The sequence below is a fragment of the Fundulus heteroclitus genome, chromosome 6, assembly GCF_011125445.2.
Source record: "Fundulus heteroclitus isolate FHET01 chromosome 6, MU-UCD_Fhet_4.1, whole genome shotgun sequence".
NCBI classification, from domain to species: domain Eukaryota; kingdom Metazoa; phylum Chordata; class Actinopteri; order Cyprinodontiformes; family Fundulidae; genus Fundulus; species Fundulus heteroclitus.
In genome coordinates, this window is record NC_046366.1 from 3,091,285 (window position 1) to 3,163,373 (window position 72,089).

At 39.8% G+C, this 72,089-nt stretch overlaps 3 protein-coding genes across 3 annotated transcripts; 2 read left to right on the top strand and 1 right to left on the bottom strand.

Moving 5' to 3' along the window:
• Positions 1–6,498: 6,498 nt before the first annotated feature.
• Positions 6,499–9,261, bottom strand: rps28 (ribosomal protein S28). The gene is made up of 4 exons (XM_036137874.1): positions 9,145–9,261; positions 8,815–8,862; positions 6,913–7,035; positions 6,499–6,610 (listed from the first exon to the last, which is right to left on the bottom strand). The coding sequence occupies exons 1-3, from the start codon at positions 9,181–9,183 to the stop codon at positions 6,913–6,915; spliced, it is 210 nt and encodes a 69-aa protein (XP_035993767.1). The 5' UTR covers positions 9,184–9,261; the 3' UTR covers positions 6,499–6,610.
• Positions 9,262–12,611: 3,350 nt separating this feature from the next.
• On the top strand, positions 12,612–18,433 carry LOC118563386 (potassium voltage-gated channel subfamily V member 2). The gene is made up of 4 exons (XM_036137871.1): positions 12,612–13,399; positions 13,503–14,136; positions 15,228–15,353; positions 17,810–18,433. Exons 1-4 carry the CDS (start codon positions 12,873–12,875, stop codon positions 18,131–18,133), a joined length of 1,611 nt encoding a protein of 536 aa, XP_035993764.1. The 5' UTR covers positions 12,612–12,872; the 3' UTR covers positions 18,134–18,433.
• Positions 18,434–29,299: 10,866 nt separating this feature from the next.
• Positions 29,300–30,482, top strand: LOC118563387 (relaxin-3-like). Its single transcript, XM_036137872.1, has 2 exons — positions 29,300–29,534; positions 29,617–30,482. Exons 1-2 carry the CDS (start codon positions 29,339–29,341, stop codon positions 29,817–29,819), a joined length of 399 nt encoding a protein of 132 aa, XP_035993765.1. The 5' UTR covers positions 29,300–29,338; the 3' UTR covers positions 29,820–30,482.
• Positions 30,483–72,089: the final 41,607 nt, after the last annotated feature.

Below are 72,089 nucleotides of genomic sequence, written 5' to 3' on the forward strand. Positions count from 1 at the left end.
AATTACAAGGCAACACCTCAAACACACAGTTTGTATCACAAAATTGACGGGAAATCAGCTCAAATATCAGGAAAATACTGATTCATCCTTGGCTACAATTTCCAGATCCCTGAAGTCACATAGATTGCTGTTCTACTTGTTGTTCTGATAGTTCCAACATGGAAACATCCAGCTATTATATTATTCAGGAAGAGGACACATTCTGTGTTCTAGAGACTGACATGTTTTGTTGTTAAATGAGCGAAGCCAGAGCAACACGACACCTGTAATGGATGTGAAGTGACAGTTGTTGGAGTTGAAAAAGCTGAACTTTTTTTGTCTTGTTGCGCTGCGACAACCAATCAGGAACTGGATGATGCTGTGATGCGGGGTGAAGGTCTGCGGCAACATGGAAGACAAGCTGATAGGGGCGGTCGGCCTGATTTGTATGACTCGACCAATTATTACCTTTGAGACAAGTCCAGAATGGACCAAGCCTGGAGAAGAGCGAGTGGGGAGATTAGGGTGGAAATTAAGTGAAAGCGTCACTGGATAGCACCAGTCCTTTTACTCTTAGATTTATCTTTACCTTCCTTTGATACTGTGGATCACAGCATCCTCCTGACCCGAGTGGAATCACTTGTTGGTATTCAAGGTGCAGCACTAAATTGGTTTTGATCCTATCTCTCCAACAGGAGTATTTCTGTGAATCTAGGACTGTATTCCTCCTCTAAAGTATGGAGTGCCTCAGGGGTCGATATTGGCACCTCTTCTTTTTGCCTTATATTTGCTGCCTTTGGGGTTTATCTTTAAAAAGCATAAAGTCTCTTTTCACTGTTTTGCAGATGACATTCAAATCTATCTACCTGTAACTACAAATAGCCTGTCTGCTGTACATATGATACAGGATTGTCTTAGGGGAATGGCTGAGAGCTAATTTTTCTAAACATAAATAAGGAAAAAACCTAAGATTCTGGTGTTCGATCAATGCAATCCCCCGCTTGGGCATGGCCGTGTGATTGGTCCCATGTCCTCCTTCTGTTGTCTGTATGTGAAAAATCTGGGTGTGATAGTTGATCCCTAGTTTAAATTTGAAAAGCATTTTAGCGCTGTTATTGAAGCCAGTTATTCCAGCTGAAGACCCTTGCTAAGTTAAAATCTTATCTTCCTCTCTCTGATTTTGAGAGGGCTATCCACGCATTTATTACATTGTGTTTAGATTATCGTAATTTATTGTATCTAGGGTTGGATCAGAGCTCTTTGCAGCGATGGCAGAGTGTATGAAATGCTGCAGCCCACCTTCTGACAAAAACAAGGAGACCTGAGTCTATTACTCCAGTTTTGCGCTCCCTGTATTGGATCCCTGTTGTCTTTCGGGAGAAAATGTAAGGTTTTCTTGATTGTGTTTATGTGTCTGAGGTCAGCCGAGCAGCTTTTGTGGCTGTCCCTAAAGCCAGGTTAAAGATCAGAGGTGGCAGAGCCTTTTCTGTGGTAACACCAACACTGGGGGACAGTCTCCTTATGTCTGTTAAGCTCTCTCAATCAGTAGGTCAGTTTAAGTCCAGACTGAAAACACATCTATTTACCCTGGCCTTCAACACCAGTACCAGTATGGAAAATTAGTACTTAATTGATTTGAATTCTTGGGAAATTGCTGTAATCTGAAACTAAGTATGTCTCTGTTTTTATTCATATTGTTAGGTTTTGGAATGTTTTTATTATTTTTAGCAAACTTTGTGTTATTTTTTTTTATCTACTTGAGATGTGATTGTTGTGAAGCATTTTGGTCAGCTTTGGTTGTTGTAAATGTTCTATATAAATAATAAACTTACTTACATTGTACTGCTGTATTACAGGCTTGTCGCCTGCTGTGTGAACGGCCGGCGACAATGTTAGGCGAGCGGCAGCAAGCAAAAGTGCCGACATAGTGGTGCCATTCGCATTTAATGTGAACGCACCTTTAGAATGGTTCAGTTAAAGTCCAGATCAGAATCTGTGGCAGGACTTTAAAAGTGCTCTTCATAGATGCTCTCCATCCTATTGATATTGGAGTCTTTAGATGTTCAAAGTGGGTAGAGACAAAGTCCAAAAGATTTGTAAAGATTTTCTGCCACTGTTTTTTTTTTTTAACTTATATTGATTCATCATAGGGGAATGTTTGATGCCTATATTTCTTCTAATTTTGGTGATTATGGCTTACAGATACTAGAAATACAAAATTCAGTGTCTCAGAAACTTAGACTTAACCTATATAAAACCAATTTAAAATAGGCATTTCAATGTGTATAATATGTTGTATAATGGCCATACTAAGGCCAGCAGAATGATTGGGAAGACTGCTGACTGGACAGACCCCAGAGAGTCTATAGGAAGAGCGGAGAGGCCCAGAATCCACGTTACAGAAGTCCAGAGTGAAGTTTCCACAGTCAGTGATGATCTAGGGAGTTACTGTGCTTGATTGGCCTGACCTGAACTCCACAGAGACTCTGTGGAATATTGTCTAGAGGAAGATGAGAGACACCAGATCCTACAGTGCAGACGACCTGAAGGCCACTATCCAGGCAACCTGAGCTTCCTGAACACATCAGCAGAACCTCAGGTTGATCTCCTCCATGCTACTGGAGGAGATCACTAATTCATGCAGAAGGAGCCCCAAACAAGTATTGAGTGAACAGAACTGAACATACTTTTCACAAGTCTGACATTTGTTTAAAATATTCTCTTTTATGGATCTTGTGTACTACTCTACTTTTGAATTTTGGGTTGTCACTATCTGTAAGCCATGATGATCAAAATGAGAAGAAATAAGCCTTTGTGTGATGAATTTGACTTTTGCGAGGTGCAGTAGCTGTGCTGTTTGCACCTGGGAGCAACATGATCATTTCTGTTGGAGAAGAAGCAGCTCAGCTGTTTGGTGAGAGGTCTTTTTTCACTCTGAAATCCCACATGTCCCTTCCACCTCTCAATAGTGCTACTTTGTGTTGGTTTATTTCATAATCCTGATAAAATACATCGAGGTTTGCAGTTGAAACATGACAAAGTGTAATAAATAAATGAATACAATCATAATAATACCCGGGTGTGAGTAGTTTTGACAAGGCAGAGTAAGCTGTGCTGACCCTAATTTCCTCATGACTGAAAAACAGATGTAATCACCATCTTGGTCAACATTTGCACCTTCAGTCCTTCCTAAAGATCATAAACACTAATGCTGAAGATCACCTGTTTATCAAAGCTTCTGCTCAGAGAGAGTCAGACGTTCACCAGCATCATCACTTCCCCCGACTTGTTTCAGACCATCAGAACTCCACTTTGAGCTGTTATCCTCTCTTTACAGTTCGCTTCTCCTCAGCTCATACCAGGTGACATGATTTTGCCTTTTGTTGTTCGTTCCATATCCGACGCAGTGGCTGCATGATGTCTGAGCAAAGTCACGGACAGACAGATGTCGACCGCTGGTGTTTTCTCCAGACTGGGTCCGTCCTTGGCCACAAGCAGACAGACAGAGTGCGGCCTTGGACGGAGCTGTTGCTGCTCTGGAAAAATATGTGCTACAGAGCAGGAGCATGGGAGTGAGGATGGTAAACACATGCTGGCAGCGGCCTGAATGGATGGGTGTGTGAGGAGGGGGAGCCAGATCGGTGGTTAGTTTTCAGGCTGAGGGGCACTTTGGTCACATTGATCTGTTTTCATGTGCACAGCTGTTGGTTGTTGAATCCTGTGAATAACAGAAGCATTCTGATCAACACTTTAGCTCACTCTATTTTTCTTGGATTTTTTTAGATAAACAATTTAGTTTAATTCACGCCAAAAAGGAAATAGGTATAGCAGAAACGGTTTGTTTCAGTGTGCCAGCCATCATCCTGAAGCTAAAAACCCTTCATCCGGGTTCATGTTTCCTTCTGAAATTCTAAAACGATGAAGGAAATGTTGGCTATTCTCCTGGATAACCCACATTCCTGTTCTTCTAATTCCCTTTCCTGAGCACATCCAGCTTGTGTCAGCTTGCTTGTACTCTTGAACTTGAATGCTGAAAAGTCTCCAGGAGTTCATCTGCAGCCTGGTGTCAATTTCCCTCTCTGGTTGAACAGGCTGGATAAACCCACAGGAATCCTGGAAAGTTGGAAAGTATTTAAATGGCCGCCTGTGACACTGCAGGAGCTGGTGGATGATTTATAGAGGCTTTGAGCTAACAAAAATCCATGCTGTTTTTAAATCCTCCTCACTGACTGATACAAGTAAAAGCATTTTTTGCCTTTGCTTCTATGAAATTAAATCTGTTTTCAGCTGCAAAACCTATGACTTTTAGAAAAAGTGTTAATGATTTTAAAACATTATTAGTTTATTACATTTCTTTATATTAAAGTCTAATCTTTTTTCTTATTATTATTTTAGATTTTAGAAAAATGACAAATTTCTCTCAGAATCTGCATGAAAGCACCTAGAGAATTGACTAAGCTGTGCTTTTCTGATAACCTATTTAAAACAACGTTCAGTTTTACATTATTTACGGCCAGATCTAATGACGTTTAGGGATCCAAACACCAGTGGTCTAATGTCGAAGGAAGCACCCACCCTAATTATTTTGAATACTTTCAGCAAAGTTGCCTTGCCACAAGAACACTCTAAAAGAAGTTAAAACACCTGCCAAGGGATTCTGCATTTTCTCCCTGTTGTTTCTCCAGGTTCATAGAAATTCTGCCACACATATACTAACTGGCTCCTCTAAACTGACTTTAGGTCTGAGTGTTTACATGCACAGTGGCTTTTCCTGTGAGCCTCTGTGTTGTCCAGAGATGAACTAGTAACATATCCAGGGTGTGGTAGACCTCTCGCCCAATCAGCACCAGAAACAGGCCCCTATAAGTGGAACATATTCCGCCACCTTACTTTCATTAGTTTCTGGGTGGCCTATCCTGGAACACAAGTGCCAGTGTCCTGAATGGGTTGACATGTGCTTCTGGTCCAACATACCTTAGTCAAACAAACGCTTATCTTCACAGCTGGTTCCTTTTTTGGGGTGCTTGATGAGTGTATTGTGAGAATACAGTAATCATTCCCTGTGACATAACACTCATTTGTTAATTATGGTGTAATATTCTCCATATGCCTTCCTTAAAGATTTCTAATTCCATTCATGGCATTGCCATGGTGCATCGCGTTATCTGCGTTCCTTTGATGAGGGCTTCTTTCATGCTGGCTTTTAACTCAGGGTTGATGGACGCTGAGTTTAGTTACCTGACTGATACCTGTTCTGAAACTGAAAACGCTGAGTATAACAGCATGAGGTAGAACTAACCAGAGTAGATCGGCCATTCTTACTGAAACGGGGCACTAGACAGCTAAACCATGCGTTAATTTTTAAAATTGAGACATGGAAAACATTTATCTTTTACATTTTCCTTTTAGTCTAAAATATCCCGAACTTAATGGAGGAACAACTTTTAGGACATTGAAATAGTGAAACTGGCCATAACAGTGAAAGTTTGAGTGGTACTGCCATCTGCTGGAAACAACTTGAACTGCATGATATTGACATATTGCCGAGCAAGAGCTCAGCCCAAAACATGTAAACGAATGGGTAGCGTGAGGAAAGCCGAGCTGCAGACACAGCAAAGCAAACAGATCCACCAAAGCGCCGGGTGGTTTCCACCTGTGAGGAGTTGCTGCCAGTGAGTCAGATTTATCCCTCTGGCTCCTGCAGGGCTGCATTCACCCAGTGACTTGGCATACAGACTGCTTTGGAGGTCATTTTAACTAGATCAAGATTCATAGTGCTGTTTTCAAAGGATCGGTCCCTGCACTTAGGATTTTGTAGTTTTCACAGCTGCAGATGTTCTGATATACCCATGTAACGCTCTTCCTGTCATGAAAAACTTGTTCACGTTTATTGTGGGAATGTCCTAACCTGACTCTCACCAAATGGATGTAGTTCTGCTGAGCTCCACACATTCATCTGGGATTGTTCCATTAATATTAATTTCAGGAGGGACTGTATCACAAACCCTTGGATGTGATTGGCTAAACCACTTGTCTGATCTTTACAGGCGTGTTACTTGGCCATTTGGAAGATCAAGTTCTTGCCAAACTAGTCGTTTCCACCAAACCTTCAAAGCCTCTCTTTTAAAGAATTAATCTTTGGAAGATTGGACAATGATGAAATAGCATGAATGTTTCCGCCTGCTTCCTCGTCGCCATTGTCTGAATCCTAAATCACTTCTGAAACGTTGAATCTACAAAAATCCCACCCTGCGATCCTGATTGGTTTGTCCATTCTATGTGGTGTTGAAATCCCTCATGGATGTGTGGAGCTGTGTGGAACTAAATCCATCTGGCAAGTCAGGCTATGAATGTCCACCACCACCACACGTGTTTAAGCTAGAAAGCACAAAGTCAACACTATGTGTAAAATGAACACTGGTGACAACAAGCCACCAAGCATTCCTTATACTAGATCTGATTGTCAAACTACAGCTTTATAAGAAGGATTTGTTTGACAAAAAAGACACGAGAGCTAAAACAATTGTGAATTCCTCAATTTATTTCAAAACATCTTAACATGAGCTGTAGCCCACAGCGAGCAAAGATGATGCTCCACGGTCATGGAGAGGCACCTCAGCTTCATCTTCCACTGTTAAAGAAAAGAGAAGATACAATAAAACTAAACTGCTTAAAAACATAAACTGCTTAAAAACATCAATACGAGTCATCTAATGTTTTCTGTTCTTAAGACACTTGAATTAAAAGTGTCAAGTTTGAACTTAGATGGTGCTAAAATGTTTCCATGTAGTTAGGAAGAATATAAAAGCTGAAATCAAAAGTTTAAACATCCAGATGTTTTTAGAGGCCCCATTAAGTGTCTGTTGATGTTATAGTGAAATGTCCTGTTTTCTCTATGCACCAGAAAAGACTGAACTGTGAGTTTTGGCTCACCTATCGCAGCCTCCTGGCTTCTCTTTCAGACTCCAGAAGGGTAAGCACATCTCCTTCTCTGACCGGGCCCTTCACGTTCCTGATGATGGAGCGGTTGCTGTCGTCCATGAACTCAACACGGACCTGGAGGAAAACAAGCCAGACAAAAAGCAATAAATTCTCGTGTTCATTCTGTTTCAACATTTTCTTCCTGCCTGAAGGAAACTCTTACTGGCAACAAGGGCCCAGGAAAGGATTGGGGCTGGAAAATGATCATACATATTCAAATTATTCGGGCATTACTCTGGTCTTACATAACAATTTTACTATAGAAACTAGTTGCTGAAAATTTGACTAAACAAAATCAGGATGATTTAGCAAATGCTTCAATCAGAACCATAAACCTGACGTGATTTAGCATACACTTAAAGTAAGGCTAGGACCCATAACCCCATTACTGATGTTGAATAGCAGAGCTAACATACGATGGGACAAGTTACCCTGTGTCCTCCAGAGGAAAAAAAAAAAAAAAAAAAAAAGCACTACTGAAGGGCAGAAGGCCAAATCCCTGCTAGCGCTTCTTACAGCAGAACGTGGCTCTGTACTGATCAGCCCTGATGTAACAGGCACCCCTGCATGCTGCCAGGCCAGATCATTTAACAGCATGACAAATGGTCAGCCTGACCACCAGAACCACGGAGATTAATGAAAACAAAGCGCTCGGAGTCAGCGTGCCAGTCGCAGGTAAAACATTTATGCAGCTATCATTTGATCAAAGTGTTCCACTCAATAGAATGTGATGCAGAGAGAACAGCGCTGGAACTCTGGACCATTTTGGCGTAAATATTGGTTATGTAACCATATAAGTTAATTATAGATCTAGTTATCTATATCAAATATGGCCACAAAAATCTCTACATTTCAAAACCCGGAAATTTCACTAGTTTTTAGAACTACCCTAAGTGTCTGGTTTGGTTCAATAATTGGCATTTAGGGTAAATTGATCAGAAGCGATGACCTGTTTAGCTGTCTACAAAATTAATTTAAAGAATTTTTGAAAAATACAACAGAGCATTTGTACAGTTTTGGAGTATCCGTGTCAGATGACAACTATGTTAATTCCCTCACCAATTTATGAATTAGCATTTCTCTCACGCATACACCACATGAAAAAAAGGATTTTCCATCAGTGCATCTGATGTCCTTTACTATGATGGAAGTCAACCATCACAATACTTTTGAGAATGCACAGTGGCTTATGAAGCTGATGGAGACAATTTGTCATTAGACTGGGGGTTATAATGAAAAATGACAAAATGAGAAAACTATCAAATCTCAAACTTTAGCAATATTTAATAACATTTTATTCAACACAATTTCCACTTTATAGTTCTTTTGGAATCAATTAGGAAAGTATTATGGCTGTAAGATATTAAGACAATTTGAAATTGTGATATAGTGGCTAAATATTGTGATTAAGAAAACACCCCAATTTTCCGCACACTAAGATTCTCCAACATACAGTAGACATAAGATCTATAGTCAAAGTTCATCCAAGTTGACAAATATTGAGTAGAAAGAGGAATTATCAGGCGCAGCTATTAAAATATTAGAGCCAATCAGACATTTCAAGCAGGCTGCCCGTAGTAGCTGTAATATTGCTGACGCTAATACTGTGCTACCATCTGAGAATTGGTACAATAAGACGACTCATTAAATAGATTTTGATCAATCAAAACGCATTTGGAGCCCTTTAGCTGGATGATATCCAGGACTATTAAAAGGTCGCTTTTGTTATAACAGACATGAATTTCTTAAAAAACAGCTGAAACCTTGATTACTGTCTGGATAAAGTCGGTACATTAACGATGCCGTATCATGCCTCACGAAGCTAACCGCTAGAGAACAACTTTGTTAGCATACCTGTGTACACTGGCCCTGAGAACCAGTTCTTCCGAGGACCTTTGTCACCTAAAAAAAAAAAACACACAGAGTGGTACATAAATAAGACATTCTCACATTTTCTACAGAGACCACGAACAGAATGGAAACGGGCCCACAGCTCGCAGCTAAGAAGCTGTGGCGCGGACAGGCCTCCATGATGGAAGCGCGAGCTCAGAACTGGCGACTTTCATTTAACCAAAAAAATGCACTTAGCTTTAAAATACTGAAAATAACGGATACGACATGTGTTTATACAAATGTGCGTCCAGCTAAACGAGGTTTCTACAAGACTCTAATGGGTTTTCTTACTCTCGCAAGCTTGATCGGCTGCACGCGGCTGGCGTCCATGTTGTCAGGTTAGACCAGAAAGGAAGTCACGTGGTGCGAGGAACGGATATAGTGAGGCCGGAACTGTGGAGTTAAACTCCTATTGGCCATTGTTCTGAAATTAAATACGAGGGTTATACATAAAATTAAGTTAAAGGTTATGGTGCAAAAAGTATATCAAACAGACATAATCTAAATAAAAAATAATAATAAAAGTATTTCACTTTCAACTTCCGTTTCCGGTAGCGTTTACACGACAGAAAAATTACACACAGACCCATTTAATAAACTAGAATATTTATTGAAAATATTTTTAATTTCCGTAGCTCAAATTACTTAGTGAAACACATTATATAGGTACACACAGACTGATATAATTAATTACTTTAACTATGAGGATTGTTTTGTTTACAGCTATTGAAAACACGAGTAGAATATTACATCAGAACAATAATAAACATTTTAAAAGAGGAATGTGGGTATTATGAAAAGTATATTTACTACCTGCCTAAAGGTTGCCCTTTTCAAAAAGTTAGGAGAGACCGCTGTACGTGCTCAGTAACATGCTCTCACTTGCACTGCAAAAGCAAGCAGATTGAAAAGCTCCTTTATTGGAGCTTTTGGGAAAAATAGCTTTTAGGATATGAAAGCATTTTTATTTACTTTTTTGCTTCAGCCTTATTTATGATATACTGGTATGCTGTTTTTGTTAAAACCTATATGGTGTAAACAAGTGATTATTTTTAGCCAACATGGTTAGAATGTATTAAGATCACCTAGTTTAGCTAGTGCATGAAGTTTTATCATACCTGACAGGGAGCGGGGTGGTTGCAACAATTGTTGCAGTTGTCTCCATTAATATACAACAGACTGCATAACACTATTTTTTTGAACATCTTTTCATTAGTTTTTACTTAAATATAATACAGTTCATCAGGTTAGAGCAGGGACAGTAGGCGTGCCTATGTATGTGTGTGTGTGTGTGTGTGTGTGTGTGTGTGTGTGTGTGTGAGTCATTATGTGTTACCAGAATTTTTTTTTGATGAAACAAGCGGCTCAAAATGCACACAGATTGCACATAACACGTAGACACAATAAGACATAATGCTTCCAAGTGTTTTTTTTTTTTTTAACAAACTCAGTTGATTGCACTGACCAACAACACTTCCATGTGGACATATTTCTGTGTCTATGCCTTTTTACATTAATTTATGTGCTGAAGTGGATACTGTGAATGGTCTAATTATATAAAAACGAATGTATTAATAATAAGGAATGCATGTGCTAACAATTGACAAAGTGAAGGTTAATTGGCTCACAAATTGTTTCAATCTTCCTATGCCATTGAAGCCAAATGTATTCTCTATCAATCTGAATCTTTGACATCTGCACATAAAGCCTTTTCATAGGCGAATATGTAATAGTCATCTGATCAAAGCTGATATTTACCCTGCAATATTATAAAAAAGTTTTTTAAATAAAACGAGTAATGTAATATACAATAATAATAATGATGATTTATGAATAGTAAAATGTATTGTATTTTTAACATGTTGCAACCACTCCCAAACAATGGCCCAACTGTCCCTGGGCCAGGGGTCAGTTGCAACATCTGACTCTATGCATTGTAAGTTTATTCTATAAAAGTTCATTGTCCAAACCATCTCTGATTAACAGAGTCAAATGCAATAGGTGTTGCAGCTGTTCCCGGTCTCGCCTACTTTTAATTTGACAAGCGATCCTCATCTATTCAGCATACATTCTCATCTACTGAATATGACTGTGTACATATATTATACAACCATTGAGGTGGAGAGATGAAGCAAATCAGACAAGCACTGAGCCAATAGTGCAATCTATGAGTTGAAAAACAAAGTATATAGTACAGTTCCTCCTACAGCAGTTTACAATTAAGGCTTATAATTGTATCTATTGAAAGTGATACCATGCCTTTAACAGATAAAAACCAACACAAGAAATCACTTTCTATACTCTCTTAAATTGGAGTTTAGTTAATATCAACTTGAATTTACTGATGAAAGTCAAATGATTAAAATTCACATTATCTGTTAGGTATGCCCTTGATCAAAGCTGCCAAGGAGGGAACCTGGTAAAATCGGATCTGTTTGATTTCACATATCAAAATAACTTTCTCTGTTTGATTTCTAGAAATACAGTGAGTAAAATAAGAACTTTTTTTCTGCAAATGTTGTTTTTTTCTGCAATATGTTCATTGATGTGGACATCACATCAGATGTCAATAACAACCCAAGTAATCCATGCATAAAACCAAACCAATAGTCCATAAATTAAGTTTTGCAAACATAGTGGAAGTCGAGAATTGAACACATAATGAAGTAGAGTGTTCAAAGAGGCACAGGAAGAAAAAAACAAGCAAACAAAAAAACAAGCCAACCAGTGAGTATTTAGAATGCATTACTTCTGCTATTTGGAACTCAATATCACCTGGTTTATTATTGACTGATTGCCAATAAAACTGACATTTAATTTCCAGTTAACACATAAAAATGTGTTAGTTGGGTTAATAACAAGCAATTATGCAATGTTTACAAAAAATATTTAAAATAACCTTTTTTATGTGTTGACTGAAAATGAGATGTTAACATAAAGCAAACAAGTGACCTGGTTCACTTTTTTGAGTGTTCATCCCAAACACATGTCCTAGGAAACTGTTAAATGGTTTTGGAAATAAAATGGCCAAGTCAATCATCTGACTTGTATCCAACTGAAAATGTAAGGAAAGAACTGAAGAACCGAGTGCGTAGAAAGAACCTACAGAACAAGATCTGAAGACGTTTGAGTGAAAGAATTGTTCAAAACCAACCTGAGCAATGAATGTGACTACATTTTCCATACAGGAAAAACAAAATACAGTTGTCATTACAAAAAATTAATATGTAAAAAAAAACTTTACACAAAGTTTTTACTAAATTCCATTAAGTATTTTCATTACTTTTTCTTGATATTAGTCCATTTTTTTACCTGTTTTTTCTTTTCTGGACAAAATTGCTTTGAATTCTCTGCATGTGTGGATTACTAAAGTTGTTGCCGATATATCTTTCAAATCATTTAATTTCATATCTAGTTTCATATCTAGAGAAATATTATAAATATATTTACTGATAAAACCTTTGAAAGTATGGCTTACAAGCAAGACTTAAGAAAGTAGAGAAGAAAGATAAATTGTAGTCAAGACTGTTCTAGAAAATAAATTTTCTTTATCTAAAACACACATTCAGCAAGATCTTATCAGTTTAATAAAATGTTTAAACGGGACAATGGCTGTAGTTAGTATCTGTGGCAATAGCATGTCCAGAACATATTCTTTTTAGCAAGGCAGTACTGTCATCTCTTTGAGCCTTCCTGCCTTCTGAGAACTCAAAGCCCTAAATCACAGTACTAATCCCAGTGAACAGTATTTTTAACTTGCTCTGGGACAGAGAGAACAGCAATAGGATTAGAGAATCAGAGAAGGCACTGAATCCTTAACATATGCTGCTGATCTTCCTGCTCTCTGGCTGAAAAGATCGGTATCACTTTCTTCATCTCAAGTTCAGCCACAGACAGCATGATTTGGAGGTATATTTTGCTGATGTAATTCTCATGGAATTTTCTTGCTGTTTTTCATTGCCTTGATCCCAACTTAGCTCAAAACCTTTGGCTTGTTGTACTGCCAAGGACCCGGCACAATGGCAGCCATAAAGCCTAAGCTTAAGGCGTTGAAAAAGCGTCGCTCCAGTCTTTTTGCGAGTGTGAAACGGGATCTTAGCTTTTCACAGAGCACAGAAGAAGAAGAGTATGTATTCCCTTTTTCACAGGACAGCTCAGTAAAACCATGGACTTCAATGGATAACCTTGACAGCCCGGATGGAAAAATAGGAAAGAGGGAAGATTTCCAAAACCCAAGAAGATCAAACATTGTCAACCTAAATATAGGAGGAAAGGTATTTCACATCCCAAAGCATCTGGCTCTCCGATACCCAAAGACCAGGATTGGAACCCTTGCTCTGTGTGACGATCCAGTGAAGCGGCTCACTCTCTGCGATGATTATAATTTTGTGAGCAATGAGTTCTTCTTCGACAGGGACCCCATGTTTTTCCATTACATATTTCATTTCTACTGCAGCAATGTCCTCTGGGTGATGGACAGCCTCTGTCCTATCAACTTTGAGGAAGAGATGTCATTCTGGGGACTGAAGCTGAAACACACTCCAAGGTATTCTTCACATGCTTTGTCCTCAAAGCTTTTCTTGTTACCTGTTGTTTGTGTATTTTAAGGCGAGTTGAGAGACGTACGTTTGTGAAAATGTCTTTCTCAGGTGCTGTCGGATATTGTTTGAGGAGAAGGTAGATGACATCAGAGACCACCTGAAGGTAAACCAGGAGCTGCTTGATGAGATTAAACCTCACCAGGATGACGAATCCTACAAGACCATGTTTCTTGGAGGCTTGCGAAAGGTTCTCTGGGACTTGATGGAGAACCCGTACTCCTCACTACCAGCCAAAGCCTTTGCCGTGTTTTCCAGTCTTTTTGTTCTCATCTCCATTGTTGCCATGACAATGAATACAGTCCTTGAGCTTAGGGAATACAAGCTTGGAGGCAAAACCTTCATGGAATGGGTGGAGATTTCTTCCATCCTCTTCTTCACTCTAGAATACTTTTTGCGGCTAGTTACCACATCTAACATCAAACAGTTTTTGAGGAGCGCCCTCAATTTTGTTGATGTGGTGGCCGTGATGCCCTACTTTCTCCAGATTATCTTTGAGACATTTGTCATAGATACAGAAGATGTTAGTGCAAAAGAAGATCTGAAAGCCATGTCAAGAGTCAGTAAGGTCAGCAAGGTGCTCAAAGTGGTGAAGTTGATGCGCATCTTCCGTATCCTGAAGCTCGCTCGTCACTCCACTGGCATGAGGGCGTTTGGTTTCACCATCCGTCAATGCTCTGAGCAGGTATGGAAGCACAAACATACACACTCAGCATTTGCAGTGTTTACTGATGTAGAATGTTCTGAAAAGGAGAAACTAGAACGTTCCTAAATGTGCCATGGGAAACTTTGGAACTTGCAGCCATCTTCCAGCTACAACTTCAGAAATGGTTTAGGTTCAAGAAGAAAAGGTTTTGTCAGACCGGAGGAAGATTTCTGTAAACTTCTTAGTACTGTGAAATGATATGTAGAAAGCTAACTGCAATCTTAATCAGTTGTTGTGGGAAACATCTGTGATGAAAAAAATCAGATCTCACCACTGACCTCACAAAATAAATTCTTCCGTGGTTCGTTGCATAATGCATTTGTCGCAAAATACCTCTTGAAAGCTCAGTTAGATTGGACGAAAAGCATCCTTAACAATCAGTTATCAAGTCTTGGAGTCGCTGAATTTAAATCGGATTTAAGTCTGAGCTGTGACCAGGCCCCTCACACGACTGTGCATTGATCATAAATATAGCTTTGGAGCCCTGGCTGTATGTCTGGCATCATTTTTGTGGCTGGAAAGTAAACATGCTACTGCAAAAACACACCCACAGCATGATGATAACAAAACTGGATTTGTGGACCGCTGCCAACTTTGAGGTTTGTCGTTTTATTGTGACAAAATATGAAAAAGTTCCAGGGTATTAATACTTTAGCGAGGCGCTATCAGCATCCTCCAGCAGATGGCATTGCTCAAGAGCATAAGGAGGAGTTTAACATTTCACTATTTGTTCACTGACAGTAAGCCCGGCCAACATAGACGCAATCTGCACATGCCCAGAAACTCGTTTTGTTATGTTCCAGAAGACCTGTGCACTGCCAAAGAGGAATCTAATAACCATGTTTATAAATGCTTGTCTCATTGTGGCTAATTGGTTTGTATACAGCTTCTTACAGCGCATACAGCACATTATATATGCAATACTAGCTGAATTTCTATTAACATATCTCAGTGGATTAACATGTAATACACTGTAATATGTTAACAGATGATAAAGCTAAAAAACACCCCAAAAGATGCATACAATGGGAGCAAACATAGCTGCTAACACGTTTCTCACAAAACCACAGGTATGCTGTCTGTTTTTGTTCATCGCCATGGGCATCTTCACCTTCTCTGCTCTCATGCATTCTGTGGAGGTGGATCAGCCTGGGACACCATTCAGCAGCATACCAGATGCCTGGTGGTGGGCCGCGGTGAGTGAAGTCCAAACTTTACTGTTACAGCTTTACAAACTTCAGAAATTTGTTTAATTTGGACATAGACCTAGTCAAAGATCACACTGAGGTTCTTTTACACAGAGGCAATCGTCTTTGCTCAGGTGCAAAGACGATTGCCTCTGTCTATTCCAACTTTAAAAATAGCAAAAATAGCCTGTAACTGTTATTCACTAAGACAATACTGCATATTGAAGAATACATGACCTTATAACTGGATTTGGCAGTCATTAGATAAACAGCTGCGCGTCAGCATGATACTAAAAAGTTGTCTCATGCTGTCCAATAACTTTGTCAAATGGAAGAATGTATAGTAAATGTAAAGAAAAGAGAATTGCAAGTATGTAACCCTGTGGGACACCATAACTAACGATGGAAGGTAAGTGGATTTTTTTTAAATCAACAAAAGCAAAATCTAATCTCTCATATCGATATTAAAAACCAGCCTGGTGTTGTATCACTCCATTTGAAAAGAAAAATCAAACTGATGCTGCTGTTAATGACGAGTACTTTTTATGTATAATGACAATAACAACTAGTGATTCTAAGGAAATCGCTAAAAATAGCCAATAATACCCAGCTAGAGAACCATTTTATAGCTGCATAGTTAACCAAGATACGATGTTCGGATGTATTTCTCTTTTTCATTTATTTTGGGTAAAATTTTTTCAGGCACTAGAGAGTGTATCCAACTTTGTGCTGCCACTCAGATTTTTGATCAAGCTGTGTAATGCATTTTACATGTCAAGAATTATGAATGTATAAATAGACAAGGTCAAAAGTGCAAAAATCCTAAGCCTGGTCAGATATTCTTACATATTTACTAGTCCTGTCAAGATATTTTTATATTCAGGTCAAGAATTGGGCTGAGACCAACCAAGTTGTTATATGACTAAGCAACAAGTAATTATTTTGGACCTTTTTAATAGATTTGTTTTTAATGGGCTCATACAAAATCAACAAAATAAAATGTTTATAGCAAATGTTTAGAGTCTGACATTTAAAAAGCTGTATCAAAGCTTCTGGAACTTCCAGGTTTTGAAATACTAACAAAAGCCACACATTAAAGGCCCAGCGCCCATATTCACACACTACCCTAAGACTAAAAGTAACTGTTAGTGACGCTATTTGTTTTTTTGGAAAAGTCTTAGAATTTCTCGGATTCCAAGATGTATCTTTGACTTTCACCTTTGTAAGATACAAATTATTCACAAACCCCCCTAGGCCTCAAGAGAGCTCATAAAGTGAAAAAAATGTTAGGAGTAGTGAGGATGACTTTTAGTGAGAGTCTGAAGCAGGAAGATGGAGGAAACAGAGAGAGCTGATTGGCTGATCCACCACCTAAACAGTGGAGGAAATGAGCACATAAACTACTTTAACAATCATACAATTATTAATATTTTGCTAATATAAACTGTATCCTCCAACAGGGGGAAACTAATTTGTTTCAGCAGAACGAAGGGCTAAAGGGCCCTAGTTATGTAATTGTATTGAAAATAAATAAATAATAGGGAAAATGTTGAATATGTGGAAGAGAGGAAGAGGAGTGGAAAAGAAGAAACAATACAGTGCAAAGGAATTTCTATTTTATTTGCAGACTGCAAAATGTTCTCAATAATAAACATTTTATCATTTTCTCCATGTAATGTTGGTAATTTTGCCAAATACAACTGCTTTATACAAGCAGACAATCTCAGTAAAATGCTGACAGCTGGGAGTTCATTAATGTCAAATAGATGAAATAGTGGAATGACCAGTATAGCAAGTAAACATAAGCAAATCAAAATGATCATGTAAATAAGGTGTGTTCAAACATTTTGATGCTGTGTGACAACTATTTAAGTTTCAGCATCATGTCACAGATTTTTTAAAGTCAGTCAAATCAGTTAATTTCACTCAATTGGTTACTAGGACCACATTTGTGTGTGTTTTTGTTGTACTACCAAAGATCCTTAAAGACAGCGTTACACTTGGCAATGAGGTCAACCACACCTCCCCACTGAGATAAAAAATCTCCTTACTCAGAGTCGCTGTCAGCAGTGATCTAAATCACTCTGAAGCTAAAACTCCTTGGCGGTAATTTTTAGGTTAAGATAGCAGCTCTGAGAGGACCCTGAGGATCTTTGTGAATACGGGCCCTGGTGTTTATTTATCTGTTTTAGCTGTTAACTTATTTGTCTAAAACCCTGAACTATGTGGTAATGCTTCTCTTCTGAGGCTTCAATCGGTAGTATGAGCCTGCAGGAAGCTAGTGCTACATTAGGTTCATACTTCTCTCAGCTGCCACAACAACAACAAAAAGAAACAACAATATCAATAGATCCTCCTAGGGTGAAAAAAGAGCATGTTGGTAAAAGGTAAAAGACAGGCAGTGACAAAAGTAAAATGGTGCATGCTAGTACATAAAAGCTGATGTCTGTGTTTTCTTCCTGTAGGTGAGCATCTCTACCGTCGGTTATGGAGATGTTGTTCCAATCTCCTACCTTGGCCGCTGTGTGGCTTTCGGCTGCATCTCTTTTGGCATCATCCTTAATGGAATGCCCATCTCCATTCTGTTCAACAAGTTCTCTGATTACTACGCCAAACTGAAGGAGCAAGAATACACATATTCCAACACCGAGCGCACATTCCAGCTCCAGAAACGTCTTAGGCGTAAGTTCGACCGCTGCTTCGAACCCCCGCCTGAAGACTCTGATGATGAGATTCACTATCGACCCAGTGGAAGACATGCTGACTTTGACAATGACTTTGACGATTGAGACTTTCCGCCTAATTGTATCATCTCTAAGCCAAAATGGCCTTATCACCCATGGGTGTGGAACGTTTAACGATCCCATCCACCTGGATAGCAGAAAGGGGGAGGGGGCATAGAAGCAGCTGCACACAGAAATACGCTTTAAGTCACGGCTTTGCAGTTGTTCCCCCTAAAGGTTTTAGGTGACGATCATTCCTCTGTCGGGTTTACCGGGTTCCTCCTCTAGATGGCTGGTTTCTTCATATGCTAACTGAATTTAAATAGATGTCAAGGATTTTAGATTCCAACATTACAAAATAAATAAAGCAGTATTAAATAAATAAAGCAGTGCTATTGAAGACATTTTTATTAAAAGTGTTTTTAATAAACTATGCCTTTTATGTTTCAGTATATTTATTAGGTTTTTTGATTGCAAGAAAAAAAGTTTTATTAAGGTTTACAATTTTTTTAACAATACATCACAGAATGCCCCTCTTATAAATCTCTTCTAATCTTTCAGGTCACCAGTCTAAATTAACCTGAGCAAATGCTACAAATCAGAGAGAGAAAAAAAACTTTCTGAAAAACAAAGTTTTTAACATCTATCAGTCTGGAAAGGGTTAGAAATCTGTCTCTAAGGCATTGGGACTCCAGCTAGAGACAGCGAGAACCATTATATACATACATGGAGAAAACAGTGGTAAACCTTCCCAGGAGCCACAGGCCCACCAGAATAACTGAGTGCTTTAATAACTCATCAAAGATCAACATCTAAATATTGTTTTTGAAGAAACCAACTCCTGAAGGACAATGTCTGGCCATCAGTTTATGACCTTCACCTCAAGCGCACCGTGGTTATGCAGCAGAACAAGGATCCAAAACACTCCAGCAAGTTTACCTTGAAAAGAAAATGAGGAACAGCCTGGTCAATGTCTACAATCCTGCAATGAGTTGTGGGCCAGAATTCCCCCACACTGATGTGAAAGACTCTTTGCCAGTTATCAGAAACATTTATTTGCAGTTGTTGCTGCCATTGGTGGAACAAGCAGGTATCAGATTTTGGAGGTGATTACCTCATCACACAGGGCCTGGTAGATTTGGTTAGCTTTCTTTCTCTCAACAAATGAAATTAACATTAGAATAGCTTTCTGTGTTTATCCAGGTTATCTTTACTAATATTAAATTGTGTTTGATCTGAAACACTTAACTGAAGAACAAAAATCAAAAACAGAGGAAGTCTGTGAGGTCACCAATATTTTTTCACAGCATTGCATCAGCCATGATAATGTGCCGTAGTTTCTATTTTACACTGTTTCAATCCAAGAAAATCCTCCAAACTGATCAGTTCTTTAGACCTTGCCACTATCTTACACTCGTTGCCCTTCTGCTTGTCATGCATCATTGGTAAAATAGCATTTCCTTCACAAGACTTTTCTCAGCCTGTTGCTCAGGTTACTTAAGTTGAAGGAAGAGACGGAGTGAGGATGTGTGTCAGTGGTGAGCAGAGGCCAAAGTTTAATTTTGCTGTCAAGGATTACCAGGATTAACTCCTGCAATGCCTGGCTGGCTAAAGGTCGATCATGTCCTGTGCTATTTCTGTAGTAGAATAATCTGATCAGGTGCACGCACTCAGGGTACTTTAATGGATAATGATTTCCTTCTGACATACAGCACCCCCCCCCAAAATGCTAACACATGGCCACTGGTACTTATCAATGTCATTACACAGCTCATTGCTATGCATGCTGCCTGCTGGTGTGGAGAACAGAAGCCATCCTGGGTACCCATCGGTAAACGCTGCCGTGCACCGTCTTTGTTTAGTGCTTCTGTTCTTGTTAACTTTACTCTCAGGATCCTTTAATGACTAGGGACAGATGAATGAGTCCATGTCCATCTTCAGAGAGCATTTCATGCCTTCTTACCATGTCCTGCATATTCAATGGATCTGCTGTGAAGACGAAGCTTTAAAGGAAACTGATATTCATAGACATCAGAATCAAACATGGCCTCCTGTATTCAGCGGGGCATGGGAGTGGACTCCATTTTAAGAATTTTTTTTTTTTTAACAAAATCAGCCATGACAAAATTAGGGGTACCAAACTCTTGAAAATAAAGGCAAATTAAGCTTTTTTTTAATTTAACTTTTTAGGAACTCTTTAAGTAAATTAGGAGTTTCTCTGGAGGTATAACTATATGATGGAGAAGCCCAATTCTTTTTGCCACCGACCACTAGGTTGGATGAGGACCCATCTTCATCTTGCAACCACACACAGTGAACAGGATGGTAAGGGAGGTAAGGACATCTGTGAAGCCCAACTGCAAAGTGTGGTACCATGGGTTCCCCAAGTCTCCCTAGTAACCATTAGACAATATCTACATGCAAGTCAGTATGGGAGACAGGCCAGAAGGACAATATTTTCCATCTTTCCTACCATCACAGATGTAGAGTTTACGCAACACTTCTGGAATAGTTTGTTTTGATGACACTAAGATTGAGCTTTATGGCAACAAACACTCCAGGTGGATTTGGAATAAGCAAAGAATGAAATCTGCAAAAAAGAACCTTATGCTGACTGTGAGTTTTGATGGATGATCTGTGGGTTTCCTTTTCTAAAGAGCCCAGGAACCATGGATAGACTGCAGGATTGGTCTGAAATACCAGATTTTTAATTAAAATGTGGACTAACAGTAAAATGATTATTAGTCAGTGGGTCTTTCAGCACGATAATGATCCGAAACATAGGGACAAAAACAACTCTGAAACGGTTCACCGGACAGAAAATTACAGAAAACACCCAACCATGATCATCTCAGCGTCCAGATGCAAGTGTTACAGAAAACTTCTGTGCTGAACAGATCGGACAGGATCCAGGCCTCTGGGTGATCTTGAGAGGTTATGCAAAGAGGAATGGTCAAAGACAACACCCCTCTCTGTCTCTGTGCTTTAAGCTTCTGAAATGTCCTAAAAGTTGTGTATACTGCTGGCAAATGGGCTTGTCTCATGTTTTGAGGCAATTTTCTGACCCACATGCAGAATCACAAGAGACTAGTTAAAGTGAAGAAGGTTTATTTACAGAGAGATTAAGTAAAGGAGTTAAATCCACCAAGGTCAGCTCAGCATTTACAGAATCCACTTTGAGTACAGCTACAGAGGGGAGAGATGGGTTAATAGTCCGTAAGGGGGGCAGATGCAGAAATGACGGGGGGGTCATTTCTGCTGTGGTTGCTCTAGCTGGTAAGAGGGAGGGAGTTAGGAATCAGTGTTGGTGAAGTGGTAATGGTCCAGGGTCCGAGAAAACAAGAGTTCGCTCAGTAAGATTGCTTTGTTGGGGGCTGAGCAACACGCTGGAGAGCCTGCAGGCAGGTACAGGAGGCTGAGGACAAAGCTGCAACGGCAGCACACAAGTCTTCTCTGTGACCAATCTAAAGGTAACCAGTGATTGTCAAAAAGGGTCTGAAACACAGGAATAAATGACCCTGAGACAAAGATCAAAAATGCATAAATTCATACAGGAAAAGACCACTAACACTCACGAACATGCTGGGAATACCATCATATGCAATCATCCAGTGAAGATTGATGACCCTGCAGTTCCTTTTATGCCCCAGTCAGCCTGATCAGGAGATTTGCTCCAGGTTAGCAGGATCCAGAGCTGATGGGACTCTTCAGCAGAGATCTTCTCTGGAACAGGAACTTACTCATTTAAGGAAACGAACACACCAGAATCCTAAAAGTTTGTGCAAATTATTGACAGTAATTGAGCTTCCACTACTTTTAATAAAAAAAAAAAACAAAAAAAAAAAAACCCTAACGAATGAATAAATAGCTGTCACTTTTTAGAATAATGTACACAAAGTAAATGAAAAAAATAAACAAAAAAAACCTGTATGAGATTATGACACCATGTATGAAATATGATATTTATTGTAAGGCTTTTTACACAGCTTACCAGGGATGCCAACAAACACTGAATGTTAATCAGTCCCTTTCTCCTGCACTAATCCTCCAAATAATCTGCTTTACTTTAGTAGACCAAATATGTTCCTTGCCTGATAATTTATTCCTTTATTGTCTGTAAAACCATTTTTAATACTAAGAGAAATGGGACCAAAATTGGGTTTTAATACACCTATTTATTCCATTTATTTAATGGAATTATTTTTTACTTCTTTTTTTCAGCGTATGTCCATGATTTTTGTTCACAGGAGAGAAAAAGCTCTTTATCTAAGAGATGCAAGATCTTATGACTGCGAGTATTAGACATATTTCTTATAACTGCAGTGCTGAAGTATTAGGCATATTAGACAAGAAAAAAATAGATTTTGATAATTAGAAATTGGAAAACTTTAATAGAAAAAAAGATTTTGGTTGGCAACACGTCTTCTAATTACCACATGCTTAGGATTTAATGTCTTTCTATTTAATAGAATCCTATACTGTCTTCATCTCCAGGACAATAAAGTTGTTTGAAAGCATTACCATATGAGCTGTGACAAGAAAAAACAGGGATCTAATGATGCTGCTGCCATCAATTAAATAGCAGAACTTCAACAAACTTTGGCTACTTTTCATGCCCCAGACAGACCCAAAGGGACAGAAATAGAGAGTCTAAAGGAGGTCTAGGAAAAGCTGCCAGACCTAAGCCCGTGACCTTGGAAGCGTGTTAATGCATGTGAGTAACAACAGCTGAGTCATCCGAGAGCAAATATTATTTGCTGTGTTGGGTCAGAAAGCTTGCGACCGCATCAACTCTTCTTTCAGCTCTACCCACTATCAAACATCCTGTATTAGCTCCTAAATGCTCCTTTCAGCCGGTTCATTGAGCAGTTAACACTGTTTGGAGCGGTCCCTTCCTTCATGAGCTTATTCAAAAGCAAGAATATGCTCTTTCATTTTTACATTTGAAGAATATTTTTCTTTATTGTCCTTATGTGTTAAATTTTTGAGGTAGATCTCATCAAGTAATCTAATTCATGTTCACCTGGTCTTGAGATATGTTACGAGCTCATTATCTGCATGAAGCTGTTCAGGCTGCTCTTTACAAAGTGACCAAAAACTGTTTGTTGCTCCACTACAGAATGGAACATGAGGCTGAATAAAGCTTCTTATAAACAACAAACACAATACAAAACTTTTGAGGAACAATATCCAGTCCTCACAAGTACATATTATTTTGTTATTAAGTTTACAGAGCAGCAAACAGAAAACCCCTTCTTGTTCTTTCGTTTTATGAAAAATCTCATTATTGTTTAGTTATCTTCATATAAACTTTAATATGACTAATTAAAATGGAGAAATGTAAACTGTTATTTTATATATCTATTTATATTTTGGTTTTCATAACTGGCTTTACGATTCAGAGATTGTGACCTCAGCCCTTGCTTAGACCCCCAAACCATCAACGGCTCCCATAAATGAATTTTATAACAGATCATAGATCTAAAAATTTCAATCCTAACCTGAACTGGTTTTTATATTTATTAAAAATGATAACAATATATATTTTTTAATGGTTTCAGAATAGATCATTGAAAAGTTTATATTTTCTTAAGGACTTAAAGGAGTTGGCAATTCTACTATGTAAAAGCACAGAATTATTTGTTTCATTGACTTATTTGTTAGCTGTCTGCTGTGTGTTGCCTGTTACTGGGCCAAGTTTATTCGTCTTTGGACTTTCTTGTCTTGCCCTCGCTTGGACACCTCCTTCGGCTCTTTGGTTCCTGGACACAACCTTGACCACAGTCCTAGCCCAGCCCCAATGGATCTGTCTGCCATTTTCTGCTTGCCTTCCCCATTTAAGACCCAAGCTTGTCTCACAGATAGTCTCCAGCTTTCAGCCCTCTCAGCTTCACGGACGAGGGGCCTTATGTATGAAAGAATGCACAGCTTACATACTAAACGTTGGCTGTAGGCAGAAATCCTAAAACGTCCAGTGCACAAAAAAATGTAGATGTTGGAAACCATGTGTAGATGGGACACCGCATGCGTTGCCTTGATATATCCCAATATGCAAGGAATTGGGCTTACCTGCACATGTATCTTGGGCTGCCCTGTCCTTTCCCCTAATTACATATGCAAATCAGTGAAAATACCCTGAAAGCACCATCACGTGTACACATAACCATGGCAACTGCGCTGTCTGAATTACAGCAAACCATTGACATCAGCAACTCATTAAAGTTACTGGTTGAAAATATAAAGTTTGTCTGATCGTACCCGTTTTGTTTTTCAATGTTTATTTGCAAAGTTCAAACGTTCTGTCTGGCTACTGCATTGAGCTCCATTACAGCTTAATGCTGTACACCAAATCATTTTAATGACGTAAATATGCCTCCAATACTTTGATTAGGAAGTCTGTCCCCCACACAGTGGAGTAGGCTACTTTACATCTTTAAAACGAGGATGTTATATGAAAAAATTACATAGAAGTCAGCCATGACACACAAAGCCCACTGTTATTTTGTTCTCAACACAACTATTATAATGAGAAGAATTATTATGATAATATAGAGGAATCCTGAGCTGAGCAGGATTATAGCAATATGAGTGCAATCATAGCAGAGATACAAGCAGCGCATCACGGACCACGTCAGCAACAATAATCCACACGACATGTGGAGAGGCATCAGGACCATCGCAGACTACAAGCAATGCGGTACCGCGCACGTGACGTCACCGTCTCAAGAGCAACGCCCCTTTTGCCGCTTAGGTAGGGCATACAGGAGAGAAAGCACGGATAACCCAGCTATTACAAGCGCAACAGAAACAGCGATATGACCGACTTTACAGCCGTTAAACTTTCCCAAGATGATGTCCCAGGCGCACGGTTTACTGGTTGCACTGTCGAAGAACACACCAACCTTCAGCTCAAACGATGGCTTGAGGTTCGAGGGCTTAAAAAGACTGGAAAACTGGCCGAGTTGATCGAACGGTAAGCTTTGTTTTTTTTTCCTGCGCGGCGATCATGGCAGCGTCGGCAGTTTTTTTTTTTTTTGTTGTTGTTTGCAATCACCGTCCAGGAATGGGTATATGTTTAATGTTTGTCTCATTTGAAATGTTTTTGAGTAAGCCTGGTAGCAGGCTATCATGTTAGCGCCTGCTACCATGATAGCCTATATGCTGTCATGGTAGCAGCCGCTACTTTATTAACATGTCGGCCACCAAAATACTCTTACCTTGACTTGATGTCGCTGGAATTGGGTCAGGATGTTCTTCGGTTGTGCCCTTTCCTCCAACAAAATGCTTGCTACATATGTACTTGAATTTGGTAACTTTTTCCGGGTTGAACTGTTGTGTAGGCCGACCGCCCCGGTCCCAGCGCACACATTTCTCCTTGGCAGTCTTGAAGAAAACATCCTTCATATGCGGCCGATCAGCGTACCTCGAGTCGCTGTTGCACGTTCCATAGCAACAATGTTTAAAAACCATGGTCTTAGATTTGGAAAAAGCAGTCGTTTACCGAGTAAAACCTAGGCTAACGCACGTCTCTTTTACAGCAAAACAACGGCGGCTTTCCGGAGTTTGCCCCACTGCGTACCACGTGATGTGACGTCATCGTGACGTTGTGTTTCTAAAAATAGCTCGCCCGCGGTACCCCATTGAAGAAACTCATCGCCTGCCTCCAGAGTCCGATCCGCCTCTGATGTGAGCCAATCAGCTACGAACCGCACCTCCATGAAGCCAATCAGCATCCCGCACTCATCTTAAAAGCAACTTCAAATCCACGTCTCAGCCTGCTAACCAGTAAGCGCAAACGGATTGCATTTTGGATTTCGAATCAGATGTCCGATTCAACCCACCCCCAACCCCTTCTCCACTATCGTAGCTGAGTTCATCTAGCTTCCAAGACGTTCCTCCATCCTCAACCCATCAGAGTGTTTTCTCCCTTCAGTCTTCAGCACTCCCTATCACCCCGTTATTGGTCCGGCAGAAGACCACCATGTTGGGCCCGGTTCTGCCAGAGGTTTCTTCCCAAAGGGGAGTTTTTCCTCTCCACAGTCGCTTCAAGCTTGCTCATCATGGACAGTTCATGCAAACCTGTGTTATCAAGTTGGACATCTATCTTATACAGATCATCATACGGACTGAACAAACTTCTTCTATCTCCACTCCACCACCAGTTTCAGACCTGGGGGGGGAACATCCCTGTTCTCATACATCTACTTATGCATATTAAAGTATAATTCAGCATTAATGTTCCTGCCGAGGTCTGAGCGCCAAAGACTTAAAATATTGTGTCAATAAAATCCTTCTAATTGCCATTTCTTTCTCTGTGAGTTTTTCAGATTGAAATGTCCTATATAAGGAAACCAGTTGATTGCATCAAAGTCCCGACAAGCAGCATTCACTCCTGGGGAACCGTAGAGCCACAGGAAGAGTCATCTGCATTGTACATGGCTTTGCTGCAATCCCTCATACTGAGCAAGCATGAAGCGACAGTGGGAAGAAAAACTCCCCATTAACAGGAAGGAAAAACCTCCATCAGAACCAGGCTCAGTATGAACGGTCATCTGCCTCAACCTACTGGGGTTAGAGAAGACAGAGCAGAGACACAACAAGAGAGACAAAAAAGCACAGAAGCACACATTGATCCAGTAATCTGTTCTACATTAGATGGTAGTAGCGGGTGAGCCGTCTTCTCTGGATGATGTCACAGTTAACAGAACGCCAGAACAGGTGTACCTACTATGAAGAAAAAGAGAACCAAAACTTAACAGACTCAAAAAAGACTGAGTCTGTTACACATCCCAATAACACTACTGTGAACAGATATTTTTGCTGACTTTTGGAACTCTGTATGAGTCCTGGCAGACTCTAAAGACTGGTTTGCTCACCTGGGATTCCTAGTAAATGTGGTTGACCAGTGCAGTCAATTGACTGACTTAATCCCTATTTAAAAAATAAATGTTGATGTCTGTTGTGCCCATCTGTACATATTATTTGTGTGAATCCTAAGCTAGTGTCTGTCACGAAAAAATGTCACCACGGTAAGACGCGGTGACAATAAAACATCTTTATTACATTTGGAAATCGGCTTCTTGCTGCAAATGAGAGCCACCGTTTAGGGGACTTTATGTATCTGAACAACATATGGATAAGGTCGTCTCAGGGGACTGGCTCAGGGATGACTGCAAAATACCCAACCTGTCAGTCAACTCCTTCTGATAAGCTCCAGTTTCAAAGATCGAAGTAGAGTTAGAGCTCAAAACGGCACCAGTGACATATGGTTCCTCAAGGTTTCCCTGTGTAATACTGGATCCAGTAAAAAGTTTGCTGGGCAATCTGAACCGGATCATAAGCCACTCATCGTGTTACAGAAAGTCAGGAGGATGTCTGGAAAAAACCTTCCCTCTGCATTCTTCCTTCGGTGATATTCTCCAGCAGTGACAACGCTGCCACCATTCTACAGTTACGCACAACTTTAAGCAGCTTAAAGCTAGCTTCACCTTAGGAATCATCAGACCTGACTTGTTAGGAATTAATCTGCGGATCGGACCCCGTTTTCTTTTTTTCAGTGGGAATGAAAGGGTCCCATATATAATTCACATGTATTTTATGGTTCTCAGCGCACAGATCGATGCACATATACATCTACACATGACATGACATGACATTGACATCTGACTGAGGTTTAAGTGTGTTACATTATTGTTTAAGGCTGAATGGGATTCTGTTGTTTTGTGTGGGATTAAACCTCCTGGGTCAAGTTGGTCAGAACATTTTGTCATGTTTACACTTTCCATGATCAACCCAGAAAGCAAAAACACAGAGACAACAGTGTAGTGACAAAAGGGTCATTGTAGGTTTGGGATAATGGGAGATGGGGAGGTGGAACTGGGAGCTGGCCGACTGGGGAGGGTCTGGTCGCTGACTGCTGGAAAGGAATAGAAGAGGTTGAGCAAGTCAACAAGTAGGAAGGCAGGATGAAGTGGCAGAGGCTGCCCTATGGAGATGATGGTTAGTGGTAGACTTGAGGTGACTGGCAGGTAGCGGTCGGTGCTGGTGGAAGTGTGGCTGGAGACTAGATGGTTCCTCAACGTTGGAGGGTGGACAGACCTGGTGGAGATGTCCCAAGGACACCTGCATGTTCAGAGGCGCAGCGGTCAACTGAAGTGCCATCAAGGCTCTCAGGATTCTAAACTGCCCGTGGAGTTGGAGATCTTCAGGAGGAGTTTCAGAGAACCAGGGTTCAGTAAGGTGGTTCCTGAGGGGAGAACAAGGAGGGTTAGTCGAGGAGAAGTTAGAACCATGGAAGAACTGGGAGCTAGGTGCCGCTCGGGAAAAGCTAAAGCTCTGATGCCTTCCCAGTCGCCTTAAATGCTCCTCACTGCTTGACGTGGATGAAAACACCTGTGGCTGGTGTCCACCTGTCGCACCCTGTTGGAGAAAGGTAAGAACGACACACCACAGAGAACAGCATACCTGACAAAAAAAGCCTTGGGGAGCAGTGGCTTCTGTCTGTCTGTCCAAACATGCATTCATACATTCATATCAGGTGGTTCTGATAAGTTATAAAGAGTTCCTGTGTTTTGCAGCATGGTTCTTGTCACTGGACTTTATTTTTTGCTGCGTATTGGAAAAGGCAGCGGAAGGAGGTTCTCACCCAGAACACCATTCATGGAGGATCCGCCACTGTAGAAACATACCAGGATTTTTCATCTCTGACATTAGCTTTACTTCAGGTTCAAATGCTTTGCACAACTGCAACTTTCATGTGTTAAATGTGCCACCATTTTTATTTTCCTGTGTCCTGTCATGCGAAGCAGTCATCACTGATACGATTATCCAACTCGAGCATTGCCTGAGGTGATCAAGCTGTGTCAGTATCCTTGACATCATCTTTCCCGGTGCCTCTATCTTCTCATTAGCTGCCATCCTTTAAGATATGGAGTAAACATCTCTGATTCAACGAAAGTAAATCACTTTCCTAATATGTTTCCTTAGTTTTTGCAGCACTTGTAGTGGAGCAAAATGAAATCAGAGTTTTATCTTAATGGCATTTTTAGCCTTGGGTTTTGGACTTATTTGTGGCTCAGAACATCCTTTTCCCTCAACAAGGCCGAATACATCTTTTGGAAAACCTGCCGGACTCAGCATATTTAAAACTGCCGTCATCAGTGACACTCACTAACTATATAAACCCGTTCAAGTTCCTTGAATAAGCTACAACCCTGCAACCCTGACTTGTCCGAACTTTTTGCCTCCTCCGACCAACCATCTGCACATCAAATGATGGCTGCTGCTAAGTGGCTGCCGAGTCTGCTGGTGGTGCTGCTGGCTGCAGCGTATCTGGCTCACGCACAGGACAGGATTAAGATGTGTGGGCGAGAGCTTATCCGTCTGGCCGTCTCATCCTGCGGGAACTCTCGGCTGAGGAGAAGCATCCCGGACGCAGAACTGAGCCAACAGCAGCTCACCGCTGGCTGTAAGTTCTCTCCGTTTAAGTATTTGTTCTTTTATCATTTCATGTATTTTCTATAAATACTTGATGCTTCCTCTCGTCACAGCTGACCAGGATTTCTCCACTGAGGAGGACCAGGCGTCAGAGACAATCCATGCCCCCCTACAGTCTGATGAGAACAGGGTCGCCTCCTCTTTGGCTCCTCACTGGCACCCCCTGACCTTTCGAATCAGACGAGCTGCTGGAAAAATATCTGACATTTGCTGCGAGAAAGGATGCAGCATGAAAGAGCTTATTCAGTTTTGCTAAGTATAGCTCTACCACTTGTCCAACAGTGGAAAAGAAGATTTTATTTTGGGCTGTGAAGTCGTGAGGGACCTTTGCCAAGTAAACAATTTTTGAAAAATCTAGTCAAATAATTCAATATGTTTCATGTGACTTAAGAAAAGCTTTGATTAAAGGATGGATTGCTCTGTGTGCAAGGGACAGTAAAAACAGAGAAAAACAAAGTGAACACGGGCTTTATGGAGAGAGATCAAATCAGATGCTATTTATTTGTATTAGTATAATTTATTTCAGTAAAATCAGTGCAAAACAGACACACTGCAATAAACGTTTGATGATTACAAAGTCATGCCTGGGATGTTTTTCTGCACCCGTTTAATCACAATAAGGTCAAAAAAGACAAAGAAAATTATTCATGATAAAGTAGGTGCCAAGCAATCATAATCAATGTTTTAATGTCTTCTCTTTTGCTGTTGTGGGGCCGGCACTCATCCTTCAAAACTACTCTCATGCTTCATGGACAATCTAGTTCTAAATTAGAAAGTTTGTTCTCTTAAATAACATTATCATGGTAGTACTTATTTTGTCAGAGTTGTGGCTGAAGAAAGGCAACATTAGAACATGTCTTCTGATGAGTTTCTATCAGATTAAAAGTTAAGATAAGGTATAAAAGGTTAAAAACAAGGTTTTATAAAATATACTTTCCATGAAGCCCACATTTCTGTGTTCATTTTTTCTTACGGTTGCCCAATATTGTAATCTTGAATTTTGTTTTTCCATTTGCATTAAAATCATCACAATCAGCAGAAACAAAGGCTTGAAAACGTCAGTCTGTGTGTAATTAATCCAAAAATATGTTTAACTTAGTAAATTGGCTTATTGGAAAAAATTCAATTTTAACAATACTTTAAGTTATTAATTATGACACTAAGTTTTACTTTCATTAGCTTTAAAAGTACTTTAAGGCAAATATTCCAATCATCTGACCTGATCAGTCATGTGGGAAGGCGTTTCAGTCATGCTGTCTTTTATAATATTCTTTTCAGTTTATGCAGGGTTGAGGAAGGAATTTTATTTGTGACCCTGAACCTGCATATAAACAGCTTTGCCCCTTCTCCTTCCTATAGTCTGAACACCAAAAATCTTTCTGCTTCCAGCTTTATTTATGAGTTCATACCACTCTAAGTCATTAAGCAAACAAATCAGTATAATGTACATCATAACATACACATAGACATTCACACATGTGCCTACACACATCAACATTAAGACATTAGGGGAGTGTTGGCCTAGTGGTTAGAGCATTGTGCTTGTGTAAACCTGAAGGTTCTGGGTTCAACCCCCACAGACTGCCACTCTGGGTCCCTGACTAAGACCCTCTACTCCCAATTGCTCCCCAGGTCTGGTAAAAGCAGCCAAAAGTAAAGAATGTGTAATGCTTAATAATTCAGAATTTTTTTTGCTTTACTAAGAATTGTGATGTCTCTAGATTGTTTAGTCTGAACATATTCAATGTGAGGTTTCCAGAAGATTCTGTAGTCAATAATCACATCCAATAACTTTATTTAATTTACTCTTCCCACCTTTACCCCATCTTTTATGACTTTCACATCTATATTTCCTTCACAGTTACCAAATAACAGGAACTTAGTTTTCTCTAAATTTAGGGGCCATTTGTTTTGGGCAAACCAGTTTATAGTTTATGCATCTCTGACGTCATATAATCCAAAAGCTGCTGCAAGCAGTTCAGAGAATATTTGTATCATCTGCAGGCATGACGACTATTCACAAATAGCTGCCTGCGACTTAAATAGCTCTTCATCCATTCCAGAACCTGCTCTCCCCCCCCCACACACACAAACACACACACACACACACACACACACACACACACACACACACACACACACACACACACACACACACACACACAGACACACACACACACACACACACAGACACAGACACAGACACAGACACAGACACACACACACACACTATAACGCTCTAATTTCCTGATTAATATATTGTGACCAGTTGTATCAAATGCTTTTTAAATCAACAAATAGACCTATCACAAACTGTTGATCCATGGAGTGGATGATTTCCTCTGTTAATTCCAGGACTACTAATGTTGTGGATCTCTGGGATCTAAATCCATGTTGACTTTTAGAAAGTAGTTTGTATTTATCAGTGAAGTTTTCCAGTCTGTCAATAAGGAGTTTTTCTAAAATCTTCAAAAAATGTTGGTGGTAGAGAAATCAGTTGTGAATTGGTGTCTACCTCCAGATTTATATCATGGTGATTTTTGCAGTTTTCAATTTGTTTGGAAATGTACCAGTTTGGAAAGAGAGAGTGGAAAGAGGGGTTGCAGATATAAGGCAGTGGTTTAACAATTCCATCGATAACTCTTCTGACTGTTGTCACATCAGTGCCATCACAGTCAGTGGAGCTTTTTTTTTTACATTTGTTAACAACAGCTATGATCTCTCTCTCTTCCACTGCTGTGAGAAATATTGAATTTGGATTTTTGTTGTTGTGAGTATCTCATTGCAGCTCTCGGTTATTGCTTGATCAAGGATTTTTTTGTGTGCCAGTTTTGGGCTGACACAAACTACACAGGAGGCAGAGCTGGGGGTAGCAGAGATGAAGATGCATTCATGAAAAATACTGCCTCAAGGTTCTTTACAAAAGAAGTCTAACAAATCCAATCATGCAGACAGAATTTGATCACTGTTATTAAATCAACCAAGTAGAGTTTTGTATTGAGATAGGTAATACGTTTTATGTCTACGGAAACCCAGCAAATTGCATTAAATCACAGACTTGCAACATTTACTACTTTTGGATGAGCATGTAGCAACGGTGGACAGTCACCTGCATTGTGCCTTTGACTTTGCAGCATGGTCAGGTGTAGCGACAGTGGAAAGAAAGTGAAAGAAATTTTTGAATGAGCTGAGCTGGAACAGAGACACATCTAAAACATGTAGGACAGGCCTACCAGGTTTGGGAAGCACTGAGCTATAGGAACGGAACATTAAGGTATTAAAGTTGCTCAGTTGATGCCTCCCTCCAGGAAGGTATCGCGGCAAAATAAATGCCAGGCAAGATGTAGCTACTATGAAGAGAAAAAAACATACAGAGAACGTAAAAACATTAGCAAATGAACTGGAGCATAGTAGTAGAATGTAACAGAGTGAGAGAAGCGGTCATTATGTCCTCCAGCAGGTTAAAACTACAGCGATAGCCACGCTAACTGTAAGTTTTATCCAAAAGAAAGGATTTTAGCCTAGTCTTAAAAGCAGAGACGACAGACTAAAACTTGGAGTTGGTTCCACAGGACAGGATCCTGAAAAGTAAAATATCTCCCTCCTATTGTACTTTTACAACCTCTGTTTCTTGTGTGACTCGCCTCTACCTCCTTTTGATGTGAAATTGAAAAACAACCGTTGCAAATTTCACAAAAAGCTTCCTGGGAATTAATTTTCTTTGGCCTTTCCCAGTCAGAAGCAGCATTTTCCTTACTTAGACATACAGTAGTTTCCTAATATTCTGTATGCATTTATTTTACGAGCATCCTGGTGCGCAGCTGCTCATGAGGTGGGACACTGCTGCTTATTTTGATTGATAGCCGACGTAGCCCTCATTAATGATGAGTGCCGCTCGAGAGGTGGATCTGGAGAACTGGCCGCTAGGGAGGGCTCTGGTCACAGACAGTGGGAAGGTGAAAGATATAATTGAGCACCGACAACAAGCAGGAAGACGTGCTGGTGTAGCAGAGGCTGACTTATGGGAAGGTTGAGGTTGCTGCTGGTTGCCTGGATGAAGGTGTGGTTTGGAGCTGGTTAGATCTTCCATGTTGGAGGGAGGACAGGCCTGTTGGTGATTATAGTCGGTAGCAACGGTCGCCTGGAGTGCCAGGAAGGCATTGGGACTCGGAACAGATCTGTAGAGTGGATGATCGTCTGGTGGTGTCACAGTGAAGCCAGACTGGAGCATGGAGGAGAGCTAATGCTCTGACACCTTCCGTCTCCAGCCGTCTTAAATGCTGAAAAGAAAGAATGGAAAACACCTGCGGCTGGTGTCCACCTGTTGCACCCTGAAGGAGAAAGGTAGGAACTACACCACACCTCCATATCGCAGAGCTGCATACCTGACACAGATGCAATCCAGTCTGACTGGGGTTGAACTGTTTTGGAAAGAAGAATGGGCAGATGTGCAGAGCTGGTAAAACCACACCCAAAAAGACTTTCAGCTGTAGTTGGAGTGAGATGTGGTTCTATAAAATAAGCATTGACAAAAAAACAACATTCTTTTCTTTTTAACTTTACAGTTATGTGGTATATAATGTGCTCGTCTATTAAATAAAATCCAAAGAAAACATATTAAGATTTATGGTTGTAACTTCACAAAATGTAAAAGTAAAAGTTTAATAGCTGTTAATGCTGTATGTTAATGAAACCCGGCAACACTGCAGAGAATCCTATTCTCTCAGGCTTATATCTGTCATCAATAACCATTTATTTTATAGTCACAGCTAGAAACAGTCTGAAATGTAAAGCTGTCTGGGGTTTGGTTCCTGCCTTTGGGATCTTTGCTGCATGTCTCTGGCCAATTGCTGTCTGCTTAATGTGAATAAAGGCAAAAAGCAACACAAACTCTTAAAATAAAATCATACTCCAAAATATACAGAATTTGTGACAAAAATATATTGAGGGACTGCAGATGGACTCCCTAAATTAATTTGTATCACACATTTCGACTTTACACTTACACAAGCTACACTGCCCAAATGCAAACAAGAGACAATGTGGGTCCAAATTACAGCACTCTGTTCTCTCTGATACCGTTACATCAAAATGATGTGACTGGCCAAGCCATTCAGCTCAGTAATGACAGAAATAATCTCTGTAAGCCAGCCAGTTCCACACACCCAGCAGTGCATAATTCTCTCAGTGGATAATCAAATGTGGTGCTGATTATCTGCAACACTAAATGGCTCTTAATAGCTAATAAAATCAGCCTACAGTCTCTGATTGCTTTATTTATTTTTAATTGGAGATGGCTATGTTACATTTTACATGCAATTAGTTTTTACCTAATTGGTTTTATTTTTGTGTCTTCTCACAGAGGACAAATCCAGATTGCTTATTGGATTTTTTTTGTTGGATCATCTATGGTGCATTATGTAGATTTTCTATTCAGGATGTCCCCTGCCCCTTGCCCACTTACCAGTGGAGACAAGGATTCCCAACAAGAATGAGAAAAACCGGTGTTAATATTTGCAAGACAAATGTGTAAACAGTTGCATGGAGCTAATGAGCTCCAACATGCAAATTCTTTGCTTCTTGTAGATACAATCAAAAAGAGAAATGCAGAGAGGAACGTTACAGAGATTCAGGAACCTGTCGTTAATATTCACACCTTTGACTATTGTGACCAAGGCTGGGCAGAAGTCCTTTCTCATGGCAGGCTGAGCCGTAATGATTCTAGATTCAGCAGAAAATGAACAACAGATGTGAAACCATGTCAAAATGCGATGTTTATAAAGCTGATACTTTTTTGAGATGCATGTCAGGATATTTCAAACTATTTCTTTAGGTAGATCACATTACTCTGCCAGTTAAAAAATCACTAGGCTTCTGAATGAACACGCAATCAAAATATTGACCGGATGTAAGCTTTACAGGGTTGAAATTAATGCATTCCTTTCTGTTTTTCTTGCTTGTTGGCAACTTCAAATAAGATTGCTGTTTCTTGACTGTAATATTGACATCTTGGCATTGTTTAGCCAAGAAAATGTGAAATGTATGCAAAATGTAAAACAACACCCCCCCCCTCCCCCAAAAGACAATAGAGTCCATTGTTCTTCATGTCTATCAAATGAAATTATGTTTTATTTCATAGACAGACTGCTGCATCCCAGATGTTCTAAGGAGCATTTCTGTAGGTCCTTCCTCCCAACTGCTGTCAGACTTTATAATCTCTGTTGCTCCCAACAGACATGATAACTGTTTACATAATGCTAAAAATGGTTGCACAGGTTCTGATCCAACCATTAATTGTTTACACTGTTCCCAGATGCTAAGGAAACTTGCACATGCCTCAGCTAGGCAGCTGCTATTCGCTATTATGCAGATTGCATATTCTGTTATCATGTGTTTGTAAATAGGCTGGAGTTTTTTTCCTCCATCAAATAGTTTCCACTGTGCAGCATTTACTCTGGTATTTACTTTTATCTTCTACTCTTGCTGTTTCTTAGAGCTAACTTTAGATTAGACTGGTTTGTTATTTTTTCTTCTTCTCTTCTTTTTTTCATTACTAATTATTGTGTGTAACTGTCTGTGTGTTTGCCACTGTCACACCTGAATTTCCCCACTGCGGCACAATAAAGGAATTCCTTTTTACTTTAAAAAACACAGAACCATCCAATGAGTCTGTGTTGTTTTTACTCAAGGCAACTTTTTAATGTTTACACCATCGCTAGTCTTTAAAGTTTCAGCCAATTCTAGCTGACATGGACAATCTGCCCAGCCAAGAGAAAGGGCAGAGACCTGATGGAACCAGAAACAAAAAGGCGAATTGTTAAGTGTGTTTTCTGGCATCGATACCTCAGGCCTCAAAAGACTTTCTCCAGTTGAAGTCCTCTATTTTACACTTCCAAATTTTCCTTTGATTTAAGGCAGGTAGCAACAACTCTAAATCATGCACAAGAAACTGCTCAGACAGAGAGAGAGACATTTAAAGTCATTTTACCAAGTTAGAATAAGTGATGAGACTTGTTTGTTAGATGAAAAGTAACTTTTGAAAATGACAACCTTTAGGCAGGTACATCATTTTCATTACTCCCATATTACACTTTTTATTGGGCTGAGGTAATATCCTAATCTTAATTGATATGTTTTTATTAACCGTAAGCAGAAAGTCATCATAATTTACAAAAATAAAGGCTTGAAATCATCAGTGTGTCTGACAGGGTCTTTTTATACCCTTGGTAAAGTTAGATTTCTGTTCAGCCGTTGTTACCGACAGTGTTTGTGCTCAGTTTCCTTTTTCCTTTATGTAATGCTTCAATTTAGTTTTTGTTCATGCTATAACTAACCTAACTTGTGTGACCAGGCTAACTACTATTTTAAATATGAGCTAATAATGATGTTCATACACTGGCCACATTATTTGGGTGCACCTGTTCAATTGGTACACCTTGTTAAAGTAAGTAGCAAATCACCCAACTACATAGCAGAAGCTTCCGGTGTCTAGAAGTGGTGAAGAGAACTTGCTGAAGTTCAGTCTGACCATCAGAATGGGGAAGAAAGGGGATGTAAGTGACTTTGAAATGGTTGTTGGTGCCTCATGAGCTGGTCTGAGCACTTCAGAAACTGGATTTTCATGCTCTTGCGTTTATGGAAAACGGTCAGATATCTAATTTTGCACTTACAAACAATATAGAAATAAGTATAACATAGGGGTCTTTGACAGATTAGATGAGATCCAAACCTTCAGAAGTGCAACTGAACTATTTAAATAACCTCTTTTACAAGTTTTACATACAAAGGGGCCATGTTGGATTTCAAAGTCTGGGTTGGTGAAAAAATTGTCTTTCCCAGGAGCCATGACATCCAGGAGGATTTGTGCCTGATTTTTCAAACTACAAACCTTAAAATTAAAACATTTAATGAAGAATCTGGCAAAATTACAATGCATCCTTCAACCAACCAAGCAGAGCCATGTTTTATTTCGCTTCTCTTTTTGTGCTCAGATTACACAACAAAAGAACCACAGAATGACAATTGCACAATGTAAAGAGTAGATGGTGAAACCTAGAACATGTAATCCACATGCCCTATATGAAGCTTAATAAAAAGTATCAACCAATTTGTGATCTCTGCTATTTTTGCATTATAATGTACAGAATTCATGCAGGAAAAAGCATGACGTCAAATCGGATGGGTGTAGTGTCCCATGTTGACCAGCAGAGAGCAACAGATAATTGGTACTGAGATATACTGTACTGTTTTTTTATATATCTGGTATTATGGCTCACATATTGCAGTTGAGACTTTAAGAATCACAGGTTAACATTGCACTCAGGTGTGTGACACTGTAAGCATAATTTATTTATTTGTCAGTTTGTATTTCAGTCACATTTTTGTTTCTCAAAGCTCCTTGGTGTAAAACGCTCTCTGACCTCACAACATTACAAAAGCAGAAAAATAATCAATAGACCCTCACAGGCCGGTCCTCACACCAGAGCCTACATGTGATGGCACACCTAATGCTTAAAATTAAATCCTGATAATGTGGGAGAAAAAAACTTTCCTTTTTTTTTATTTCTCCTGCCTAGTTACAGTGAGCAGGAAAAAGCAGCATGGCAGGATAGCACCTTTGCTGGGTGTCAGCACTACTCTTACACATACATTTTGACACCGTCGTGCAAACACACCACATCATGCACATGCACGTGCATGCCAGGCAAGAGTGTGTGCAGGGATTGGTGGGAGTCAGTCTGCACAAAATGGAAATGCTGAAGCTTTCAGTGCTCGTGTTACCATCATTTAAAGTACTAAGGGTAAAAATTTTCTTTTTCTTGTAAATACAGTAACAATGTAACAATTACGTCAATGGCCATCCATCTAAAGTGCTTCTTCTTATAGCATGCGTGTCTTGAAGCTGCTTGCGTGTGTGTGTGTGTGTGTGTGCTTTCTGAGTTCCATGCTGCAGGGAATAAATGCACGTGGGTGTGCAGACGGGAGCAGAAGTCAAGCTGATGACTGACATGTCCATTTTGGTGTGTCCATTGTTGTAAATGCTTCAGGCCTGTTTCCACAGAGGAAAAACTGTCAGATGGGACTTCCAGATATCTTTAGTTTCAGCTGCGTATCTCACTTTGCATTTTCTATAATGGGAAGGCCAATGGCTTGTATTCATATTTTATTTCGTGCTATGAGTGAGTAAGTAAGAATGATCAAATTAATGTGAGAAATAAATAAAACATGAACACTTAGAACATGAGGGTTTTATTCGTGTTCCGGATATAAATCTTTTCTTCTCCTTAAAGACTTTAGACAGAAACTGGTGTATATAAAGGTTAATTTATAATTTATCTAACCAGCTATTATTGAATTGTACTGCATGTATTTGGTTTTGGATTTTTTCATAATTCAATATAAATTGGACCTGTTTTGCTCACAATGTAACTTGAGGTAACTTTTGTTGTCCACTGGTGCTTCAAAAATTTATTAATATTAAAATATTAATAAATCTAATATGGAAATGGGGGCTAATGGTAACTTTATTTCTACCAGGAAAGATGGCAGCATAAATTGTCTCTTTATACATTGCAAGAACTGTGCAGTTTAGTGACTAATGTACCTGTTTTATTTTCACCTGAAGGATTAAAATGTAAATTTCAATTCACAAAATGTAAACTTGAATTCCATATTAGTTGGTGGATTTCCTGTGTTTCCAGAGGAATATCTTTAAACTTGGACATTGATGTAATTGTTGTTTAGAAGTTGGAACCTCTATGAACATTGCTTTACGGGTTTTATTGCTGTCTATTCTGCACATACAGTTAAGCCAGATATCCCTATGCACTTTATGAAAATACAAACTTTATAATTCTCATTGAAATTTATTAAATTGATTCAGAGAAAAATTTTCGGAACAATAACAAACCGCTTCTGATAAATATTCCACAAAATTTAAGTAACATGAAGTTCCAACTGTGGATGAATTCAATGTCAATGCTCCAAACATACTGTCATGTGTGACTTGTTAAAAAAAAAGAAAAGAAATCATCCAGAATATAAGGAAGGTAATTACGGACCTCCACAAGTCTGGTTTACATTTGGGTACAACTTCTGGATGCCTCAATGCGTAACATTCATTTGTTCAAACATTTATACACAAATACAAACCAGCATGGGAATTTCCAGCCATCATGCCTTTAAGCAGAAGACAGGTTATGTGTTTCAGACATTGACATGTTTTACAGTAAAACCTGTGGCTTGGCCCCACAACAAAAGCAGAAGGCCTTGGCTGAAGCTGGGAACAGAGTGTCACTGTCCACAGCGTAACGCGGGCGGAAAAGGCCAATCAGAGAGGAAGAAGCTATTATGACAAAAGCAGCATAACAACCCAGATTACAGTGGGTAAATGCATTCAGGGACAAAGATTTTGGTTTTATCCTGCACTCTGATGAAACTGGAATGGAAATGTTTGGACATAATGAACATCATTACATTGAACACAAAAAGCAGAAGCCTGAGAACACCATGCCAATAATGTTGTACAGGGGTGGAAGTATCAGGCTATTTTGGTGGATTGCTGCAAAATATACTGGTGCACCTTACAAAATTTATGGAAATAGGCATACAAACATTATGTGTAAATATTAAAGTAGCATCTCAAGACATCAGCCAGAAAGTTGAAGCATGGGCACAAATTTGCCTTCCAAATACACAATAGCCCAAGCAAACTGCCAAATTAGTTACAAAATGATTTAAGGACAATAAAGTCAAGGTAACTTCGATCTTTAATTTTTTTTAGGCTGTTTACTGCAATGCTGCAACAGATTTCCCTCCATCTCCAACCAAGCTTGTAATCATAGGCCCATTTCAATTCTTCCAATAATTTCAAAGGTGATAGAGAAAGTTATGGCACAACAATTAATCTTGAGCAATTATTTTGTCACTTCGACAAAAATCTACAGAAAAACTTCCATGTTCAAATAAAGCATGAACCAATTCATAAAGTTGAAAATTTCAAATATTTGGGAGTAGTTCTGGATTCAAACCTAAGATTATTTTAAAGAAAATAACAAAAATTCAGGATTCATTTTAATTGTTTTCACCTAATATGATTCTGTTTATCAATAGGCTGCTAAACTATTATTTTATGCAACGATTTTACCCCATTTCTCATACTCTATCACTGTCTGGGCCCAGGCTAACCAGTCAGCAATGAAAAGTGTAGTCTCTCTTTATAAACAAGCTTTAAAAGTGCTGGACAAAAAGCCCATGCGATGACACTCCTGAAGAATGCAAGAGAAGCACAATTCACTAGGTTTTGAGAATTTTATAAAATATTCTTTTTAAAATTTGTTTTTAAATGTATTGCTGCTGAAATTGTATGCAATATGATACAAACATATAGCACTGGTGTCACTACCAGATGTGCTGCCAGTGGTGACAGCAGACCAGTCAAATGTAGAACCACCTTCGCACAGAGCTCATTCACAATAAAGGGCCTCACATATGGAACACCATACGTCCCAAAATAAAAACCCTAACAGACCTGAAACAGTTCAACAACAAAGGACATCAATGGCCCAAATCTACTCAAATCTGTGAACATTAGAGCAATTTTTGTACATAGTCCGTATTACATGTTCTGTATGTTTTTCATGACTGCTTGTATTTGTTTTGTCTTAGGGACCTGGGGTCCGTTGTTTGTACGTCGCTAACTCAGATAGCTGGATTTGATTGTTGACGATTTGGCATGATCTTGGATCGTTTGGTTCTTCGAAAGACTTCCTGCACTTGTTGTCATAGCAACATGTGCGCCAGCTTAAACCTGCTCGCGAGCAGGCTTTTTTCATGTAAACAGGATTTGATCGCAGCTTTATAAGCGGAGGAGATGGGAAGTCTGTCGTAGCCATGTCCATTTTTACGACTGCAACCTGTTGCGGAAGGTGCAAGAATAATTTGCAGAGCTTTTCGAATTAATTGCGCATTGTGCAATAGACAGGATCCTTTAGCGCAGCGCGACAGTGTAATTGTAGAGATTTTTCTTGGTGGCTGTTATAAACAGACAAACACATCTTTTAACAGTGGCTTTTAAAGAGGAAAAAGTTGTGTTAGAGCCATAAATAGAAAATATTTAAGTTATTTGTATGATGGTTTGCTTTTTATTTTTATCATATTCAGTAAGAAGATTTGTTCAGGACATTTTATTGTGAAGTTTAGTTTTACTTTGCTTCCTGTCGAGCCGTATATTGTATTAGAAAAAACTATGGATGGATTATCTAGACACGGAGCAATACAGTTTTTGACCGTGTAAACTGTGGATGACTTGGAAAAGGAAAAACTTTTTGTTAAAATTCCCAGTTTGCTTGTGTCCTTTACTTCCAGTGTCTAAGGAATGACACCGATATTGGATCTGTTGCCATAAGTGGCTGTTTAAAATAAAGTATAATAATTAAAGGCTACCATTTTGTAGAATATTTTTGTATTTCACTTTTACGTGTCCCCATGTTCTAGTGGGTCCCGTGGAGGCTCTGATATAAAAGAACAAAGTAAATATTAAATTATTAAATGCAAAAATACATACTGTAGAAAGTGATAGAAACATCTACCATGGACAGTATTTACGCATTAATTTGTCTGCTACTTTTTGCCAGCCCTCTCTCCTGCTCTTGTTCTGCTTGGGAGAAAAACTGTGGGCGTTCTTTGGCCATGCTGAACAGCCAATAGCAGCGCTGCTGATCAATGTTTCTACTATAGATACATTTCCCCTTTTAAACAAACGCATGAACGCGCAGTTATCTCAGATAACTCAATCCAGCCATACTAATCATAAACAACAGGTGCGTTGAAAGAACCCATTTAGCCGGATCATGATTAGCCGGATGAAATCATCTTGGATGTCTCATTTGATCTTGGATGTTTTAAGCAACGGGGCCCTGGTCTGCAAATCAGCTAATAGCTAGATGACTAATAAACATGGCATCAGTTGCACTTCAAATTGTAATAATGTTTTCTTCTGCCCCTATCAAATAAACTTATTAATAATAATCTTTTAACACTTCATGCTCAATAGTTTCCTTTCCCTGCAAAGGTATAACAAAGATAGAGAACCACTGGAAGATAAACCACTGGTAGATGTGGAACATAACTCCTTTAGGATGCCTTGTTAACATGTTGTTTTGCTAAAATCACTACTGTCATAAAGAGTCAAATTTATGTTCCTCCCCTTTTATTTCCACTAAAATGTCCCAAGGTTTTTTCCCTCGCCAGTGGCCTCTGAACCACAGGCAATTACTAACTTAACTTTCTCCATTACTGTTCCACCTTATATGGCATTTTATATGCATGCTATTATATCCGCTCACAGTCCTGTGAGAAGGAATAGAGACAAATACCAGAGAGAGAGAGAGAGAGAGAGAGAGAGAGAGAGAGAGAGAGAGAGAGAGAGAGAGAGAGAGAGAGAGAGAGAGAGAGAGAGAGAGAGAGAGAGAGAGAGAGAGCGAAGACATTAACTGCCACTTTGTCACAACCTTGGGGCCACTGCGAGGTGGTGAGGCTGAACTAATAGAGCTGAGCTGGTAGAGGGCAGTGTGGCAGCGGCAGTCACTGTTCCAGTGGCAGATGAGTTTTTCTGCAGCTGGAGAACTGAGTGTCTTGGTGCAGCACGGATAAAGCGATGCTCCGCGTCACTGCTTACGGCTAAGTCTGGTGGCATCTCTGAGTAATTTAAAATCCATTGTTGGTGTTGCAGGTATGCCAATCTGGAACCACCTCCTTGTGTGTGATTGCCTTTTATGTTTAGGCGTGTGAATTAATCTTTTGTCAGGCATCTGTTCAAGTCAACATTATTGTTTTTGTTTTTTTTAACAATCAAAAGATATATAAATATTCTTTAAGACGCTTTATGTATGCTAACAGTTAAAGTTTGGTCCAACTTATCTTTTCCATTTATTGTTAAATAATTATTGGTAATCTTGAGATGTGGAGGCCAGTTACGATTAGTATTGCACCAATACTGATACCAGTATCGGCCCCGATCCAGCACTTAAGTGGTGGTATCGGTATCGGCGAGTACCAACAAATAGAACACCGATACCATTTTGATGTTTGTATGTCACTTGAACACAGCCTTCTCTCCCCCGACTAGTATTATACATGTTATATAAGTTCATGAAAGTTGCACTATTTTGGCATTTGAGAGCCAAAACTCAGGGTTTAAAAGAGATTATTCAATTATTAATGTAATTTTACTGTCTTATTGTTGCACTACTATTAATCATGTTGTAATTTCACGAATGTTGCACTATTTTGGCCTTTGAGAGCCAAATGTTTATTCAACTATTGTCACCCATTCCAGGTAAGCAATAAAAAGTTCTACTACCCTAAGTAGTATGCAGTTCTTCATATATACACACACACACACATCAATTCCAAACAGATGGTATCGGTATCGGCCAATACTGCACTGCCAGCTATCGGGTTTCCGTATCGGGGCCAAAAAATGGCATCAGCGCAACACTAATTACGATACACCACTCCCAATTTATGCATGATAACCCTTCATTTTGGTTATAAGTCTTAAATAAATTGATACAGAATTGCCACAGGGATAGCTAAAATAGATAGAGAACAACAGCTCTACAAGTTTAGAGAATGGCACCAATTAAGCTAAGCAATATTTAATTTAAAAACAGGAGGGAATGCTGATGCTGGGATCAACTATTGATATTTTATTTCATTTTATTTGGAGCTGCACATGGTTCATTGAAACATCTGTGTCCGTATTCAAAAAGAATCCTAAGACTACAAGTGGCTCTTAGGGACATACATTTAGGATAAGTCTTAGAATTTCCCGAATTCTAAGATTTTTCTTAGAATATAAAGGTTATTGACAAAGCATCTTAGTCCTTAAAAGAGCACATAAAGTGAAAAACTGTTAGGAGTAGTGAGGAGGACTTTTAGCGAGCCTTAGTGTCTTAAGCAGAAAAGATGTTGGAAGCAGAGAGAGCTGATTGGCTGATCCACTGCCTAAACAGTGGAGGAAATTAGCACATAAACGTCTTTAACAGTCATGCAATTATTAATATGCAGATAAGATAACCTTTATCATCACCATAGAGGGAAATTAATTTGTTTCAGCGGAAGGACGGGTTAAAGGTGCTGCTCTGGTAACGTAATTTTACTGAGGATAAATAAATAATAGGAAAAATATGAAATAATCTCGATTAAAAAGTGGATATATGTAGAAAGTAGATAGTACGGAGGAATTTTTTTATTATTTACAGAAATGCTCTCAATAATAAACATTTTAGAAGAAATAGAATAAGTTGGAGAATATACTGTATATACATGAATACAAACTAGACAAGATTAAAGAGGCAAGAAAGTATTTTCTGCATTGCATGATGACATCAGCAGCTTAACTAGTCATATGAAGTTTTCTTGTGTTATGCCGTCTCCTCTCTGGCTTTTGATTGCTGCAGAAAGCGCTTCTCACTTTCCAGGTTGGAGCGTAATAGCACCAAGAAGCATGGAGGAAAAGATCTATTGATCTGTGCCATCTGATGATGGCGAAAAGTTCGACTATTTTCGCCATCATTCAGGGACCGATGAACCTTTCAACACCCAGGGCTATGGGGACAGAGGCGGTGCTCCTCTCTGTTTTTTCCACCCTTTTTCTCCTTTATATGTCGGTGGTTTTTCCAAATCCAACCAATTTATACAAGCAGGCAATCCCAGTAAAGTGACAGCTTGGTGCACATTAATATGAAATAGATAGTACTAGAATGACCAGTATGGTGAGTAAAGTTAACAAGTATGTCAAAATGATGATGAGGATGTAAATAAGGTGTGTTCAAACATTTTCATGCTGTGTGACAATTATTTCATTTTGTTAGGTTTCATCATCATATCACAGATTTCTTAATCCCGTCTAATTTCTCTACTTTGATTACTAGGAGCACATTTGTGTATGTGTGTGTGTGTGTGTGTGTGTGTGTGTGTGTGTGTGTACTATCAGAAAGCCAGATGGTGACTAATAACTCACTACTACATAATAGAGGACCGAGCAGGACCCCTCTGCAATGACTCGTGGTAAAGCAGCAGCTCGACGTGATCGAAGATCAAACATTATTAATTAAATAAACCAAGTTACAGCAACTCTAAGAGCCTCATATCAGAACATTAAGGAGAAAGAAAATTCCTGTTCATAAAGGGAAACAGGGACACAGCATCAAGGTAAGAACCAATCAGTCAATTGATCTATTTATTATGTTGTTTGTACTTAAGACTGTAGAGGCTAATATGAGCATTGCTATTTCTATTATCACAGTATTAATAAGGTCGTTTACTCAAGTCAATCAACTCTGCAGTCACATCTGAGCGATGGGCAGCTTTAGCTTCCGCTTCAGTGAACACCAACGTTTATACTGTATTCCCAGCACTATTCCAGTCGGGTGGTGATTTAATGGTATACGTATACCAGCAGGATAATCCACTATGTCATAGAGCTCAACTGTAATTTAAAATGTTTAAATCTATTAAACACTATTACCATATAGCATAGAAATGATTCCTGGATCAATGTGTGCTTCTGTGCTTGTTGTGTCTCTGCTCTGTCTTCTCTAACCCCCAGTCGGTTGAGGCAGATGACCGTTCATACTGAGCCCGGTTCTGCTGGAGGTTTTCCTTCCCGTTTAAGGGGGGTTTTCCTCTCCACTGTCGCTTCAGGCTTGCTCAGTATGAGGGATTTTTGTCAATTACAAAAAATAAATGCATTTTATATTACTTATAACCACATATAACTCTACTTATCGCTCCCTTATGACACTTTGTGATGTATTGTCGGATGTGTTGGAACTCTCCTGCTTCTGTGGGGTGGCCACTGAACACTGACCCAGCAAGCATGCTATTACTGTGAATAAAGAAGCAAGTGTCTTGTGAAGTTGAGGCAAACTGGACGAAGCACTAAGACTGAATTGTTCTGCCACCACATTCTTTTGTGCACTGATGTGTGTGGGCGTTGCACAAAGAGGAATAAACCCCTTCAGTTGCAGGGAAGAGACTTCACATGAGCAAACCAGAAAATTAGACTGCAGTGGAATGAAGAGCTACAGAACAAACCACAGCTGAATGCATACATATAAAAAACAAACACTTGTTTTTTTGATTTGGTCACGTCCTTCACATGCACAATACATACATACATACATACATACATACATACATACATACATACATACATACATACATACATACATACATACATACACTTATACAGATTTATATATATACAGTGAGTCCAAGAAGTATTTGATCCCTTGCTGATTTTCTTCGTTTGCCCACTAATAAAGATGTGATAATTCTGCACGTTTAATGGTAGATGTATTCTAACATGAAGAGACAGAATATCACAAAGAAAATCCTGAAAAAAAATCTAAGGAATATATATTAATTAATTTGTATTTCATTGAGGGAAATAAGTATTTGATCCCTCAGTATGCGTTAGGAGTTCTGCCTTTCACAGAGCAGTTAGACACTCCCAATCAGCTTGTAACCTGAACTGAAGCCACCTGTTCTCACTACTCACTTGTGTGAAAAACACCTGTTCACAGAATCAGACAATCTGACAGATTTCAAGTCTCCAACATGGGTAAGACCAAAGAGCTGTCTCAGGACCTCAGAGTCAGGATTGTTGACTTCCACAAAAGCTGGAATGGGCTACAAAAAGATTAGCAAGGTGTTGGATGTGAAAGTAACAACTATTGGTGCAATTGTTAGAAAATTTAAAGAGTATAACATGACCATCAACAGACCTCGGCCTGGTGCTCCAAAGAAGATATCACCTCGTGGGGTGACAATGCTCCTGAGAACGGTCAGAAATAATCCTGCAACCACTCGTCAGGAGTTGGTAAATGACCTGAAGGCAGCTGGGACCACAGTGTGCAAGGAAACAATTGGCAACACTTTGCGCAACAATGGACTAACATCCTGCAGTGCCCGAAAGGTACCCCTGCTCAAGAAGGCACATGTGGAGGCGTGCCTTAAGTATGCCAATGATCACCTGAAAGATGAACCAAGTTATTGGGAGAAGGTTCTGTGGTCAGACGAGACCAACATTGAACCTTTTGGCCTCAACTCTACCCGCCATGTGTGGAGGAAGAAAAATGCTGCCTATGACCCCAAGAACACTGTGCCCACCATCAAGCATGGAGGTGGAGGCATAATGTTTTGGGGGTGTTTCTCTGCCAAGGGTACAGGGCTACTTCACCGCATCACTGGGAAGATGGATGGAGCCATGTACCGTACGATCCTGAGGGACAACCTCCTCCCCTCTGCCAGGAAGCTGAAAATGGGACGTGGTTGGGTCTTCCAACATGACAACGACCCGAAACACACAGCAAAGGCAACAAATGATTGGCTCAAGAAACATCACATGAAGGTCATGGAGTGACCCAGCCAGTCTCCGGACCTCAATGCGATTGAGAATCTATGGAGGGAGCCGAAGGTCAGAGTTGCCAAGCGACAGCCCACCAACCTTCCTGATTTAGAGAGGATCTGCAAAGAAGAGTGGGCCAAAATTCCCCCTGGTGTGTGTGCTAAACTTGTGGTTAACTACAACAAACGTCTCACTGCTGTACTTGCTAACAAAGGCTTTGCCACTAAGTATTGACTGTGTTTGGCTAGAGGGATCAAATACTTATTTCCCTCAATGAAATACAAATTAATTAATATATATTCCTTAGATTTTTTTTCAGGATTTTCTTTGTGATATTCTGTCTCTCCATGTTAGAATACATCTACCATTAAACGTGCAGAATGATCACATCTTTATTAGTTGGCAAACGAAGAAAATCAGCAAGGGATCAAATACTTCTTGGACTCACTGTATATATATATATATATATATATATATATATATATATATATATATATATATATATATATATATATATATATATATATGTATGTAATGTATGTACGTATGTATGTATGTATGTATGTATGTATGTATGTATGTATGGATGTGTGTGTGTGTGTGTGTGTGTGTGTGTGTGTGTGTGTGTGTGTGTGTGTGTGTGTGTGTGTGTGTGTGTGTGTTGTGTGTGTAAATGAGCTGTTTGGCGTGTAAACTGGATGCAAGGAGAAAAATTACATGGGTGGAGAGATGCAAACAGCAGTGGGATGGGCCCAGAAAAAAACGATTACTCTGGCTGCTTTTTTACAGCTGCTCCCAATTGTTCCAATGTTCCTTTATATCTCTGCCCATCTCTCCTTCTGTCCCATTCCTCGATCTTGCCCATGTGTGACTGGGATCCTTGAAATGCTTAGCTAAAAAAAAAAAAGAGAAATGAGAGAGAGGTGGAAGGCTAACTCTTACATGTTTCCACCTTTGAAACATGCAAGAGTTACAAAGGTAAAAATGTAATTCTTTTGACGTTTTTTTTTTTTGGGATAATTACCCCATCACACTATTGCATATCTGACTTTAGTTTCAATGCCTTAGGAAGACATGCTGCTGTAGGAAAAGCAATGCTTCCTTGTCATTTAACACTGCATCATACACATGTTAATCACCAGATCAGACAGGCTGCCACTGAATTGTTGGACATGTCAGAAAGAATTCCCCCTGTGAGTGCCATGGCTAACATATGCCATCTACTGTTAACAAACAAGCAACTATGGGGTTCCGTTTGTAAAGTTACAGAGTCAAAAATTTGCAACAATATTTTGGGTTATTTAGCCTGTCATACGACAGAAAACTGGGGGGGAGGGGGGGCATATCATTCATGGATTTATAAATATTGCAGTTCCAATCTAAATATTTCATTAGAAATGAAAAATTTACTTTTCTAATTAAATATTAGGCTCCAAACTAAATATTAAGTCAGCAAACAGAATATTTAGCTTGCCAACAAAATATTTAGTTCACAAATATTTTTTTTCCCACAAACTAAATATTTATTTTTCAGAGTAAACATTTAATATCCAAACTAAATATTTAAGTTACTGGCTAAATATTTTGCTCGGACCTAAATATTTAGTTAATATACAAATTTACTTGCCAGTAAGCGGAAGTGGACTACCAAAACAAATTCAAACCTTTTCATGAACTGCTGTATATACAGCAGAAACTCCTGCTGCTGGCAAAACCAGCAGCAGGAGTTTCTGATTTCAAGGGACAGTGTGCGTTTTGGACAGCCTGTTCCCAGCTAAAACTGGCACCATAAATTAAATGATTCAGTCTCACCAGCAGCAAGAGTTCATATAAAAGATGGCAAGACCCAGCCTTTGTTTTGGTAGTCCACTTCTGCTTATCGGCAAATGATTTTGCATATTAGCTAAAAGTTTTGGTTAGCAGCAAGCAAGCTTGCTAACTAAATATTTAGATCCGAGCTGATACTTAGTTTGCAAATTAAATATTTACTTTAAAAAATTATGTGTTTAGTTTGGAAAATAATATTTAAATAGTAAACTAAATATTTGGTTTACAAACTAAATATTGAGCTTGCTAATTAAATATTTAGTTTGGAACCGTGACATTTTTAAATGTGTGAATGACATGGGAAAAATATGACTTGGAATAATGAACCCCTATTTTTGTGTTATGACCGGCTAAATAACCCAAAAATATTGTTGTTATTTTTTTACTGTGTAACTTTGCAAATGGCACCCCATATATAACATTGTTACAGGATGTCCCATTTATAAAATGACATAAGCTCACACTATCCAGATGTTTCCCTCACCTTGGATGCTAACTGTTTGAAACTGAAATTTAAACTTAATGGCTTCACTTGCAGTCTAGTTATAATCTGACCATCTGATCACTGATGGAGCACTGGAATTTTATTTTCAGAAGGGTAGCCAGTCCTCTAATATGAAAACAAAAAGATTAAACAGTGATGTCTCAGAAAAACAACACCAGAAATACTTTTCACTTTTGCTCCACTGAGACTTCAGTCAAAACGTTCTGGTGAATAAGAATGTACTACCACATTACTGGGGCATTTTTATGGTACATTTCTATCCATGAAGTTTTTTCGACCCTGGTAATGGAGTAGAAATTGAGTGGGGTTAATAATGCAAAACAAATCCTCCAGAGTTCTTTCCTGAACTCTAGTTAACAGAAAAGATTTGCAGTGCCTTTAGTCTATCAGAGCAGAGTAGAATGATGCAGCTATATGTTTCTTTTTTTTTATCAATATTCCATTTTTTAACCCCATTCAGACAATTATGGCATATTGAATACAAATTATTTGATAAAGTCAGAAAGCGCCACCAAACTACGCTCATATAAAAACATAATTGTTGTTGAGTTGTAGAAAATCAAATATAACAAGAGTTTTGTGAAATAGTTGACTGTTAATATCAGCTATAATAGTGTTATATTCCACTGATATGAACATTTTCAGTTCTTTTAAATTGCTAGTCAGCTGAACCATGTGGTGTGCGTCTGATTAATTTGTTTACTTTCCATCAAACCCATGGTAATATGTTATCTTTCTACTAGAGGGAAGACAATTATTGCTTATAATAACTGCATAGAATCCTTCACAAACTACAAAGTCAACCTTAAAGATTTATTTGAAATAGAAGCATGTTCTGGAATTTAAAGTCTTGTTTTATTTTTTTATTTTTTTAGCAATAACAGCATTGATACCCGAGCCTGGAGCATCTTTAATTACTATTTTGCCCTAGTCTGCCTAATGTGTTGCACCATTCCTAAATTTCAAAATGATCTCCATGTAATTTAGCATCTGTAAGGTCAAACTTCTCATTTAAATGATTTGATTTTTGAAGTAGTTTTTCTAAGCATTCATAGTGCATACATTTGCTCACGTTTTGACCCTTTTCATCTTCTACACCATTTCAATTCCTTCTTGTCCTTCACCTGCCCCATCATTCTTTTAGTTTGGTTGGTACAAACCTCTTTCCATCTCTTTCTCTCCAGCTACCCCTCCATACATAATTAAGTTTTGAGTGGGAATGCAACCCCTACTTCCTTTTTGTCTCACTTTTCACCTACTCCACTTCTGTGTGGCACGGGATCTCTCGGCATCGCTTTCTTCCTTTCTTTCTGCCTCCTGCCTTGCCTTACCAGCTGCTCTACTTGAGCCCAAACTGGGGCCAGGCTTGTCTTGTTAAGTGATAATGTTGAAATGTTAAATCACACCACAGCCACCACTGTCACTGCCTCCCCCCCCCACCTTATCTTGTGAACAGTTTCTCGTTTCACATTGTCCTGTCATCCTATCCACTCGCACTCATCAATAAGCAATGCAAAGGCTCTGTCAGCCACTGTATTTCTCTTTCAACATGAGACAAGGTGATGTTTGGGGCCTGAGCAGTAACATGTTAATGTGCATGTTAATGAGGTTGGAGTATCAGACTTCCTTCTTTCTTTCTATTTCATGCCTTTTTAATTCAATGAGCAACTTAAAACATTTGGTAAATGTAACCTCTCCATGTCACTAGCAAAAAGGCTGTATTTGGTAGCTCTAAATTGAAATTTATCTTAGGTTATCTAGAGTGTTGAACATCTTATCCTAAAAAAGTCAAATTCAAACTCTAAAAAGGAATTGTTCATTTGAAAATTTATGTTGAGCTACTGGATCCCCTCAGCAGTTATGCCCTACATCTCATTATGTTGCTAAGCAAAGAAAAAAACTCCAAAGTTGCATTACCTTAACTTGTACATTCGTACATGGCTGTACATGGCCATTCCGTAACTAATACATTTTGTCCATACATGAAAAATGTGTAGAAATACCTAACAGAAACCGCTAACATAAATACAACTTGTAACACAGCAATGGACAATGTGAACATACGATTGCCATCCACATAGTATAGGAGCTCTTGGAGTTGCAATTAAACCGAATCTTAATTTCATTCAGAAACAATTTAAGTCTAAGGCCATGGTCCTCAACTGGAAAAACGGGGAATGCCTCCTCAGGGTTGGGGATCAATCTTTGCCTCAGGTGGAAGAGTTTAGGTATCTTTGTGTCTTGTTCATGGGTGATCATGAGATGGAATGGGAGATAGACAAGAAGGATTGGGGCTTTGTCTTTAGTAATGCTGGCACTGCTCCGGTCCGTTGTGGTGAAAAAAAAAGCTGACCAAAAAACTAAGCTCTTCATTTACCGATCCATCTACCCTCAGCTTGCAGCTGGATGTGGAGCGTCAACCAATCAGAGAGACCCCGCTTTCAAATTCGCAGCAAATACTGTCACATAATTGCTCAAAAAATGTAATAGAGAATAGTGAAAACTAAACGGCTTGAAAAACATGACCAAATTGAATATAGAGATATCGACGCAGCTCCTGGAGAGACTATATTAAAATTTTCTGCACTCTTCGAGACTCCAAGTACACAACAATATATATATATATATATATATATATATATATATATATATATATATATATATATAAATAAAGGCTAAAAAAGGGGATTTTGCATGATATGTGCCCTTTAAGTAAAAGCTGTACTTTGCATTAGCCTTTATTTCCCCATTGTAGGACAATAAAGGAATTTCCTATCTTATCTTATCTTATTACTCTTCCATGACTTAGTTAATAGGATTTATCAATGATCTGATTTACTAGTATCTGCTTAATATGAGAACGTCACTGCTAAGGAGCACTACCAACCATGATCTTTGTAAATAACTATAGACTTTGATGTAAAAATGTAATCCACATGTCTTAAGAATGGTCTGGTCTGTCAGTTTAGTGTGGTTCCAGCTTGAGAGAATTCTTTGAATATCAGCCTCGTAAGCCAGAGGGTCTGTTTACACTCAACAGGACACCCAAATAATACTATAACACTTTATACCTGGAGCAGCTGGCTCAGTGTCTTTGTTTTAGTCACAGCATCAATAGTGCAGAAAAACTGAGACAAAACTTCACTCAAGTATTCATAATAAAAGCTTTGAAAATGATGCGACGGTGTGAATGCAGGGTGCATTGTGTTCCTGCGCTGCAGACACAAAGTAGGCACTTATATAGTTGTTCATTTATTTTCAGTTGTTCTGATCTTCTAAGCCACAGGTGTCAAACTCAAGGCCCGCGGGCCGAATTCGGCCCGTCAAGGTAAATTGTCCGGCCCTCAAGAGCCAAAAAAAAAGGCATATCATGTCATAAAGTAGAGGTACATATCCTTTTAAAGTGTATAAAGTGGCTAAAACTGTGCCTCCTGTAAGTGTAACTAACCCCAATATCAACTTTTCTTGCAGATAAACTGGGCCTACGGTTGCTATTTTTATGTTACTGTGCATTTTTTATACTTCTATGTGAACTGGAATGAAATTATGAAATGAAAAGTATCGTCTATACACGTACTACCGGCCCTTTTAATAACTTCATGACGCCAAAGTGGCCCCATATAGAAATGAGTTTGACACCCCTGTTCTAAGCATTTCCAACAGTTAAAGGAAAAATAAGCAAAATGTCCTATTTTAGATAGAAAGAACTAAAAAAATAGTTTTGTGAAGAATTAAAGGTATATTTTTAGATTGAATATAATTGACATCACACAACATCTCTCTAGCTATGTTTACTTGCACAAGATTCTACAATCTGATTGAAATGTATTTGGATTAAAAAATAAAAAATAATCAGATTCTACCATTTATATAGGTGCACAATCAATTAATTTGATAATAATGTGTGTTTATATGCATATGGCTTTATTCAAAATAGAACCACTCTGATATACGCAGTTATCAAAGTTCCCTAAAAAAAACACAAAAGAAGAACCTCTGTCTTTGCTGAACAACAAAAAATAGTAAACAAAGCAGTATTATAAGAGATTGTTTGTCTTCCGAGTGCCCAGGCTGTACTTACACCAGTTGGGTGCACATGCACACTCAGGTCAGTTTGCCGCATTCGGAATAACTTGATCCTGACAAGTGTTTACATGCATGTTGATCAGATTATCAATCGGCATTCACCACCCCTCTCATTCAGATTACAATTTCATTCCGATTGAGGCAGACGGACAATTACGGTATCTTTCACTATGCGAAGATACCGCTTATGAGGCTGAGTTTACCTGAAACTCCCCAGACTGAAGAAGTCTGTTGGAGAAGAGATGAAACATTTCAAGAAAGAAGAATCCGTCCAGGGGACCTACTCACCTTTTTTTTGTTGAAAGAATAACTTATGTTTCAATTATACATTTGTGTATTTTCAATGCATTTTTACATTTATTTTACATTTAGCTTTCCATTTTTGCTTGTAATTCTCAATCAAAGCATTTAATTTTGTAGTTTTATTGAGAAATTCTAATAGTACAAAACACCAAAGGCTTAATGGACCAAAGCGTTGTAGCCCTGAAATGTAAGAATCCATGAAAAACATTTGAAATAAATCTGTATATCAACCTTTTTTTTATGTTTTGACTAATTTTGTTCCTATTATTTAAAACATTCAGCACAAGTATTTACATTTACTGTGTTCAATGCTGTGATTTGTTGAGTTTTTAGTTGCTTTATGTTTTCAGAAGGTTTACTGTCTCACATTAAAGCTATAGTTGGTAATTCTGTTCAGAAACACTTTTTTATTATACTGGGGAAAAATCATCCTGAGAGTAGTTAATACATTATGCACTCAGTAAAAGGAGGTTACAAAAATCGATCTCTGTGAAAGCTGCAGGCCTGTAAAAACTCTAACCAATCACTGCTCTTTGCACTGAAGGGCAGGGGTTGGCCTAAGTTTTGGGGGTTATCGCCTTATCTATTGGTTGTCTCACATGCCATCATTCTGACGCGCTCACTTAACACCAGTGTGCGTGTACGCTCCTTGTTAGTTTCTGCTTGCTGGCTGCGCACGCACACTTCTAGTTTTTATGGATTTGGTTATCTTAGCGGTTAGGTTAGCGGTAAGCTTCAGTGTTAGCCGTTCATTGTAGCTCCACTACACTCACCGTATACTTAAAACATGAATGAAACAGCGTTCATGTTTATGTACATTAAAAAATGTAAAAGGTAAGACAGCTTTTTATAAACGTTCAGTGAATAAATACACACTGAGTGTTCCCACAGTCAGTTATTCATCCTCATTTACACTTTTACATGCGTGCTTATAGAGAGGGCTTAAACATACCTGTTTCATTTTCCTGAACCAGGAAAATGTCAGTTTTATTCTCCCTTCCATGAGATGTCATGCTCACACACGGAGGGTGTAAGCCCTGAAATCCCCCATCTTTCAGCGACAGCTTTAAAATACAATCCAGTTCCGTTCATGATGGAGAGGCAACTGCTGTAATATCCAGCTGGAGGTTTGCAGATATGGATGGAGAAAAATACCATCCCATGGTGTTCTTCTTTTTTTCTCACTGGCACAGAGATACAAAATTATTGACAAATGCACACTTTTTTTTTTACTCTCTGAGTTACATGAAATCCACCCACAATTATGCTGCATTGTGTGCACAATTGTGTGAAAATCTTTCAGCAGCTTGGATATGGTCTCAGTGGGCAATGCTTCACTGCTGAGCATGCAGCCTCCCATACCTTGGTGGGGGGAGGCCTCTTCAGTCAAGGTATTATCTGTTCCCATCTAATATTCATCAGTTACTGGGAGATTCGTGTCGACTAGTCAATGTGAGTGGCAAATAATACACTAAAGTGGACTGTGTCGCGTGCACCGTCAGCTATGTTAGTCTACATATTCAGAAGGCAGTGAGAACACATGCATGGGGACACATGTGCTTAGTGACTGGAATGAGTCACTCGCTGGTCTCTGGTTATAATCATCTGACAGATCAATGTATAGTGCTGTGCAAGCACAACATTTTTGAAACCCTTTTCATGAAAAAAAAAAAATCAAAGATGAGTATTTTGGAAAGGTGATCGAAAACATTGCAAACCTCATTTTTAATTGCAGATCTTTGCAAAACCACATTCACGATACAAGAGTAAATATTATACACAAATATATGTCTGTACATTTTTTTATTTCTTCACATATTCAGCCAGATAAACCCACAGGTCATTAGTCATGTGTGGGTTTGGGAGAGCATGTGAATGTGTGACATGTGAGGGGAGGTCACACCAGAGCTCACTTACTGTGTGTCATACGTGCTCATACACAGCAGGGTACACACATGGCGGTGAACGCAGAGGACAACCACATGAGTCATTTGACTGCACAACAACAACATGTAAACTTCTGATTAAGACACCGACAAAAGTCATGTAGTGAAAAACTTTGTAATTAACAGAACAGGACCAATAAAAGTTATGCAACCTTTTCGTGGCTGTTCTCAGGGTTTTACTGATCTGATTTTGGTTTAAAAAGTATCGTATTCTTTGGTTCTCCACAACCACTATCGAGCTATTTGCTTCTGGATAATTTTCACCTAAACTAGTGCACTCTCACAAACTCCCACAGGTGCTGTGTCCCAGGTATTATATGTTCACTTATATACAGAAAGGCTATAATTTATTTATTTCTTTTCTTTTACTTTCTTTTTTCAAATATCACATTACACATGTCAGCTTACATAATAATATATATGATTTAGCAATGGTATCAAGGTGTTACTCGATTGTATCTGTTGCTTTATGTCTGTTGGTTGTGCTGTTCTTTTTGTGTCTCTTTCCAGGTGATGGAGCAGACAGAGGACGTTTTATCATTCTCTTCCTTTTATCTCTTCTTTCTTTCACCTCTTCTCTTTCTTTTTTTTCTCTTCTTGTTTTTCTTTTACTCTCCTACTTTCCCATTGTAGTGTCCATATAATTTGAAATTCTCCCTGCAGGAATCACAATAAAACTATTTACATGCACAAATCAAGCGGAGCATTATGGTGAAAGCTGTTTGCTCCTCTTGTGAAAGCAAAATCTGTCGAGCTCTACTTGGCATTAAGATATCAATTCTTATTGCCACATTGCTAGACAGGACACTGGGTAAAAAAAAAAAAAAAAAAAAGTATCGTATTGAAGATAAACAACAACATCATGTTAATTAACCAATTAATTAGTTACAACAGGAGTAAAAGTGATCTCCTTCAATATGAGAGCATTTTCCATGAGATGATTTCATTATTACCTCTGAAAACCTTCTCTCTCTCTCTCTCTCTCTTGTGCAGTAAATCCTTTTAACAAACTTTTTACATCTCTGCACTTCCTCTGGGACCAGTTTCTTTTTTCTTAGCAATACCGAAAATAGCTCATTTTATGTTATCCCTCTGTAACAGTATTAACAACAAAGAGGATTGTTGTCTGCTCAGCCTAGTAGCACCCAGATATGATGCATTCACAGGTTAAAACATTCGATTTTGAGTTTCTGACTGGCATCACACAAAGTCAATCAAGTTGAAAATGATCCTATTCCAGTCACCAGCTTATTTATCAGTGAATCTCTGGTCCTTAAACATACAGAGATTTAATCAACAATATGAATTGAATTGTTATATACTGTAGTTGAGTCATGATGAGTCAGAAAGCTAATGATTCAGCAAAAAGCCTTAAATATCCTTTATTGCACAGGAAAAAAACAAACAATCAAACAAACCTGGCAATACTTTGTAGAGTAGTTCTGTAACTGGACATCATATGGTGGCTTTGATAATGACAAAAATGTAATTCATGATGGAATACCAGAGAACTGCATTAAGAAATGAGTTATTGGGTGAGGCCATCTTGCCAAACAGCAAGTGACATAGAAGTGTAATGTCTCATTCTACAAAAGAGTCTATACATCAATATTTAAAATTACTTTCTGTTTTAGTGGCACACACAGCCACTTTATGTCTAGTTAGAAAGCAAATGTGTCAGGGTCCAACATTAAGGAAAACATGGCTGTTGGCAAAGGTAGGTAAATCCAGCACCAGAAAGTAAAAACCCTGCCTGATTTACCCTCACCCTGCTAACCTACCCAGGTGATTTTAAACCAGTGGTCTATTACCCAAATCCACCAGGGCCAGAGTGCTGCAACTTTTAAATGTGTCCCTTGAATCAAATGGCTAAACTACCTCACTACCATACAGTCAGGCTCTGCAGTGCTCTGCTAATAAGCTCATATTGGAGTCAGGGGTGTTGAAGCAGAGACACATCTAAGGTAGCAGGACACCAGCCCTCGAGGACTGGAGTTTGAGACCATTGCTTTGAACATTAGTCCCTGTCTGTGGAGCTAGAAATGCAAATGGTTGGAACTAATCTCTGTATAGCCTTTTTATTTTCTGAACCCGGATTACCCAGCTCAGAGAGTTGGTAAACATGACAGGTCTCGAGTTTTCAACAAATTAAAAAATATCAGATTGCAGAATCCCATTTCCATATTCATCTGCATTAAGACTGACTTCAAAAATGCTAAACCTCATCTTTCCATTGAGGGAGATGCCACCCCACACCATCACACTGCCGCCACCAAAAGCTGTTTGGGATTGCCAGAGAGGATTTGGAGAGTTTATTATCCAACTCACAACTCAATTCTACTTCTCAACCAGCAAATGCATTTCCTTCCATACAAGCCATCATCTAGCGGGAAATAATAAAGCATTGTTACAAGTTACAAAAAGGAAATAGTTGACCAAACACACATTTTCTTTCTCCTTCTGCTAAGATCACATGTGTATTTACACAGAAGTGTTCAGGTTCCAAGCACACACACTGTGTCCTCTACTCTCCCCCCTCCATATTTCTTTTTGGCATCCATCACTGTCTGTGGCAATGGACTGCAAAACAAATTTCTATCACTATACATTACAGGTTAAGATAGGGAGCTGGGAATGCATTATATATGCCAGCTTCGATTTTTACGTAGCATCTACAGGTTCGTCCATCATTGCTCTGTGAGGCACCCTTGTGTGTTGGGCCCCAGACAAGATGTTGTCTTGGCACCCACCATCAATCACCCAATGCTTGCCTGAGCCTCGTGCCCAATGTACAGAAGGGAGGAATGTGTTATGGCTGCAGGCCTCCCTCCTCTCAGCCACATGCTCCCCTGCGACAGCCCTCTTAGTCCTCTATCATTTGAATTACGAGCTTGAACATATGTTAGTAATTTGTTTTTGTTTCGTCTCTGCATAACCTCTGTAGGTCTTAATTTTTGTTCGGTTGCAACGATAAGCTTATGATTTTAATGGCAGAATATGGTTAGTCATGTCAGCCATGAGGAAAACAAGATTAGTTTACATCCACCTGGCGCCACTCCGTTAAACTTGGGTCAGAGCTATTAAGAAAATACGAGGTCATGCTTTAACTCTATTATAGCTTTGCAAAAATGCATCATCATAAACGGATGAGATCATTTCAGAATGCTCAGCATTAAGGTGGAAGTGGTTCATAACATCTGGTACTTTTATTTATGACTCTGATTTTAGATCCATCATACACCCACTCTGACTGTAACCTTAATTGTCTACTGCTTTAAACTGTATTTTTTTTCTCTGAAAGTGTTCATTAAGAACGTACATGGTTGAATAACCACCAGGTAACATCTCCCTGTGTTGCTCAAGCAACACCAACTCCAAACCTGTTTGTCGGTCAAAGTCAAGCAAACTATGATTTGGGAAGTCCTCTATTGCCCTTAACACACCACAATCAATGTCAGCTAACCTATCAGACACCAGAACAGGTATGAGATGTTGGGTGGTGGGTGGGTTTAATTAGGTCACGTCACAGATGCTCTCCCCCCACCCTTACAATGCACCCCAGTCCCCACAATACAATCCCCCCCAGTCCCCACAATACTCCCTGGGATCCCATCCACTTAATGTTCTGTGAAATCATATCCCCCTCTTTGGGGAAAAGAAAGAAAGCAATCAGAACAATAAAGTGACACATTTGAAAGAGAGGCAACACTGCAGGGAAAAACACTGTGATACATTGAAACTGAATACAGAACAGGGGCAGTCATTGCCAGACCTACTTTTGCAGCCATCAGGGTGACATGACAAAGATTAAACTGTAAAAAATATTTAAAATGTGAAATGTAAAACTTGTATAAAAAAAAGTAGGTAAATTTGTGGTAGTTTTTTTTTTCATTCCCGTGGACTGCCATCTTCAAAGCAAAAAGACTTGACTGAAAGGAAGGCAGTTATGATGCACTGCATGTATCAGTTGAGAGTTTGGAGATCAATGGGATTTGCTAACCTTTGCGCTCAGTGACCAGGCTTATGGGTTTAAAGGAACAATAAGCGAAATTTCATTATTTTAGATAGAAATAACTAAAAAATAATGATGTGAAAAACTAAAGGTAATATTTCAGCTTGACTATGGTATGACGTCACACCGAAGCTCTCTGTGCTGTTCTCCAGTTTCTTGTTCACAAAGCCGGGACGGCCGAGCGTGTGTGTACGTGCATGTGAACAGCTGCCACTCAGGGCTTAGCCCCTCCCTGCCCAAAAATACTACCGTCAGAGCAGCGCAGTGTTGGACCAACATGGCCGAGAGCACCCCCAGCAGTTCAAGATGTTCTCTTGCTAGTAGTATTATAATGTTATAAGTTACTTACGTCTTTACTAGAAATGTTCCTCCAAAAGGTGAGGCTGTTTTGTTGTGTTTTTATCCTTTCCAAATATGTGCATTGACGGCGACGCGTGAGAAGGCAAAGGAGGGGCTGTGTGGCAGCTGAAGTGGAGGTAAAGAGAGGTGTGGCTTGTTACACATCTTGTTATGGTCTACAGACAATGCTCAAGCACCACTTAGTGGTGAAATATCACTTATTGCTCTTTTAAGCAATAAAATGCAATGCAAATTAAATCTTAATAAATAGATGTCATATATAGTACATTGATGTAGGGAAAAAATTGTAAAGCTAGTTTTCACTAATAACACTGTACAACCTCTGATGGTGAAAATTTAGCTGTGGTTAGGGAATTCATGGAAATATTGCCTTGTATTTCTAATAGCAGCCTGGTAGCCAAAAAACACCTTTGAGCAAATGTTATTTTATCTTTTTGTGCCACTAGTGACTTTTATTTGACAGTAGGCTGACAGGAAATGGTATTGAGAGACTCAAGCCTGGGACGGCCTCATCGAAGGCTGAGGCTTCTGAACATGTTCTACATGCATGTTCTACCCCTGACCCGGCACCTTACCCATTTCTTAGCAAATATAGCTACATGTCCAACTCAGAATTTCACATCCTAATGGTTCTTGACCAGTAACTGAACTTCACTCAGTCATCACTGATGATGGTCATTATGCAAAATTCAGTTTTATAAATGTAGGTTTTTATTTTAAAGTCATACAGTAAATTATGTTCAATCCCCACTTGTTCATCCTTATATCTAGGGAGCAGTAAAGCAATAGATTTGTGTGAATCAATATCAGAAAAGAATTTTTTTAAGCCATTTAAAACTTACCAACATCTGTTTGCTTTTGCTGGCAAGATATTAGAAGAAATATTAATTTTGAGTCTTATACTTTTAGATCCCGTTGCAAATAGGCTGCAGCTACTGTTTTCTCTCCAACAATTTGAATTAGATATTCTTTCATTCAGTTATAAAATAAATCAATGAAATATTTTCTAATAACATTTTAAAATGCCACCGATGCACTCATGGATAAAATGTTAATATGTCCTGATGCATCTCAATATTCCAGGTAGAACCCTTCCCCCCCCCCCAAAAAAACAAACAAAAAAAAAAACAATTAGTAGGTTTATTAGCACAATGCGTATATTTTTACCTGTCCTACACATCAAATTACACTACACATCATTGTTCTTACAATATAAGAAAGAAGAAAATAGCACATAACAAGAGCCAAAAAACAAAAAGCATGTCATTACTTAAATATAGTAATTAATAATCAGAAAAAAGAAGAGGAAAAAGAAACGATAAAAACCATACCAGTACAGTTTAACAACACTCTTGAACATATTTGAGGGTTTAACAACCCTCAAATATGTTCCCCCTTATCATCTTTTTGAAAACCATTAATGAACTACACATTCATACTTGCGTCAATCCATAATTTGACTCCAACAACAGAAATGCACCTCCTTTTGATGTCTTTTTCAACTTCTTGTTTTGTACATTTACAAACCTGTCTCAATTCATATTTGGATTGTATAATTTAAACACACCAAAAGGAAGTATATTTGCTCTATATTATTTGCATTATTTTGTAATAGACCAAATGATGAAATTTCACAATATTAGATTTTATAAATGGTGGATTAGTATGTTCACAGTAACAAAAACTTTATTAATAAAGCGTATACCTTGTTTTTTTAATACAACTGCATCATTTGCTGTTATTTTGTATGTGGAGCCCCACACTTCCACATAATAAGATATATAGGTTATTTTAAGGCGCCGCTACTAAGGCTGATTTTACCTGTAACTCCCCAGACTGAAGAAGTCTGATGGAGAAAAGATGAAATGTTTCAACAAAGAAGAACCTGTCCAGAGGACCTACTTAACTATTTTTAATATAATGGTCAGTGTGGGCCAGTATCCTGCACAGTCAAGGTAAGGTCATTTAAAAAATTTAACAGACCATTTTCCTATACTGCTTTAATTCTTCCAGAATAGGTCTATAATTTACCATTCTGTCCTTCCCGTGGGTGTATCACTTATAATATAACTGCTATATTGTGCCCAACAGAAAAAAATTGTTGCTATTGAATATTATGGAATTTTTGGTTCTGAGGCACATAAAAACAAAGAAGCAGTGATTAATACAGCTGATGCTACACGCGACATGCAGCAAGCAAGGAAAGATGTCCAGTAAAATGGAGGTATAAACAAACAAATGCACCTCACACAACATGGGGGTGTCATGATTTGGGCCTTTGTTTATATGTTTTTGGACTAATTGGTGTTTCAGAAAATGGATGGATGGATGGATAGATTACTGTTCCCTCTCCATTCCTTACTCCACTCATCACAATCAGTCAAACCGGCTGCTGCTTGTTATCTCCAAGCCATTCCACCTGGGACATCACCTGCTTATACCTGCCTCATGCAACCACTCCCTGCCAGATCATCTTAACTTGCTGCCTGCATGTGTTTCCCTGAATCTGCTCTGCATCGCCTGTTGAGCCAATGCTCCTGTGCTCGCCCTGCCTCCACTAAATCAACGTTCTGGTGGTTAGGTGCACTGCTCCTGTTTGGATCCACTGCTGGCTCGGGTCATGTGGAAAATGCACTGGGTTCTGCTCTGGTCAAGATCTGTCTCTGCCATCATCACCTGGTCAGCTTGTCTCTACCGTTATCATCTGGTCAGCCATTGCCGGCCATCACCAACTGGTCCTACTTTCATCTGTCTGTCTTATCAATCATCTCTCTTCAATAAACCTTTTAAAACTAACCACATTGTGTTTGATTGAATATTGGGTTCCCAGAGTACGATTCATTACAGGAAGAGGGAGGTTTTCACATTGAAAAACTTGGAAAAGCTGCTGTTGTGTAATAATCCACCCTAAATACAGCCAGATATAGACTCAAACATTTGAAAACTAAAAAGCAGACAATCAGACAGACAAGAATCTCTGCACAGTAGTCAGATGGTAGAGTAGGGATAGACATGCTCCTACTTCATATCGTGCAGAAGCGTTTGTAGCAAAAGCTTCAGTTTCAGAGGGAAAACAATACAAAAACATCTTCTGGGTTATTTTCAGTCTGATATGATGCTAAGTTTTGCCCCAGAAAAACTAAATGTACTACATCCTCAGTATGTATGTTTTGGTACTTCTTGTGCAATCCTCTCTACTATTTCTAACTTATCTTCCATTCAATAGAAGATCAGATAACCCTGTTTTAAACCAGTTGTTAATACATTAGGAAAATACATAAGAAGCATAAAGCATTGAGTTTTAAGCAGTTCAGCAGTTACGTATGTTTGACCTTTGGGGTGCTGAGGTGGCACAGGGGTAGAGTGCCCACTTCTCGATGTGTCTTCCCCTCTCTCTCAACCTCATTTCCTGTCAAGCCTACTGTTGCATAAAGGCCAGTAATGCAAAACAGGACCTTTGCCTGAATGCTATGTTTCTGGGGAGAATAAACGTACCACTGTAGAAGCTCAACATATACAGAGCTGTGAGAAAGTAAGTTGAAACTCAACTTGTTCTTCACAGGTTGGAGCAATGCCCAAATTATTGCAGACTAAGGCACAATCTGTGTCTGGATTCCACCTTATAAAGTAAATGTTTTAACTTGGGTGAAGGAGCAGGGCTACACCTCAACCACACCTCTAATTACCCAGCAGTTTAGTTATACAACGTTTGCCCATCTTTTGCCACATTCTGTCAACAGACATTCTGCGCCTGCCTCTGCCAGTCTAAATAACAGTTTTAACTCATAATTACAATGGATTGCGATCTTCCTATTCAGCTTTATCAATCTGATTCAGACAACCATCTCAACAATCCATTCAGTGCCAAAACGTATCCTCCTCCTGTGATCAGACTTGTCATAACCATCTACAATCCTTGATCTATGATCCCAACATTGTCAAGTCATGACAAGAAATACCTTCAGTTCAGACTCAGGGGCTGGCGGTTCTCCTTCATCAAAACCCAAGACCTGTGGCTGTTGCTCTCTAAGAAGTGAAAGTGAATGCATTGGTTCTTTCAGGCAGCATAGCACGCCAGACCTTCACCACCCTCACCGTCAATGCATCCATGCCACATGATACCTTTTCTGTCACTCCAACCCGCCACGACATTGACTGCGTGCCAGCAGAAAAAGGTATCCATTACAGATGCTCTGAAAACAAGCCCAGTTCTTTTCAGCTAATCATGACACCCATCTCAAAAAAGCAGCAATACCTCTGATGTTCAAATGTCAAATGCTCCAAACTTCCTTCTCGGTAAGCTTTCTTAAGGACATTGGGTGATGTCTCAGCCCAAGCACCAACAGGTCCCAAAGCAGAAGTCAGATTGCATTTCTCCCCGAGCATGCTTCCTCTCTGTCTGAGCATTCTCAAGTAATCTCCTCCGTTTTTACATCCCCATATTTGCAGACTTCACAAAATTCCCTGTGTTTATACATCCTTTCATCTCTGCATCCCGTCCTCTATGCTTTCTTCTGCCACTCAGGGCAATATGGTGCCTAATCCTTTCATGCTTACCAAAACATTAAAACCTTTGTAGGGTCTCAGCCATTATCTCTTATGGCTTCTCATCCAAATCGGCCTACCACTCCAGAACTTCATTTCCAACTATCATTTCCCCCTTCTCTGCCCCATTCCAATATGTGTTCTTATTGCAACAGTCCTTACACCCTCCTCACAACACTTCCACTCTCCCAACAACCTTACCAGTCTTATCTTGCATCTCTCATTTTGCTATCTTTCCATCATTCATAAAGGTCCTGGTTTGTTTTTCTCCACTGCTGGATTCTTCCATTTCTCTGTGTTAGCAATGTTCCATTGAACCCCGTTATTTTTCCAGGGTTCATTCCATTGTTCGGTTCTTTCCTTCCTGACTCCTGCATTTCCCTGTTCCATGTAAATTACTTTGCATCTTCATTAAATCTCATCACCTCATCATGAGAGTAGTAACAGAATGTACCAAAACAAGGGAAGGTTTTCATGAGGTCATCCAACAACTTAAACCTATAGCAACATAACTACAGAGATAGCTCAGCAACAAACGTATGTATGATGTATGACATAGCTTGATAATTAAGGGCTTTTGCATGTTCTCCCTGTGCATGCGTGGGTTCTCTCCGGGTACTCCGGCTTCCTGCCGCAGTCCAAAAACGTGACTGTTAGATTAACATTTGTTTGTCCTGTCTGTCTCTGTGTTGCCCTGCGATAGACTGGCAACCTGTCCAGGGTGTACCCCACCTCTCGTCTATTGACAGCTGGAGATAGGCACCAGAACCCCTCGCAACCCCACAATGGATAGACATGTTAGAAAATGGATGGATGGATGCATCACTTCTGGACATGATATTTTGAATTATATCATTTCCAGAAGTGATGCTGGGTGCTGGTGCCTATCTCCAGCTTTAATGGGCTTCATGCATGCGCAGTGACATATATACGTTGTTATTATAAATAAACATGAAAGGCTTTATTTACTGACAAACTGAGCAAAAACAAAACGTAAAACACCAAAATAACAACTAATCTGACCGCATAGCTAGAGACTGACCTGCGTATCAGAGAGACTGACATGTGTGTCAAAGCTGTGGAGAGGGCCAGGGAGCTAGAACAGTGGTGTAAGCGTAACACCTCTCCTCTCAAAGAGGAGTGGCAAGCTGAGGAACCTCCTAACTCACATGCAGAAGAATCTGAAGAAGAGGTTCAGGAGGAGGAGTATAGGAATCTCACCTGGGAGACAGTGAATTCGAGTAGTCTCTCAGACGTCTCCTAACTGTAGAATAGGCACAATGGTTCCAGGATAGATTCAGCAGCATGGTACGGAAGGAAATGCCTACCTCGGTTACAATAGGCAAGAATCCTCGGGGGATGACTCAGATGGACCGTCGCCAATCCCTGAACAGGGATTAAGGACGCGTCAACTTGAGTCTGTGGCAGAACGTTTTGATTCCATATACTGAGTCCACTATTGACGACTATCTGAGTAAGGTAGAGCACTGTCTGCTAGACTTACACAGTCCCTCTGCTTGGGAAAACTTTAGGCTTATCTGGAAAACCACGTCCAGGAGTGTCCATGTTTTCATAGAATGCCTTCCCCCAGCTACAAAAGACCATTATTCAGCGCTTTGTCAGGCTTTAAGGGAAGAATACTCTGTGTTCACAGTGTTGATCCGGCCTCTGCGACTCTTGGGGCTTTTGGTATTCAGTAAAAGCGAAATGAGGCATCACAGGAGTACTACCGTCGCTTGAGACGTCGCTTGAGACGTCGTTTATTTTCAGGGATGCAATGCTCCCGGCTTGGAGGAACACCATACTTTCGAATCTTTGTTCCTCCATAACCTTTACACTGAACCAGAACACTGACCATGCAAGAAATCAAGAAATACATACAAGTAGCACAGGAAACATGTATCCGCCCCAACAAGGGAGCTGATAGTGGCAATAGGGTTCTACAGATTTAAGCAGAACCAGAAAAGAGTTTAGGTCTGGAGGGACAGGAGATGCCTCCCTCAAAACCTAAAACTAAGACTAAGGTTCAAGAAACAGCAAGGATTCGGTTGGCAGAACAAGAGAGTTTTCCAAGATAGGAGAGGTCCACATAATAGGAAAGAGGGTGAAGGGTTTCAAAAATGACACAAGTCAGACCAAACCTGATATGGCAGGCAAACTGACCATTCAAGGAAGCAAAAAAGCGAGCACAACAATAAAGGCTGAAACCTCTGCATGGGACAGTCAACGAGAAAGGAGATGGAGGCGTTTCTCCACAGATTGTTAGCTGAATAAGCACATCAGTTTGCGTCTCCATCACAGCCACCATCCGATCCTGCTGACTCTCCAAAACAGCCAGGCCCGAAACCCCCGTCAGCATGACTAGGCAAGGACAAGGCTCCCGCCTCTAACAGGGTTTACCTGATTGAATGGGGAAACCAACCAAAAGGTCACCAAGAACTTTTTGAAACCCTCTCAGCAAGCAATCAGAGAACCCCTTTTATAAGGTTCCTAGGTGAGCTAAACCACAGCAAAAACTATACTGCTCAACTGTTATAGGAGGATATGTAACAGCAAATGCTGTTTTAGACATGGGTTCAGAGATCAGTCTGATGTGCTCAGGTTTGGTGAAGTGACCAGAGCCATGGTGTCCCTCGGTAAATCGTTCTAGGTGGAGACCTGTAACGTGGGCATCACCAGCTACACTCAAGATCAGTCAAGCATCAACAAATGGGTGTGGTTGGACATCACTTGACATGACCCTAGTACACCTCATCTACATCTGCACTTTGGACACAGAACCTTTTCTTGTGGGCCAAGTGGAGGCCCCCAAGCCTCTTGCTTCTGGTAGTAGTCCATCCCTATCCACCGGGTGACTTTCCCGAAAGAGTCCAAAGAACTCTTGGCTCAGCCTGTGCCTTTGGCAGAGCCGATACACCACCACTGCCCGGCAACCAGAGAACATGTCTTCGCAGTCACACATCTTTCCTTTGCTCGCTTAAACCCTACAACCCCGGGGTGGTCAAAGGTGTGTAGGCTACCTGGAGAACACCTTCATGCCAGACGTGCTACTGGCTCTTTGATTGGAGAAGTCCACAATCAGTAAAGAGCTGGACAGCTCCTTGTGCCAAGAAAACCACCAACTGGCTGAAGTAAAATGCAGCCACCACCTGCTCTCAGTAGACGGGCCTCGCCGGCTTCTGAAAGAGACAAGACAACTCTCCCATCCTTTCTGCATTGTAGAGAATTTGTTGCCGCCAATCTTCTGATACGGCTAGGTGCACAATTGGACACTTGTAACCAGGTCCTGTGTGCCCAATCTCCCGCAACCAAGTTCTTTCCTGGGCACCCCTGAAGTTATGCCGTTGGGACAGGCCACTCCCCAGGCTTGCCAGATTGCTTGCAAAACAAACATGATAATACCACCACAGACTGCAGGCGTACTTGTCAGACTAGCCACCATGAAGGGCCAACAAATATGGAGCACACAGGTTTTCTTTCAAATGCTTTCTCACTTCAGGGAGTCAAACCTGGTAATCCGGGGCACACCCCTGCTTGAGTTTAACAACTTATCAGCTTACCCTCTAGTGGAAAATCTAACCCAGGTGCCGATCCAAGTGGCTCTGATATCACAGGCTAACTCACTGGCCTAGTGTGAAGGTGGACTTTAAATGGAGGGTGGTAACCTGTCGAGACAAAGATTTGACAAACCACGGAAAACTCGGAAAGGCCGAAGCAACAAACTTGGAAGAGAGAACGGAGTGGGAAGAAGTGGGGAAAAGAGTTCTAAACTCAGCCAATCGGCACGGCTCGTTGCTTACCAACACAAAACAGCACAAATCCCTTAATTATGAATTCACACGTTGGAAATATTCAGTACAGTTCATACAAACTCCCTATGGAGTACTTAAGCATTAAAACTATTCCTAATATTTTCTTCCCAGGCCCAAAATATCACCTTATGGGTGTAAAAAGAAGAAAAGGAGATCTCTTTACTTGGGGTTGCTCCTAAAAAGGAGATGCGGCCAAGTTCACTGCAGCGTGACAGAAACCGTTGATTCTCTGGACGCTTCAATGATTTGTTCGGCCAAAACAAAACAAACTGATCTTGTCAGTTCACTGAGAGATACGGGATCTTCCAATTGAGTTAAAAATTAGTTAACGTGGGCGTACTTTGGTGGCGCAGTGGTTAAGCGCCTCCGTACATGCGACCCATGTATGGAGGCCTTAGTCCTCGACGCGGGCGACCCAGGTTTCACTCTAACCTGTGGTCCTTTGCCGCATGTTTCTCTCCTCTCTCATACCCCCTTTCCAATCAGCCCTCTATAGGAACCACTAGTGCCGTAAAAACCTAAAAAAAAAAAAAAAAAAAAAAAATTAGTTAACATTAATTGTAAGTCCAGACCACCCTTATGAAACCATACAGGGGAAAACAGGTTATGCAACGAAACGATCAGGGGCTGTCCGTGTGTCTAAAGCATGCAGAAATTCAGCTGATTTTAGAGAATAGACTTTAAAATCCTTCTGTTAGTCTATAAATCCCTGAATGGCTTAGCACCTAAATGCATCACAGACTTGTTATCAGTGCATCAACCCTCCAGATCACTCAGGTCTTCTGGCTCCAGCCTACTCCGCATACCTAGAACCAGAACCAAATACAGAGAAGCAGCACGTCCGCTGATAGGGGGGGACAAACAGGTCCATTGTCCCAGGCCCAGGACAGAGGGGGGGGGGGGGGGCAAAACTGACACTCTGACCATTAAAATACAGGCAGAAGTTTTCAGAAAATATTTGTGTGAAAAATATTTAATATGAGTGTAACTAAATATATACATATATATCTGCATTAGGTATATGTAATATGTTTTCTTTTAATAAGGGGCCATTAGAACTCCCCCCACGCCAACATAACACATTTCCTTCTGGATAATTTTCACCTAAACTAGTGCACTCTCACATGTTCTGGGTCCCAGGTATTGAATGTTCACTTATATACAGAAAGCTTATAATTTATTTATTTATTTATGTTCTTTCACTTTTTTCCAGGTATCACATTACACATGTCAGCTTAAATAATAATACATATGATTTAGCAATGGCATCTAGGTGTTATTCGATTGTATCTGTTGCTTTATGTCTGTTGGTTGTGCTGTTCTTTTTGCATCTCTCTTTCCAGGTGATGGAGCAGACGGAGAACGTTTTATCACTCTCTCCCTTTTATCTCTTCTTTCTTTCACCTCATCTCTTTTTTTTCTCTCACTACTTGTTCTTCCTTTACTCTCCCATTGTAGTGTCCATATAATTTGAAATTCTCCCTGCAGGAATCAAAATAAAGCTATTTACAAGCATAAATCAAGCGGAGCACTATGGCGAAAGCTGTTCGCTCCACTTGTAAAAGCAAAATCTGTCTGTCATGTTAGCCTTAAGGTGTCGGGCCCACATGCAGAAACACACCCGGTTACACAGGTAGATGTTAAGAGGTTTATTGACACAGGCGGATAATAGACGGCAGAACTAATCTGCGGAACGAGGAGGCGGCTCGGACGGGCACGGGACCAGGGAACCGGATCGATCTAGGAGCAAGGTAAGTGATTAGTGCTAGTATTGGTTCAGAGAGGTGACTACTGAGCGTAAGCTTACCACGAGGTGCGAGAGAACACGGCCGGGGAGGTTGGTGTGTGTGTGGACTCAGCTCAGATGTTGATGGCAGATGTCCGGGTTGCCGGTGAGCGGGGCGAGGAGGTCCGAGCAGCAACGTGGGTACCGAGATCCAGAACAGCGAGAGGAACCGGAGGACGTTGGAGTGAGCCTTGGATCCAGAAGAGAGGTTTCGACTCGGAAGGAGGTCGGAGGAACTGGAGAGTCACGAAGGGGATCTTGGAGCTCGAGAAGGTAACCTTTAGGAGACACAGAGGCAAAGTTTTAGCGTCGAGGGGAAAGCTGGCGAGAGGTCGTAGCTGCTTAGGCATACCGCAACGAAAACACTCTGGCGTCCTCTCGCTGTTCGAGCGCTGTTCTTGTAGGCCACTCGGGTGCTGCTGGATGAGTCGTAGGTGTGCGTCTCCGCCCACCAGTCAACCACGAACACATGTGGAGGAGAAATAACAGGACTGGCAGGGAGCTGCACAGCCCTGCTAACTGAGTCCTGACACTGTCGAGCTCTATCTGGCATTGAGACATCAATTCCTGTTGCCACATTGCTAGACAGGACACTGGGGAAAAAAACATACAATGATCTCTTTTGTTTTTGTCCATCTCACAGAATGAGATGATTGTTTCCAAACCACGCCACAAAGTGGTCCACCAGCTCCCTGAACTCTGCTTCTTGTCCATCTCTAATGCATCCAATGACTGCAGAATCATCTGAGTATTTCTGCAGATGACAGGAGTCTGTCTCATATTGAAAGTCTGGGGTGTACAGAGTGAAAATAAATGGTAAATGGAATGAACTTATATAGCGCTTTTCCAGTGATGCTGACCACCCAAAGCGCTGTACACTATAGCAACACTCACCCAGGCGCTCTCACTAACACGTACACATTTAT

What these genes read in the sequence shown, in the direction of transcription:
- rps28 (XM_036137874.1), bottom strand. Translation starts at nt 9,183, where the DNA reads ATGGACGCCAGCCGCGTGCAGCCGATCAAGCTTGCGAGA. An exon ending in AGCCGATCAAGCTTGCGAGA is followed by an intron (nt 8,863 to 9,144) that starts GTAAGAAAACCC and finishes TTTTTTTTTTAG; the next exon opens with GTGACAAAGGTCCTCGGAAG. An exon ending in CTCAGGGCCAGTGTACACAG is followed by an intron (nt 7,036 to 8,814) that starts GTATGCTAACAA and finishes GTTTTCCTCCAG; the next exon opens with GTCCGTGTTGAGTTCATGGA.
- LOC118563386 (XM_036137871.1), top strand. Translation starts at nt 12,873, where the DNA reads ATGGCAGCCATAAAGCCTAAGCTTAAGGCGTTGAAAAAGCGTCGCTCC. An exon ending in AAGCTGAAACACACTCCAAG is followed by an intron (nt 13,400 to 13,502) that starts GTATTCTTCACA and finishes TGTCTTTCTCAG; the next exon opens with GTGCTGTCGGATATTGTTTG. An exon ending in TCCGTCAATGCTCTGAGCAG is followed by an intron (nt 14,137 to 15,227) that starts GTATGGAAGCAC and finishes ACAAAACCACAG; the next exon opens with GTATGCTGTCTGTTTTTGTT.
- LOC118563387 (XM_036137872.1), top strand. Translation starts at nt 29,339, where the DNA reads ATGATGGCTGCTGCTAAGTGGCTGCCGAGTCTGCTGGTGGTGCTGCTG. An exon ending in ACAGCAGCTCACCGCTGGCT is followed by an intron (nt 29,535 to 29,616) that starts GTAAGTTCTCTC and finishes CTCTCGTCACAG; the next exon opens with CTGACCAGGATTTCTCCACT.